The sequence below is a fragment of the Amaranthus tricolor genome, chromosome 4 (assembly GCF_026212465.1).
Source record: "Amaranthus tricolor cultivar Red isolate AtriRed21 chromosome 4, ASM2621246v1, whole genome shotgun sequence".
Lineage (NCBI taxonomy): Eukaryota > Viridiplantae > Streptophyta > Magnoliopsida > Caryophyllales > Amaranthaceae > Amaranthus > Amaranthus tricolor.
Window position 1 is genome coordinate 17,213,983 of NC_080050.1, and position 72,089 is coordinate 17,286,071.

The window sequence follows — 72,089 nt, forward strand, 5'->3', positions numbered from 1 at the left end:
GAAAATCAATTTGTTTCCAGTCATTCTCAATCTAGGTTTCCATAATTGCATAATCTAGGTTTCCATAATTCTCAATTTGATGCATAATTCTCAATTTGTTGCATAATCTAGGTTTTCAGTCATTTTATCAAGATTCAAAATCAACAAATTGCAATATGAAAACTGTATATTAAGAGAAACAACGATGCAAAATTAAGAACTGAAATGAATTAAGAATGAAAAGGCAAATTTTAGTACCTTTATTTTGAAGGTGTAGCGATGCAATTGATAGAATGACAGCCACAGCACCGTCCCACGACCAACCAGCAGCCACCCACGACGCAAAAGCACCGTCCCACGACCCAAGTTGAACCGTCCAACAGCAGCAGCAACAACGACCCAACAGTAACCAACGAAATCTAGATCAAAATTCGCAAAGAAGAATGAGGAAATGGAATTCAGTTTCAGAGGAATTTAGTTTGGGAAATAGGGTTTATGGAGAAGTAAGAGTGAATGAATAGATAGCTGAAGGTGGGAAGGTGAATGGGTTTTGTGAAATCAAATGCAGATCCTCGCAAATTATGGGTAAGTGAAGTGGGAAAGTTGAATGTAAATGAAATTTCTATTTTTCATTTCCCGGCAAACACATACTGCGTGCCCTAATATAATTTCATCAATTGAGGTCTATTGCGACGGTTTATACACAACCGTAGTAATAGGTATCCGTCCCATAGCAATAAGTGGTCTATTGCGACGGTTTAAAAATAACCGTAGCAATAGAGTCTTAACTGTCGCAATAGAGTATCTATTGCTACGGTTCATAACTAACCGTCGCAATAGAGCGTTGCCATTGCTCGTTAATGTAGTAGTGTATCATTCTATAATTTTCGAACTCTCTATTTTCAAACTGACTTGATTATCGAAGGGTTTCGCAGAAAATCACCCCAAATTACATTTGTCTTGGGTTGCCGGGCTTAAACGTCCTTTGTATATCTCAAATATTGGAGTATACATCTCAAACTTTGGAGTTCATGTTGGAATAGTCATCTCATCTTATATTTCGGGCTATATTATTATTATTATTATTATTATTATTATTATTATTATTACTATTATTATTATTATTATTATTATTATTATTATTATTATTTAACTCTTCAATCAGATTTCACATTACTTTTTCTCATTTTTATTTATGTTTTACCCAATGAGATTAACATGATTTACCCAACGTGATTATGCCCACACCTAGCCTTGATTTTTTTTGTTGATGAAAATAAAACTAATACTACTCACAAATAAATTAACATAGTTCACCCAAATTGGGAGGGAAAATGAAGAGACGATGAAAATAAATAAAAAAACTAACCGTAGTTTGTTTTTAATAGAATTTTTAACGACAACATAACGAAAAAATCATCATGAATGTAATTAGTATTAAATGCTGGATGTACCATTGATAATCGAAAAAAACACATAAATACCAATGATAAAGTGCAAAAACAAAGAATTGTCATTAATAATTTCCTATAAAAGTACTAGTTGACTAGGACATAAAAGTACAACCTAAGTTAAAAATAATCCTACCGATAGCGAAAACAAAATATCATCTTCTCCGGTTTGATTATGGCCTAGCTCTTTTATAATGAGTAAAAAAAAGAAAAATTCTACATGGTAGCATCCAATTTTCATGAAACGTCAATTGTAGTACTTTTGTAAAATTTTTCCACATAGTAACATCCAGTTTATGCACTTTTTAGCTGTCGTAGCATTTTTCGTTAAATTCTTGTTAATTCCTATTTAAATCATAATTTTGTAAGATTTTTCCACATGGTAGCATCTCGTTTTTGCTCTCAAATGTTTAATTTACCATTTTAACTTTTAATTCACCGATTAATTTATCAACGCCCTTAAATGTTGTAACAATTAAGAAGATATGCATTAGTGCTTGGAATGCACCTTTTGAACTTATGAAATGCATCTTTTGAGCTTATAAAATGCGCATTTTTAATTATTTATTAGTCTTTGTAATGCATCTTTTTAAACTTTATAATGTCAATAATCTGAATGAAAATAAAACTATTACAACATTTAATGATGTTGATAAATTAATCGGTGAATTAAAAGTTTAAATGGTTAATTAAACATTTGGGAGTAAAAAGTGAATACTACCATGTGGAAAAATCTTTAAACATGATGAATTAAACAAGAATTAATAAGAATTTAACGGAAAAATGCTACGGCAGTTAGATAGTACATAAACTGAATGCATGTGTAAAAATCTTACAAAAGTGTTACCACCGATTTTATGAAAACTATATAAAATTTGTCAAAAAAAAAATACAAATAACGTTGTTAAAATCAAAATAATACATTGTTCCAAATAAAACCCAAGGTTTTCAACAATCCCATGATTTATACAATATGGGATCACTCAAAGTGGCAGTAATCGGTGGTGGTGTAGCCGGTATGATTTCAGCACGAGAGCTCCATAGAGAAGGTCACCGGGTCACCATCTTCGAGAAATCTGAGAAACTCGGTGGGTTATGGGTGTACGACCCACGAGTTGAATCCGATCCACTCAGTCACAAATTGGTTCATAGCAGTGTTTACTTCTCTCTCCGTACAAACCTTCCCCGGGTTCTGATGAGTTTTTCCGACTTCTCGTTTGAGCAGAGAGAATATGGAGATCCCAGAGATTTCCCAGGTCATCAAGAAATGGTTGCGTTTTTGAATGATTTCGCAACTCGGTTTGGAATCCATAGCTTAGCCCGTTTTAACTCGGAAGTTGTCCGAGTTGAACGAGTTGATGAAAGGGTAGATGAATGGGTGGTTGAGTGGAGAAAGATGGGCGAAGTTAAGAGAGGGGTACAATTGGAACAAGAGAATTTTCATGCTGTGGTAGTTGCAAACGGTCATTGTAGTGTGCCACGTGTTGCTGACATACCAGGTTAGATTTTTTCAATCAACTCTTTTTGTTCAATGTCATTTTCAATTTTGATGCTTTGATATTCATGTATGATCATTTTTTGCCTACAAATGAGAAAATGTGACAAATTAAAGTGTTAGGAGGAGAAAAATAAGGTTGGACAATATTTTCACCTCTTCTATATCTACATTTATCATTTATATCGATATCTTTAAGAAAAAAAATTGTCGTGTAATTAATTTTTTTTTCAACAAATGAGAGAAATGGGAGCAGAAATAAAAAATACCTATTAACGAGAGAGTTAAATAAATTGCGCCAAAAGATCAAGGAAAAAGACACTTATAAAATAATTTTACATGAATTGAGTCTAAATTGAGTTTAAAAGATAAAAATTGTGTTTGTGTTTAGGCTTGGGGTTTATTAAATATTTGATGTGTTTGAATATACATATGAGCTTTCTATTTGTAGAGCTAATTACATTTAATGAGTCAAACATACTTAAAGCTAAAAATAATTACATAATAACAAGTTTCCAGAACTTCAAGAGTAAAAAAACAAAATCCTAGGCTATCGGAGCATTGTGCTCGTTCGAGCCCTCAAGATGCTCGTTCGAGCATGACCATCAGGAGACTTCTATTAGCAGATGCATACTGTACTCGTTAGAGCCATGAATGTGCTCGTTCGAGCACAGGTTCTCAGATGCTTTTGTTGGCTACTATATTTCATCTACTCGTTCAAGGCACTTGCTCCATACTTGGATGCCTCGTTCAAGGCATCTTAATAGTAGCAAAAACCACTTCCAATTCTTCATTTGATTCCCATCATGCCATCATAACTCTTCATGTTTAAGTCACATCTTAATTCCTTTATTACTTCAAGTATTAATCCACACTCTTAAACACCACATTCATCACACTCATTAAGTGATAAACTTAGTTCATCCATTAAAATATTCATTGGATTCCATCTCATTATTCACACATGAATGCACAATTCAATTTGTGCACTCAAGTCACCATCAACTTCAACATACCAAGATCAAAAATATGAGTGATAGGATCATAACCCATTCCACAATCTTATGATCTAATAATCTGATCCTACAAGTGTAGTCTCAATCATAAAAAAATTCTTATATTCTAGCTTTTACTTATATATAAACATAAATATAAGTTTAAAATATATCATCATTATGATTATGAAAAATTGATGTACTTATTGATTTCCAGTTCATTAATGATTATTAAAAGTATTCCTCTCAATCAATTAAAAGATAAAGTCAAATAAATCTTTATTTACTGCTCACGACTTTAAAGACGAACAAAAATGAACAAATATGATTGATAATCAATTACCATATAACATATTAAAACATATTTGTGGGATCGATCCCACGATTTTGATTCTACCGATTTCGATCCTATTCTTTTATCGATTCTAAGTTGGATTCTGATCATAACAACCTTGCTTGCTTGGCACTTACATAATCAACAACCCAAAGATACATATGACAAACAAAGTAGATACGCCAAAATACCCTTTAAAGGCTTACAAAAGAGTATATTAATCACCAACCAAGTCCATATAACCCGTGGACTTGTTTGGGAAAATTGGAGTTACACTCAAGTCATCATTACCCAAAGAAGTATCAATGTCACCATGCTTTGTTGAAGTGGTGAAACTATCAAGTTTGAGCCAAGTAGCTTATACAAACCCTCATCACCAATTGACCATTTCATTAACATATTTGGACCCTTGCCAGCCAACCTTACCTTTAAAACTCCGTCTTCACCGATGCACTTATAACCTTCTTTATTCAAAGTAACAAGAGAAATTAAGCATCTATTCAAGCTTAGAACATAAAGGAGAAAATGAAACAACAAAGGAAGCACTTAAACAGTGGCATTACAAGTTTAATGTAACAACAAATGCCATTTTTAGGCCCAATGCGTGGCGTATATTCTATGATTTCATCTAAGTGTAGGCGGATGCATAATATATGAAAGGAGAGGATAAACACCTCACTCAAGGATCACAAATAAAGGTTTAAGTGAAGGTTTATGATGTATCAATGTGTAGGAACCAAATAATGCAAGTATGTAATGAATGACAATGATAAAGTAAATAATCAAGACAAGTATTTAAGGTGATTCGTCAATCTTGGGCTACATCCACCATTTAGCCTAGGATTATATTAATGTGTTTAAAGGAGAGAGTACAAAACTTGAAGGAATTACAATGGAGTTTAAGTGTCGGGAAGAGAGGAGCTAATTAGGGAGTAAATACACAAGCAAGAAGGTAGCTTATAATGTGAGACTTTGGTGCACTTAAAGAGGTCCTAAGATTAAGATATACTCCCTCTAATTCTTTTCAATTGTCCCATTTGGGTTGGGCACGAATATTAAGAAAGTGGAAGGACCACATTGAATAGTACACCCATGTGATGTAGTGGGTATTGGTAATAAAGTTGATTAAAGTCTAATTATTCCCTTCAATTTGGATAAGTTTAAATTTGGAGAGAAAATTACAAATTGTTCAATTACATAATTAAAAATACAAAATCTTTATAGCCATTAGTTAAATTACATAATTAAAAATACAAAGTCTTAATTTACCATTAATTAAATTACATAATTAAAAATTACATCCTCGAAAAATTACATTTACATTTCATAAAGGGGGTTTGTATCTATACTTCCACTTCCTCCTCGATCTCTTCAACACTTTATTCACGGCTATAAATGACGAACACTTTTCTCGGGCCATCTGAATATGAATATCATTTCGTTCATTGACTTCAGAATAGAGGTCGAACAAACCAAATATACATTTATTGTATACGTTAGTCACTTTTAAAAAAATGCGCCAAAAAACGAAATGAGTATGGATATGGATTTTCGTAGCAACTAATAAGCCCTCTTTTCAAAAATCATTAAGCTGGAGGGGGGGTAATTAGTGTAGTTTAGTTTTTAAAATAAGGGTGGTTTGGTAATTACATGAATGGTATAAGGACAATTTGGTTCAAAAATTATGTTCTAAAATAGAAATGAGACAATTGAGGTGAATTGCCCAAATAAGGAAATGGTACAATTGAAAAGAATTGGAGGGAGTATATAGCAAGGAATAGGGCATCAAGTGATGAAAGGGGACAGCAATAAAGGGACAGGGCAGCAGCTCAACTGGGTGCTGGTCGAGCGGACAGCAGGTCTCTCCTTTTGAGCTTTCTCTTTCCTCTTCCATGCAAGCCACGGTCTCTTATGTTCTTGCACTTGATCCTAGGACTGAAACCTTCCATTTTAACCCTTCACATATCAAGATTTCACTACCAATATTATCATGTACTAATGATTCCCATACAAATCAAATCACAAAGATGTGATTTGTCCTCTTCTAACATTCACTAACTAAAATGATTGATTACCTTAATCATGTTTCAATTACTTGATGAACATAAGTCACCAATAATCCTAACAATATATAATGATATTTTGACACTTCACTTCAAGCTAAAATAACTACTACCTCCTATTCAACCCATTAGTACTATTTAGTTTTTCACACTTGCCAAGGCAAAATTTTCACCCTTAATATCTCTAATTGTTCTTAATTACGAATTATAAAAAGTTGATATTAATAATCCTTGTATTGAGATGAATCAAACAAGATTGCACATGACTATGTTTCAACTAATGAAATGTTTTCAAATAATATGGTTGAGTGGACTCGTAAACAAATATGCAAGTCCGACATTAGTAGTAGTTTGAGTAACACATCGTTGAATCACCCAATAAAGAGAAAATAGATTTAAATGCCTCAAGCTATGAAATTATCTATTCATCCTACTTCATCTTTGAATTTAGGAGAACAACTTAAAAAGTCCGAATTTAGATTTAAATGCCTCAAGCTATGAAATTATCTATTCATCCTACTTCATCTTTGAATTTAGGAGAACAACTTAAAAAGTCATCAAGCAAGATGACAACTTTTGTTTTTTTTTTTTTCTTTTTCTAAGTTGAAGAATTGAATAAGAGCAACTTTTTATCATTTAGGGGTCGCTTGGATTGAGTATAAATATTTAAGGGGTAAAAAAGTCAAACTAGTGAATAAAGGTAAGTGGAGGTGCAAATGAAGTAATTGATATACTTGTGAAAGATATAGAGTAAGAGTAAATTAAAAAAGATGAATAATAAAGGATGATGATTTCCCTCATTTGGAGGAAAGTACTCCCCCACCCTCTCCTGGGATAAATTTATACCCCAATATGAGGGAAATAATTATTGTTTTATCCATTTTTATTACCTTCTAACCAATTCTTCCCCCTCTTTAATAATCAAATTCCTTTAATTTTCTATCTAATTAATTTTGTTATCCTACTTTGACTTTTATTTACTCCTTAAATATTTACACTTATATTTACTCCTTAAATATTTACACTTAATCCAAGCGAGCTCTTCCATGGAATCAATTCTACTTATATTTTAATTATACCTTGTTGACAGGAATTGAGAAATGGCCAGGAAAACAGATACACAGCCACAATTACAGAGTTCCTGAACCATTTAAGGATGAGGTTTCCACTCCATTAGAACAATTCACAACAAAGATCCAAAGATTTGCTACAGTATAATTGCTAATTACTATGCTAACCATCCTTGACCAAATTTTATGGATAGGTCGTAGTTATCATTGGGAATGGGGCTAGTGCACTCGATATATCACATGATATTTCAAAGTTTGCTAAGGAGGTTCATCTATCTTCAAGATCACCTGACGTAAAATTTTCAATACTTAACCACTGTTGTAATAATTTATGGCAGCATTCTGCAGTAAGTTGTCTAATGACATTTTTTCGTGTTAATGTTGTTAATTGTTGCTCCCTCCATCCCTTTGAATTTGATTCAATGGATAGAATTACTTTTTATCAATACTCCGTTGGAGAAATAAGACTAAATGGGACAGATGTAAATGTAAAATGTCTCAATTTCAAAGGGACGGGTTGTGTATTAGTATCGAGTTAACTGAAGTTGTGGGATTTCCTCTTAATAGATAAATATGGCTAAGGAAGATGGTACGATAGATTTTGAGGATGGATCATCCATTGTAGCCAACATTATCATGCATTGCACTGGGTAAGTTCTCTTATTTGATGCAGAGGATTATGTTACTCAGATTCGAATAATCACCTTTATGTTACTCGGACTTGGATATTGACCCTTATGTTACTTCGAGTTGCACACTCACCACTATGTTATCCAGACTTGCGTACTCACTCGTGGCCAAGTCTCATACCAAGATATTTCACATAAAAATTGCCATTATTTCATTCAGAAATATTGTTGTTGCATAGCCGAGTATCTGTTTTGAAAGAAATAATTTGATATAAATTTTATTTCCCGTAGATTTGGGTTTTCCGGTTTTAAGCGTGAAAGATTAATAATTTTCCTAAACCTTTTTTGTAGATATAAATATGAGTTGCCATTTCTTAAGACGAATGGAATCGTAAGTATTGATGATAATTGCGTTGGACCATTATACAAGCATGTATTCCCCCCTAAACTTGCTCCTTGGCTTTCTTTTGTTGGGTTACCTCAAAAGGTATTTATCTGAACTTCATATCATTATCTTCCATCATTCGACATTGTTTAAATTAACATTTTTGAATGATTTATATGATAGACTATAATTTTTGAGATGTTGGAACTACAATCAAAGTGGATTGCAAGAGTACTATCGACAAAAGTAGCTCTACCATCTAAGGAGGAGATGATGGCAGACGTGCAAGAATATTATCAGCAAATGACGACATTAGGATTGCCTAAACATCTCACTCATTATCTGCAGAATTTTGAGGAGGTATCTGAATTCTCCTTTGATCCTAGCTGCTAAGTTTATTCCACCTTCATGTCATTGAAATTGTAGAAATTTTAATTAGAAACTGAATTTATGTTTTTTATTCGATATATAGATGTTTTACACTTCGTTTAAACACTTTTGTTTGTGGCCAAGTACTTGGATTGGTTAGCGGCTCAAGTTGGAACTTCATCATTGCAATGGAGAAAAGAGCTTTACAAGGAGACAGTTAAGCGCTTGCTAAACAATGACAATGGATATAGAGATGATCCTAGGCTTTTAAACAGGTATACTACATCCGTTCCTATAAACTTTTGATGTGTGTATAGTAAACACCATGGCATTTATCTACTACTATATATCATCTCATTGTTGAAAATATAATATAGTTTGTTCAAGATGTTGTTCTCGAGCTGAGAAGCTCTCTCTGGCCGCAACCTCCTTTGATAAGGGCATGCCGTCCAACCCTCTTCGAACCCTGGATATGATGATGAGGAGGAGGAGTTCAGTTTGTCATTGTTTTTGTAATGTATAGAAAACATCTGGTTTAATTATTGTGCAAGTAATTATTGTCATAAGAGAAGTGGAAAATGACTAGAACCCTAAATTTGACTCCTTCAAAACAACAAGATAAGGTTGTTTCTTGAGCGACAAGTCAAAAAGTACCATAATTTTAGTAATAAGTTCTGTATATATGTACACTATAAATTACCAATTCATTCATTCCAATTATATGTCATCTACAGAAATAAACTATACTGAAAGATATAAAAGATCATACCTTTTATACAAAGATGAGTGCATTGAAGACAACATTAGCTTTCGCGGCGGGAACAGTTTGTGGTGTGATTTTGGCCAATAATTGTAATTTGGAGAACTTCAAGAAGGCACGAGAGAAATGCCCTTTGAAGACCAAACAACAACAAATGGAGGAAGCCAAAGATCAAGTTACTACAACTGTATGGAAAACTAAATAATCTTTCGTTTCTTTCGCAGCAACTATTTTTCTTATATATAGTTTCAAGCACATCTAAGCTAGTAATTAATACCAATAACTAAAGGGCCAAAGCCAGCGCCAGCAGCAGCACAAACTAAATCCAAATGGCGTGATTTTGTGATAAATGATTCTTTTTGAGTGGAGAGTTATGATCTCTTTGACAAACATACGGTATTATTGTATGAACACAAGCACAAGAGATTCATCATTTTTTTGTGATTGTAGGTTGGGGAATGCCAACGGCCATAGAGATAAAGTAATTTTATTTGTAAGCGGTAGAATTAAACTCCTATCACATGGGCGAAATAACCATCAACCACTTACGACTCATCCTAGTTAATATTGAAAACTTCTGGTGCCAATGAATTTGCACTGTAGTCTAATTTTTTAGGGCTACTTTATCACATTTGCGTTTTAAGTTGTATGTGAGAGTTATCATGAGATCTTGTTCATATTTGAATTTTTTTAGTATTCACGTCGTATATGTGGATTTAGGGATGATAATGGGTCGGATTCGATTCGCATTATCAACTCTCTGATTTTGCTCCGGATCAAAATTATTAAAATCGAAATTCTACTTGGAATCGTTCAGATCTATAGAATCAAATCATACAATCATAGGATTCTACAATAAACTTAAATTTGCTATCTAGTGATAATTATTCACCTCAAAATTTTAAGTTTACTAATTAAAGTCTCATTTACTTTACTTTTAAAAATGAAATAGAAAAATATTTAATAATTAGTTCAAATCTATATACCGATGAAGAAAATTTAACTTTTAAAAATTATGATGACAGATCGTTAACTTTGTATGAAAAGTTTTAAAAAATTAAGAATGAATTTGTAGAATCGAATCGTAAAATCGTAGGATCGTAGAATCGTATTATGATTTTACCTTTACAAATTTTATTTTAAATAAAATCGTAAGATTGTACCATGCTCTGGATAAAATTCGCATCATATTATTCAGTACGCCTTCGCCCGGGGTGGGATCATGCATAATCCAATTTTGCTCCGACTCAGACTCTCGAACCTCCGAAGAAGTTCGAATCATTATCAAATATCAAGTTTCATTCTTATCGATATTATACTAATGATATAAAAGCATAAAATATGTCCTTTTAAATTCTAGAATCACACTACAATCATTAAAATCGTATATAATCCTAGAATCGCAATTAGAATCATACAATTCTCCCGATTTTACACGATTCTAAAAACACTCCACAAAAATGCTAAATTGGGCCTAAGCCCACCCAATCAACTATATTCTTGGACTCTAATTTCTTTTTGTTTTTTTTTTGCTTTTTAATAATTTGATTTAGAATCTTTGACCATAACATGACTATTTTATGAATAAGACACGTGGAACTGAGACTCTTATTTTTTAATGAAAATTCTTGCGATTTTAAATCTATTTTTTTTATCTAGTTTACCACTTTAGGGTTTCATTTTGTGTTATTGACTTATAGATGATTAAATTGGTGTTCATAATTATTAGGGTTTTAAAAATGTTATAATATAATGTGGCTTTGATAAATCTATCATAAAATCACTCTACTTGACATTGCTTAATTTAACAAGGATCATTATTAATGTTTGTTTTGTTTGGTGTGCTTGTTCTACCAAAGTACTCCCTTCGTTCTTTTAAGTTTGTCCACCTTATTATAACGGATAGTTTTATAAGTTTGTCCACTTTAGAATACTTTCCATTTTTGGAAATCTTTTTTTCCTAATATACCCTCATTTCTCTCTCTCACTCACTTATTTCTCTACTACATTTACTCTCTCACTCATTTTTTTGTTTTTTAAATTTTGTTTTATTTTAATTTTCTCTCTCATATTTCCAATGCAATCATTACTTTACACCACTATTTAATTAAAATAATACCCACTACAATAAAAATTTTTGTTTTTCTTAATAAGTGTGAAAAACTCAAATTGGACAAACATAAAAGAACAGAGGGAGTATTGATTAGTGAATATTTTTTTATGTTTGCAAATCAGAAAAATAATTAAATAAAAGGAAAATAATAAGAAGTATATATGTAACGTTTTAAGTAATAACACATAAATGAGATCAGTAGGACACGTGCACAAACACAATGAGAGCACCAACATCAGCTGCATATAAAAACCTTAGATGCAAATCAACTGCAGTAGACCAAAGACCATCACAATCATTAGCTCACTATCATCACTAACAGAGTCGAATCGGATTAAATTCCCGGCGGAGAATGTAGATTGTGTTTAACAACGAAACGAAATCTTGGGAAAGATGTAATCGGCAAAGTAATGGACAGTATACTCCATTACATTAAATTAAGCAAAATATTGTTTCATTGATTATATGTAATGTTTAATAGTCAAACGAAACCTATTACACATTAAAATCCCTTCACCCATTCACACCAAATAGGCAAATACAAAGCTAACTTCCTTTCCATTTGCTCTCTATTATTTACAGAAGCTACTTGTTTGTTATTGCATTGTTCTTGTGGTGTGAAAATGGGTCTGATCTTGAAGGTGGGCTTCATCTTCTCCTTAGGAACTGTTTGCTTGTTCAAGGCCAAACATATGGAGTAAACTTAGAACACAAAATTCCAATTTTAATAGTATTATTGTTACAAAATTTAAAGAGGATTCTTAGCTTAGCTTGATGTGGTTACGTTTGGTGGTTTGGATTGTATTATAAATTACTGTAATTTTATTTCATGTTGTACATACAAATAAAAGTTGGAAGTGTTACTAAAGTTTACCACCCTTTTTCATTATATCGTCACCCTTTAAAATTACGTATTTATCTCTGAAGTTTAAAAATTATAAAATTGTCACTGGACTTAAAACTTAATTAATAAATGTAAATCATACTTAATAACACTATTAACACTTTAATCCGGAAGATTTGTCTATATATATCGAATTCTCAGACGCGTATGAAGTACGAATTCAAACACGGTACTATCTCTCTAAAAACTCTTAAACAAGCTGTTACCTGTAATCGGTTAACTATTGCTAACGAAAGCGATTACGAATTGGATGCGGTACGTAAATTTTTCGATTTGAATCGTTAGAAATTTATTAAAAAAAAAATTAAATCGCACAAAACTGGGTAAATCGCACAAAACTAGGCGACTGGACCATTGTTCAGTCGCACAAAACTGGGCAACTGAACCATAGTCCAGTCGCCCAGTTTTGTGCGATTTATTATTTTTTTAAAATTTTTTTTATTTATTTACGTAAATTTATTATTATTATTATTATTATTATTATTATTATTATTATTATTATTATTGTTATTATTATTAATTTTACTTTTCGTATTTTTTTATTTTTCTTATTAATATTATTATTATTATTATTATTATTATTATTGTTGTTGTCATCATCATTATTATTATTATTATTATTATTATTATTATTACTATTTTTATTAATTCTTTTTTTAGTATTAGTATTTTTATTAAATTTTGTTATAATTATTATTTAAATTTTCGTCATTAATATAATTAATTTATATTATTTTGATTTCAAATTTGCAGGAGCTTGAAAACTTTGGAGACAACGTAGACTACTCCGGTAGCTTTGTTACGGATAGGAAATTTATTTTTGTAGATGAGTTACATAGTTGGGCTGATGCGATAGCAATAACAATTGGTTTTCAATTTACACGTGCTTCTTATAAAAAGAAAGAAGGATGTTCTAGAGTTAGTGTCTATTTAAGATGTCACCGCTATGGTAATATTAGGGGTGATGTACATAATCTTGATAATACTGCCCGACCTGGTTCTAAAAGTAGAAGTTGCGGGTGTAAATTTTTAATTGTAGGAAGTAGTAGTAAACCAGGAGAAATACCTTGGACGGTAAGGGTGTGTCCTGGTGGAAAAGGATAACATAACCACCCGTTCTTAGTGTACAGAGATGGTCATGTAAGGGCGAATAGGATCAATGTACATATTCGGGAGCACATACGACAGCTTAGTGCAACCGGAATGTAATCGGCCTTTATTATGAACTCTATTAGAGATAATTTTCCTGGTTTTTATGCTAGTATGAATAAGATATATAATATTAGGCAATCAATAAGGAGAGAAGAGATGGAGGGTAGGACTCCCCTTCAACACTGTTGCAGGAATGCTAATAGATGATCGAATGCAACAAGAGGGGGGGTGAATTGTTGTGTATTAGGTTTAAGATTTTTGCCTCTAATTTTTGCGGAATTATATCAAGTAAAGAACAAAACTTAAACTCAAAAACGAAAAGAAAAATAATAAAAGGAGACAAAGATTTTACGTGGAAACCTTCTTGGCCTAATAAGAAGGAAAAACCACGACCCCACGGGATTTCAAAATTCTCACTATGTTTTAGGCAATCAATTACAATTACATAAAACAAATATGCTTCACTTGAAGCTTCTCTACTCTATGCCTAATTCTCTTTCCTTTCTCTTTCTCTATTCTCACGATTCTCTTTTCAATTCCCTTAGAATTTTTCGTAAGTCTAATTACAACAAAACACTCATTAACCCTTACAAGGCCAATTCTCTAGAGATTAAAAATCAAAATAATTAATTAAGAAAAATATAATAAATTAATTGGCATTTAAAAACAGAAAATATTTTTCTTAAATGATCTCCCTTTAATGGACACTCTTGGATGGATACTTCGCTTGAACGTAGCTTCCCTCGTTTATAAAGGGAACAACCATCAGTGCACTCAACCCACGATTTCCATGTAGTGCACTCACCCCATGACTTCCATTTACTTACTTGCTCCCAAAGAAAATTGGGAAGTTATTGAAAGTAGAGGTGGAAAATGACTGCGGTTCTCTTGTACGGTTAATAGTACATGAGTCACTAGGAAGATCCTAAATTATAGGAGACTTGTTCAAAGTAGAGAATAAATCTCTTGGGTGTCCGAATTTATAGGAGACTAATTCAAAGTGAGGAATAAGTCTTCTCCATATTTTTAGGCGTTTAAAAAAACTTTTTGCCAATTAATAAATTAATTTAATTAAGCAACTAATTAAACTTTTAACCTTTTACATTAACCAAAAACAGAAAACGTAATTTTCGTAACTTCCAATCAATGTCTTCTTCAGACCTTTATCGTGGGGAACAACGCACTGTCTCCATCTACAACTTTCGTCAGGACTTTAACTCTAGGAACAGTAAACTGACTTCTAAAGCAATTGTCCAAGTTCTTGAATATTTGAGACATGTAAAACTTCCACAAACCAAGTCATAGGCTTCATCAACGATTAACAAAATCGGATATTCACCTACAAAACAATCTCTAGAACATGTTTGTTTATTTAGAAGTGAAGTCATCATCAAAACCTAAGAGGCCAACAAATTCCCCCTTTTTGATGAAGACAAACTTTATAAACAAACTTAAGTAAAATAGAGTAAAGCAAAATTCTTAGAGTATACTAAAGATTAAAGTAACTCCAAATAACTTAGTAAATTAACTCGTTACAATATAATTTACCAAGCACTCATAGTAGAACAATTTACTCCATACAAAAACATAACAAAAATAATTAAACTAACACAAAAATAGTTTAAACTAACACAAATTAACAAATAATATGACAAATTTAGAAAAATTAAACAACAATTAAACTTAACAGCATAGATCAACTTAGATAATGATATTTTAAGCCCTTAGTAGATCACAGTATGCAATAATTTCCATTAAAGAGCAATATAAATCAATCTATCAAGATATGGAGACTGTGTATTCACAACTTCTCTTAAGTTTGTGCATCTCTTCCCCCTTTTGTCATCAATCAAAAAGAATTGGGGGGCATCAAACCTCAGCACAAACCATATAGATTTGTCAGTGATGAAACCAAGAAGCAACAAATGAAAGTAAGTTCCATGAAAAGCAATTCAAATCTGCATAGAGTTAAGCATCACAGACCATGAAAATAAAGCAAGAAAAGAAAATGTAGTAATTGTTCAACAAACAGATACAATTTTGTACCCCAGATGGTACAACAACAGAAAGAGAAATTGTTTGATAAGTGTCACATCCAACAAATCATTAAAATTTTGAGGAGAGGGATCAAGGGGCGGTCTCTTCTTCATCAATGTATTCGGTCTGCACTTCAACAGTGTCCAACTTTGCACCAAGACGGTTTTCCATCAGGGTAAGTTGATCAACAATTGAGGCAAGAGAGACGCGAATTTCATCTTGAAAAGCAGTGAATTGAGACTGTAGATCAAGGAGCTTGGAGAGAATGAGGTTTGAAGAAGCTGCAGGAACAGAGTCAAAGTTAGTACAGCCATTATTAGGTGAAGTGTGTGATTGTGGTGGTGGTGTAAACTGGATAGGTGATTGTGGTGGTGATGATATTTGATGTTGTGATTGAGTGGCTGGCTTGGGAGAGGAAGGTTCATTAGGTGTTGGCTCAGGTATGGTGTCAGATGTGGTTTCATCAACCACAGTAGCCTTGCGTTTCGAGGCCAACCTCCTACTCTTCCTTTGTATTGACTTAGCCTTTTTCCTCATAGCCAACACAATCTCTTCATCACTGGAATCACTGCAGAGATTGTGAGGAACATTATCATCCAACGCTTCTTTCTATTCTTCCTTTTCCCCCTTACTTGCAGCTCCGTCTTGTTCCCCTTTTTCAGATGTTTCAATATTTTCAGAGGGAACAGAATCTTGTTCCTTTTCTTTCTTATTCTCCTTGTTCTCCTTTTCCTCTTCAACTTCTTCAGCCCCTTCTTCTTCAGATCCAACTTCTAAAACCTCCTCATGCATCAATATCCCCTCATCATTCAATTTTAAATGCAAATTTTGTAAACATTTCGCACCAATTTTCATGTTGGGACCCATTGGGAACTCCAACCCTTCCAATGGGACCTCAAATTTTATAAAAATCCAGGTTAGCAACCCTCCATAACCAATGAAACTTTTCTTTTCAATGGAGTATGATAAATGAGAGATCATCAATGAAGGAAAATTTATTTTAATATGTTTTTCCATGCAGTAAATTAAAGTGGCGTCACGCAAACTCACTTGACTACGTTTTGAGTTTCGTGGTAAAATGAATCTGCTAGCAACATTTTACAACAATTTATGCATAGGAGACAGAACATTGTGACTGATCTTCCCCTTCTTTTGATCAACCCCTAAAAATTTTAGAATTGTTCGTTCATTGATGCCAGAAATTGCAATCTTCGACCCAATATAATATGTATCAAAACCAACATTGGGAACATTAAACCATTCCCCCAATAAAGCACTGTTAAATTCAATTTTAACGTTTTTAACAATACTAGAACACATTCCACCATCATTAGAGAAATTTAAAATAAATTCTCTCATTAGGTTTGGAAAAATGGAATTGCAACTGAAAGTGGACAATAATGATTCCCATTCTTGATTTTTTAAAATGTCATGCAATTTAGGAAAGTGAGTAGAATCATACCAATACTTATCCAACCCGAACCCTACTGTCATCTCCTTTGGAACTTCTTCGGCACTGTTTGGATCAACATGCTTTGAACGCTTAACTACTCTGGAAGATGAACCACCTTTTGGTGATGGAATCTTTCTTTTCGTACCTGTGGGTTCAGTGGAGTGTTTGGGTGATTCTTGTGTGGTTTCTGTTGGTGTGGGTGGTGCAGCATTCAGTAATGGTGGAGGAAGAACTACTCTTAGTGGTTTTGGCTAGTCTGGTGTACGGGATTTGGTAGTTTTCTTGCCGGATTTAGAGGATTTTGGGGATTTCATTTTTGAATTTTTGAAGGTGTTGAGAGAAGGGAAAAGGACGGTTTCTTGAGTGAGAGGTTGAGAGAAAGGTTTGGGGGAGTGTAGTGTTATGACGTAAAGGGAGGGAGTTTAAATGATTGAAGTGACGGTTACTCCTTCAAGTCCCATCTCTTTATTGCCCTTTGCATTACTTGAGTGAAGAAAAAAACCGTTTTCCCTTTTTTTTTTTTTATAATTATGTTGGCTGTTTTTATAGAGATATGAAATAAAAATAATGAAAATAAAATAAGATAGTATTGAGATGAATTGTGATATTGTGAGATTTTATATGAAGAGAATAATGAACAACTACTTTGGTCTGATCAGATTAACACATGCAAATTAGAAGACATTCATGGTACAAACTTTATTAAGTGTTTACCTAATCCATTCAATAATTGATTTTCAATCAAGATATTGAGGTTGATTCCTGACCTTTTCATTCTCATGATGCTTCAATGGGAAATATATGCAACTAACTTTAGTGGAGCTTGATCATACCAAGTTCCAATCTCATCTTTTCATATTGTTCCCTTGGAAGTGGTTTGGTCAGAATATCTGCAACTTGTTCATTAGTGTTAACATGCTTTACGACAATATTCTTATTTTCAACATTATCTTTAAGAAAATGATGCCTAATGTGGATATGTTTTACTCGTGAATGATGCACTGGATCTTTAGATATACATATGGCACTGGTATTATCACAATAAATAGGAACACATTCAATTTTAATACCAAAATCTCTTAGCTGCTGCTTTATCCAAAGTATTTGGGAACAGCAAGTTGCTACTGCTACGTATTCAGCTTCTGCAGTTGATAATGCAACAATGTTTTGTTTCTTGGAACTCCATGAAACTAAACATGAGCCAAGAAATTGTAACATACCTGATGTGCTTTTTCTATTAACTAGATCACCTGCATAATCTGCATCACTAAAACCTTTCAAATCATAGACATCACTTTTAGGATAAAATAGGGACAAGTCGTCTGTTCCCTTTAAGTATCTCAGAATTCTTTTTACTGCTGTAAAATGTGATTCTTTGGGATTAGATTGAAAACTAGCACATAAGCCAACACTAAAAGAAATATCAGGTCTACTAGCTGTTAGATATAATAAAGAACCAATCATGCCTCGATACATTGTTTGATCTACATTAATCCCATTTAGGTCTTCATCTAGTCTAACATTGGTAGCCATAGGTGTATGGTTAGTTTTAGCATTGTTTAGTCCATACTTCTTAAGAAGTTCTTTTATGTATTTTTGTTGATGAATAAAAATACCATTTTCAGTTTGTTTAATTTGCAAACCAAGAAAGAAATTTAATTCTCCCATCATGCTCATTTCAAATTTTGTGCCCATAAGGTTGGCAAATTCTTTACATACCAAATCATTGGTTGCACCGAAAATAATATCATCTACATAAATTTGAACAACTAAAATATCATAACCTTTATTCTTAAAGAATAAGGTTTTATCGATTTTTCCTCTTACAAAGTTATTTTGAATCAAAAACTTTGATAGTCTTTCATACCATTGCCTAGGAGCTTGTTTCAAGCCATAAAGAGCTTTATCAAGCTTGTAGACATGATCAGGACAAGAGGTGTTCTCAAAACCAGGGGGTTGTTCAACAAAAACTTCTTCATTGAGAAAACCATTTAAGAAAGCACATTTCACATCCATTTGATATAACTTAAAGTTCATAAAAGCAGCAAAAGAAATTAAAATTCTAATAGCCTCTAACCTTGCAACTGGAGCAAATGTCTCAGTATAATCAATACCTTCTTGTTGATTGTACCCTTTGACCACGAGTCTTGCTTTGTTTCTTACAATTATTCCATGCTCATCTAGCTTATTCCGAAATACCCATTTTAAACCAATTACCTTCTTGTATTTTGGTTTAGGTTCCAAGTGCCATACTTTGTTTCTTTCAAATTCATTTAATTCATCTTGCATGGCTACTATCCATTCGGAATCCTTTAGAGCTTCTTCGTGATTTTTGGGTTCAAGTGATGATAGGAACGCAAAATGTGCACAAAAGTTTCTCAGTTGGGATCTGGTTTGTGTTCCCTTATTCATATCACTTATAATCAAATCAAGAGGATGATAACTTTGATATTTCCAAGGTCTGGGCACAAATTCTCTTAAGGGAACAGTTGCATGTTCTTGTTCAGCAACTTGATTGTCATTCTGGTCAGCTACTGGTTCATTCTGCTCATCTGCGGGAACAGCTGGATCGGGAACAGTCTGCTGGTCCTCTTGTACTGGCAGTTCCTGAACTTGGTCAGTTTCTTCTGCATCTTCTTGTATTGCCTGTTCACCTGCTGTTCCTTGTTCTAACACTTTTATTTCTTCATCATCGTTCTCTAGATGAGCAAGACCAATTTTAACATCATTGATATCCTGTTCACTTGTTGAAAAGTTAGTTTCATCAAAAATAACATGAACTGATTCTTCTACACACATTGTTCTTTTGTTGTAAACTCTGTAAGCTTTACTTTGTGATGAGTAACCAAGAAATACTGCTTCATCACTTCTTTCATCAAATTTGCCTACATTTCGTTTTTCATTTACATGTACAAAACATTTGCATCCAAATATACGAAAGTAGGGAATATTTGGTTTAACACCTTTGAGTAATTCATAGGGTGTTTTTGAAGTGATTGGTCTTATTAATACACGATTAAGAATATACCATGCAGTATTGACAGCTTCAGCCCAAAAATTTCTAGGTAGACCACTAGCAATCAACATGGTCCTAGCCATTTCTTCTAAGGTCCTATTTTTCCTCTCTACCACTCCATTTTGTTGTGGTGTTCTAGGTGCGGAAAAATTATGATTTATACCATGTTCATTGCAATAATTCATGAAGTTTAAATTTTCAAATTCTTTCCCATGATCAGACCTTATGTGAACAATTTGATTATTGGTAGATTTTTGTATTTTATTAGCAAAAGAAACAAACTCATCAAAAGCTTCATCTTTGCTTACCAAAAATAATGTCCAAGTGAATCTACTATAATCATCAACAACAACAAACACATACCTTTTGCCACTACGGCTTTGTGTTCTCATAGGCCCACATAAATCCATATGAATTAATTCTAACGGTCTAGTGGTAGTCACCAAATTCTTTGATTTAAAGGATGACCTCACTTGTTTTCCTTTGGCACAAGGATCACAAATTTCTTCCTTAAGAAATTTTATAGCTGGTAGTCCTCTAACTAGGTCTTTTGATCTTAATGCATTAATCAATGAATAACTAGCATGACCTAGTCACTTATGCCAAAGTAGTGGGTCTTCTTCTATGACACTTAAACACGTTAGACTGGTTTTGGGAACAGTGTCCAGGTCCACTACATAAGTGTTCTCTTTTCTGATTCCCTTAAGCAAGGGTCTCCTGTGTTGTTCCTAGAAATTATGCATCGTTCAGAAGTAAACTTAACAGAGTTACCTTTGTCACAAAATTGAGAAATACTTAGCAAATTGTATTTTAAATTCTCGACTAAAAATACGTTATCAATGGCATGGGAACTTGACCTTCCAACCTTTCCTTTGGCAATTATCTCACCCTTCATGTTGTCGCCGAAGGTTACTGTTCCCCCATCATAGGCTTCAAGTGAGAGAAATTTAGATTTGTCACCCGTCATATGCTTGGAACACCCACTGTCGAGATACCATGAGTTGTTTCCCCTCACTTGAACCTGCAAAGCAACTTAATGGTTAGGTACAGGAACCCATTCATCCTTGGGTTCCTTGTCGACAATACTTGAATCACATTTCTTAATCCATATGCGTTCGACATAATTTTTATTTGCTTTGGTATGCTGTTCCCTCTTTATACATTGATGTTTTAGGTGTCCAATTTTACCACAAAAGGAACAGATTTTACTACTAGGGAGATCAACATAGACCTTTTTCTTTTTATCATTCTTAACATAACCTAGACCTTCTTTACTCTTTGTTTTAGCTTCTAGAATCCATTTGGGAATTTCATTGATTTTCTCTTTTCCTCTTGAGTTTATTTTATTTTTCAAATATTCATTTTCTATTTCATAGGATTCTAATTTTGATTTCAACTTTTGAAATTCAGTGCTAACCATGTGAGTAGATATATTGTTTACATCTTTACTTAATCCTAACAATTTATTTTGATTTATTTCAATATTAAGAAAAATAAATTCATGTTTCAATTTTTTAATTGTCTCTTTTAAAACAATATTCTGATCTAGCAAATTAAAAAATCTGCTTTGTACATCTATTCTAAATGAATTTAGGTAAGACACATGATCCTTGTTTGAGTTGAGGTCTTTCTCGATTTGGAGACACTTGATATTCTGTTTATCTAATTTCTCTTGTGTCTCCAAGAGCAACTTAATTAATTTATTCTTACTGAGTTTAGATGGATGTTTAGGAAGTGAGTTATAAGACATTACCTCTTTTTCTTTGGACTCTTCATCCTTGCTGTGATGAGATGCCATGAGGCATAGGTTTGCTGTTTCTTCTTCCACTGGAGCTTCTGTCTCAGCCTCGCTCTCCATATCACCCCAAGCTGCAATCATTGCCTTTCTAAAATCAGTTTTGAAGTTTTGAAGTGGCATTCAAAATTTGTCTTCAAGTTAGCAGTTCCCTTTTCTTTGTTGTTTCTTTGATTTCCATATCTGCTGTTCCTGAAGAATTTTTTAAATTTTCTTGCCAACATAGCAGTATCCTCATCATCAGTTTCTGATTCTTCATGATCCTTTGCTGCTAAAGCCAGTCCTTTATTTCGGTCACTGTCGGCTGTTCCCAAATGCAATTCATGGGTCATGAGAGAACCAACCAACTCTTCCAAATTGAACTTGGTGAAATCTTTTGATTCTTGATTGGCTGTGACCTTAGCTCTCCAACGTTCGTCTTGAGGAAGACTCCTAAGTATTTTCCTAACTTGTTCATCAACGGGAATGATCTTACCAAGAGAGACTAGTTCATTCGTGATATTTGTGAACCTAGTGAACATCTCTTGAATGTTCTCCCTAGGTTCCATGACAAATCTTTCATATTTGGACATCAGCAGGTCAATCTTGGATCGCTTCACTTCACTAGTACCTTCATGGGTAACTTCTAGCAGGTCCCAAATCTGCTTGGTAGTTTTGCAACCCATAATACGATTGTGCTCATTAGGACCAAGTCCACAGTGAAGTAATTTAATAGCAAGAGCGTTCATTTCCATCTTTTGAAAATCTTCTTTCTCGTATTCAGTGATTGGTTTTGGAATAGTTTCGTTGTTGGAGTTTATGGTCGTCACCTCAAAATCTCCAATTTCAATAACTCTCCATACTTGGTAATTTTCGGCCTTTATGAAGATCTCCATACTCAGTAGGTATAGAATTTCCCATCAAACATGGGTGGCCTTTGCGTGGAGTACCCTTCTTCCATGCGTTCGTTCATCTTCAACATCTTGCCAGGGAACAGAATACTGCTCTCAGGGTTTCCTGATTAAAAGAGGAACAGGGCTCTGATACCAATTGTAGGAATGCTAATAGTTGATCGAATGCAACAAGAGGGGGGGGGGGGGGGGGGGGGTGAATTGTTGTGTATTAGGTTTAAGATTTTTGCCTCTAATTTTTGTGGAATTATATCAAGTAAAGAACAAAACTTAAACTCAAAAACGTAAAGAAAAATAATAAAAGGAGACAAAGATTTTACGTGGAAACCTTCTTGGCCTAATAAGAAGGAAAAACCACGATCCCCCGGGATTTCAAAATTCTCACTATGTTTTAGGCAATCAATTACAATTACATAAAACAAATATGCTTCACTTGAAGCTTCTCTACTCTAGGCCTAATTCTCTTTCTCTATTCTCCCTTTCTCTTTCTCTATTCTCACGATTCTCTTTTCAATTCCCTTAGACTTTTTCGTAAGTCTAATTACAACAAAACACTCATTAACCCTTACAAGGCCAATTCTCTAGAGATTAAAAATCAAAATAATTACTTAAGAAAATTATAATAAATTAATTGGCATTTAAAAACAGAAAATATTTTTCTTAAATGATCTCCCTTTAATGGACACTCTTGGATGGATACTTCGCTTGAGCGTAGCTTCCCTCGTTTATAAAGGGAACAGCCATCAGTGCACTCAACCCACGATTTCCATGTAGTGCACTCACCCCATGACTTCCATTTACTTACTTGCTCCCAAAGAAAATTGGGAAGTTATTGAAAGTAGAGGTGGAAAATGACTACGGTTCTCTTGTACGGTTAAGTACATGAGTCACTAGGAAGATCCTAAATTATAGGAGACTTGTTCAAAGTAGAGAATAAATCTCTTGGGTGTCCGAATTTATAGGAGACTAATTCAAAGTGAGGAATAAGTCTTCTCTATATTTTTAGGCGTTTAAAAAAACTTTTTGCCAATTAATAAATTAATTTAATGAAGCAACTAATTAAACTTTTAACCTTTTACATTAACCAAAAACAGAAAACGTAATTTTCCTAACTTCCAGTCAATGTCTTCTTCAGACCTGTATCGTGGGGAACAGCGCACTGTCTCCATCTACAACTTTCGTCAGGAATTTAACTCTAGGAACATTAAACTGACTTCTAAAGCAATTGTCCAACTTCTTGAATATTTGAGACATGCACAACTTCCACGAACCAAGTCATGGGCTTCATCAACGATTAACAAAATCGGATATTCACCTACAAAACAATCTCTAGAACATGTTTGTTTATTTAGAAGTGAAGTCATCATCAAAATCTAAGAGGCCAACAACTGTCTTCATATGGCCACAGAACTTAATTACGTGGTCTTGACAGACTTGGATAGCGAAGGGCAATTGAGCAGACTGCTAATTGCAAATCCTACCTCTATCCAAATGATACGAACGTGGCCGTATGTTGTGCTGATAGATACAACGTACAAAATGAACAAACAAAAGTGGCCACTATGTGAAGTGATCAGAATGACGCCAACCAATCACAACTTCTTGGTTGCGTTTTGTTTGATGCGAGATGAGGCGGCTGTGTCGTATTCGTGGGTGTTGCAGGGATTGAGAGATATTTTCGGCACTGCTCAGACTTCTAGCGTCATTGTAACCGATCAAGACGAAGGTTTATCTGCAGCAATTCGTGACGTCTTCCCAGGTAAAAAGGTTTTGTTGATTAGTTATTATCGTTCTATCTATTGAATATGTCTTAATTACGTTCAATGTTTTGTTTAATGTAGATGTGCGGCATTTGTTATGCATCTGGCATATTTCCAACGACGTTGAGAACATGGTGGACAAGTTGTGTGGCGGGAAAAAAACTCAACAAGGCCAAATATTCAGACAGGGCAGATGGAACCCCTTGGTTGAAAGTTCTACAATCGGGGAATTTGAACAGAGATGGAAGCTATCGTGAGTACGTGGTCGGTTAGGAACAAAAAGGTCGTTCGGTATCTGGCTGGAACATGGATTGCACTTAGAGAGAAATTTGTGCGTGCGTGGACAAATGATTGTTTCCACTTGGGTAACCAGACTACCAGCAGAGTTGAAAGCCAACACTCATCTTTCAAGTATTACCTTGGTAGCGGTAATAGCTCATTCGATACCCTTTTTAAAATGGCACACGCACAGATTTCAAATTAGCAAGCCAGGATCCGACAAGCGCTACAGGAATCCATGAATTCTGTAGCAAGGTCGTTGTGACAACATTTCTTTAGACCTTTACATCGCCACATATCTATCTATGCCTTGGAGCAGCTCCAGCTTCAGTATAACCGCATGTTAGAACTGGGTGATTTTGTATTAAACAAATACGGTTGTGTACTTCAACAAACCCATGGATTGCCGTGTGCATGCTATTTACATATGTGCATCGGTTCACATGGTGCTTTGTATGTGGATGACATTCATCAATTCTAGAGTACTTTGAGGTACACAGAGGTAGGAGACGAGACCAACGAAGGAGTACGATACGTGAACGCCAATGATAAGGAGTACTTTCAATCTCTGGTCGATGAAGTCCTTAAATCTGATCCCGCTGTTGTACGCCGATTGTCTCAGGTACTTGAATATGAACTACACCCAGAAGAAGCCGAAATACCTGAGCCTTACGTAAGTCCACCGAGAAAGGGAAGACCAAGCACAAGTAAAACCATGAGAGGGAAAAAAAAGCGCATTTGAATATAACAGATCATCTTCTCGTGGTCGAGGGTCTAGATCTTCATCCTGCGGAAGATCTAGCGGCTGATCTAGTGGTCGAGAAACGCAATCTTCAGTAGGAATTAAGTTTAGTTTCAACTTATTCGATACATGACTATCCTTTTTATTATTTACTTTCATTTGTTACAACTTCATCTTATTAACTTTATTTTCAATTACTGCAGATGATCCAAGAGGGCGTGGTTTTTCACAGTTTCCATGGCCTAATGACATCCCATTCATTCTTCCACCTCAATTGTTTGACTGGATTGGTGTGTTAGGTGATGGTAATTGTGGATTTAGAGCTATTGCCGTCACAGAGCTGGGAGGCGAGGAAGCATGGCCTATTTTAAGACGTGCTATGTGTATGGAAATGCAAATGAACAGAGAGCAATACCTAAGTTTGTATCTATCCCAGGAGTCGTTAGACGAGGCTATATTCAGAATAGGTTCACACGGTAATGGACCTCTCCTTTTATTCACTGGATGGATGCACCGATGGCTTTGTACTCTGCAGCAACGTTTCTAAACATTGGCATTGCTTATTATGGCTTCTAGTAACGCTGACACGATGTACAACTGTTTGGTTCTTCCATTAAGGAAAGCACCAAACGTGCATAGTGTAAATAAAGTTATACATATATGTTGGGTGAATGGAAATCACTATGTTCAACTTTTAATGAACGACGATTCAGCCCCACTACCGCCCATCCATCAACGTTGGAGAGAATTAGTTGACAATTTCACCAGACATATTGACACACATTTCACTACCAGAAATAAATCTCTACAATCATTAAGGTATATTTCTAACGCATGTCGTTGACGGGGGTTCATATCCGCGAGCGAAGGAGGTAGTCTAGCCACTGGAGCGAATCGACTGGGCCATTCATTGAGGAATTGAAAAAACAAAAGGAAATAAGGAGTTAACAAGATATAAAACAACATCAAACAAACACAAAGACATAGCATAAAACAAGTATATTTTCAAAACTCACGTATTCCGCTCTGCTCTAAGAAGGACCAGGATCGAAAGTCGGGCCTTCGTCGGGGGCTATACACGGGTGCAATCACACTCTGAACCAGTCAACGTAAGTAGGTTCCGCCTCTGATGGAACAGATGCCCGGCGAAGGCCCTGCTCAACAACGCGGGTACTAAAGGGGAACCTACTCCATGCCTCCAAATAAACAGCAGAAGAAGCAAAGGTCACGGAGTAGGTGCCGTGTGCTGGTCGGAGAGCCTTGGCTGGTCTCATAAGAGCGGGGGGAATAGCCTGCATGAACCCGATCTGTCGCAAAGTCCGCTCCGGCAAATACACCTCGACGATATCAAAGCACGTGATACCCCGATGATGGTGGTGTGTGGGTGCTCATTCAGCAACGCACTAGGAGCAGAATTGTACGGAGTCCATTCCACCTGCATGCAGGCCAAGTTAACAAATAAGAATAATGTAAAATAAAAAACACATGCATAACAAAATTAACTTTAAGTATAATACCTGAGTCTCCGTCATTGAGTCAAGAACCCTGCGGCTGTCACTCAGCCTATCCACCTCACGACATGGTTTCTTCGTTGACCACATCTCCGCCCTAGTCATGTTTGGCACATCTTCTCGGCGAGGATGAGGGCGGAAAGCGGGAAAGTACTCATAGATCCATGTCTGGAGCAATGTCAGGCATCCCGCAATGGTCTTGCAACCAGTCCTAGATGCCATTCTGAGCTGCCTATACAAGTAGGCGAAGGTCACCGCACCCTAGGCTACCTCCTGCTGATCGACGTTCACGGCTAGTATCGGGTGAGGTCGCATGCCAATTCTGGTCTTATCCGCCAGCAAGGTAAAGCCGACGATAGCCATGTAGTACGCTGTCGTCTGGGTATCCATGGCCTGCGACCTATGACACAGCCGCATCAGTTCAGCAACGTTCACGCAGCCGCAGGTGAACGCACCTCTACGTTCATGTCAGACATAGGCTCCCCGAACAGATTAGTGATACCAACCTGCCACTCCACCTCAAAAGGCTCAGCCGGCAGAGAACCTTCAATAGAAATGCCCAATATGCGTTGCACGTCGTGCAACATAATCGTCATTTCCCCCCATGGCATGTGGAAGGTGTTCGTATCCGGCTGCCACCTCTCCACGAACGCCGATATCAAAGCACAGTCGATGTGCTGGTGCATAATGTCCGGTAGTCGGCCGAGGGAAATGGCAGGTAGAACATCGTTTAGCGCATCGAACATATCCCTCAGTCGGATGATGTACTCCATCGACCTCTTCCTAGTACGGCAATCCAGAATCGGAGGCGTACGCTCGGAGCCGTCGAAAATAAGTTTAGCTATGTGCCCGTCATAGCTAGGGATCAGTCGCGTATCTGTCGGCCCCCCGAGCTTGGGCAATGCGACTAACTAGTCCATGTTAGCGGACTGTGAGGGCCTGCTCTCTCGTGGCGGCTCATTATCGACGAAACTACGTCCTACGCGCTCAGATGCGACAAAAGAACTAGGTCCACCACGTGCGAATCTCCCGTCGGGCCCCCGAACAACAGTCCAGTCCAATGGGCGAGAATCAGGAGCTTCGTATTGAACATCATCAGCATCATTATCATCATCACTAGAAACCCTCCAACTACTCTGGATGCTGCTAGACTGGTCATCAAGAGGGGTTCAGACTAGGTCTAGCGCACTTCACCTTTGGGCAATACTGTGTCTGGCAGCCTCTTCCTGCCTACCCCTCCTAGTAGAACCCGTTAACCCCCTTTCATGTGGGTCCCCTCTGAGTAAGGTAGGTCTAGAACTACTACCTCTCAACAATTGTCTAAAAAAACTCTTTCCTTTTCCTTGATTACCAGCTATTTACTACAATTTTTTGACAATTTCATTAAATATTAATAATAAATGAACATAATCAAACATTACGTTACATTAACCAGATGAACAAAAAACAATATTAATTTTCTAAATTGACAATAATCATAAAAATAATAACAACATTAACAAAAATAATAACATTAATAATAATCATAAATAATAACACAAATAATAACAATAATCACAACACTAATAACAAAAAAAATAATTATAAATAAAATTAAAGGATAATATAATAACAATAATAATAATAATAACCACTATAATAATAATATAATAATAAAAATAATAAGAATAACAGTAATAATAATAATAATAATAATAATAATAATAATAATAATAATAATAATAATAATAATAATAATAATAATAATAATAATAACAACAATAATAATAATAATAATAATAATAATAATAATAATAATAATAATAATAATAATAATAATAATAATAATAATAATAATAATAATAACAATAATTATATAAATAACAAAATAATAATTATTCTAAAAAACAAAAATTGGAAAAAGAAAATAAATAAAACTAAACAACACCAATAATAAAAATAATTTTCAACACAACATACAAAGTTTATTAATAATAGTAATATTAATTATAATAAACATATTTAAAATAATAAATTAATAATTAAAAGAAAATTAATTATTTAATAATAAAAATTATAATAATCAAAAAAATAATAAAAAAAATTATTAAATAATATCAATAAAAATAATAATAATAACAACAATAATAAAATTAAAAATAACAATAATAATTATCAAAAACAAATGCAAAAAAATAAAATAAAATAAAATGAATCACCCAGATCTGGGCGATTGGACCACGGTTCAATCGCCACATTTTTGGCGATTGAACCGGGGTCCAATCGCCCAAATTTGAGCGATTCATTTTACTTTTTTTAAAAAAAATTAAATAATTTACATTCGAAAAATAAAAAAAAAGCACAATAATAACAATACTAATAAAAACAATATAAAAAAGTTATTAAAAATAAAAATAATAACTATTATTATAACAAACATATTTACATTAATAAATTAAAAATCAAAACATAAATATATATTTAATAATAAAAATAATAACAATCACAACAATAATAACAATAATAATAAATTATTAAAATAACAGTAATAATAATAATAATAATAATAATAATAATAATAATAATAATAATAATAATAATAATAATAATAATATAATTAAAAATTATAATAATTATTCAAAGACAAACGAAAAAAAATTGAATCGCCCAGATCTGGGCGATTGAACCGGGGTCCAATCGCCCAAATCTGGGCGGTTCAACTTTAGTTTTTTTTTTCGTTTGTAAATTTAAATTAATTACATTCGAAAAAAATTACCTCGATTAATTGTTTGCGGATTGAACTTAGTTTTTTCTCCAACAATTTGCTTTTGTAAGTTGGTTTTTAAGTGTGGTAAGAAAAATTTTAGTGAGAATGTGGTATATATAGAAAATTTTAAATTCAATGGCAAAATCGTAATTTTTTGATAATCTAGGGGTAAATACGTAATTTCCTCAGGGATGGCGATAAAATGAAAAGGGTGGCAAATTTTAAGGATTGTGAAGTTTTATTAGTGTTGCTGTATTATTGTCTATGAATGTGTGTGTTTATTTTTTAAATTACAATAATAAATTACTATTTCATTTCTGTTAAATAAAGTACTAATTTGTTCATTTATTTAATTAAAAAAGAAAAAATAATATAACAAAAATAGGACTACTTTTTTATAGGTGAATTATAACACTACTTAGTTATCTAGATTAAATAATTATTAATAAAAAAAGCCAAGCGGTACTAGACAAAAATCCAAACTTAGTAATTATCAAACAAGTAATTCTACTCCTTCCTATTCCTATTCCTTATTAGATTAATGATTCCCTCCAAAATTTTAATTTTGCCTCCCAATTTCTGAAAATGGATAAAAAAATCTGAAAATTCAATAATCATTTAAAAAATTCTGAAAATTAAACATAATTCTAAAAATTTTGAAAATTGAAAATCTGATACAAGTCCTGACTAATACATTCATGAATTTATACATTACATAGTTCACCATTGATTAAAATTAACAGTTCCAACAACGAAAAAAAATCAACTCTTCAACAGCATCGGGATAATCGTAGTCTTTGTTGATCATGTGATTGCATATTTTTTTTCTTTCATCGACTTCAGAAAAAAAAATCAAAACATAAACTGATGCATTAAAATTAGGCCACAAAATTAAATCAAACAACCACATTTGTCAAATCTTTTTGTCTCATCAAGTATCCAAATGTCCAAAATTTTCAAAAAATGAAAACAGAATTCTAGAGGCAATAACACAAAATACTCCAAAACACAGACTTACTGAGGGGGAACAATCAAAAACTGAAATTCCAAAATATCTAATTCTGAAATCAGAATTTTGGAGGGAACAAGCAAAAATAAGCAAAATAAAATTTGAGAGGGAACAATCAAAAAATAAAATTCCAAAATATCCAAATCTGAAAACAGAATTCCGGAGGGAACAAGCAAAAATAAGCAAAATGGAATTTGAGAGGGAACAATCAAAAAATAAAATTCCAAAATATCCAAATCTGAAAACAGAATTCTGAAGGGAACAAGCAAAAATAAGCAAAACAGAATTCTGGAATGAGCAAGCAAAAATTCTCTATATATGCTCTATTAATTGCACACATTAATTACACACCAAACAAATACAATGGGTGAAACAAAAGATGTTACTCCACATCAAAAAACCCAAATTATGCAAAAACTCCTCTCATCCATAAACAGAAAAGGAAGACCAGAGCTTGGCACAATCAACAAACTAGTTAATGAATTTTAACTTTGTAGGAAAACCATAACAGGGTTATGGAAGGAAGTTCAAAATCAAATCAACAACAACCAAACAGTAATCATATTGGGGAGTAAGAGGATTGGAAGAGAACCAAGTAACAAGATTCAATTCGATGATGAAAAATTCAAAGCAATCAAATGTGAACTCAAGACAACGCAACATTCAGTGGCAAAATAAATGGGGGTCTCACAATCAACTGTATTTAGATGGAAGTAGAAGAAAATCATAAGAAGAACACAAATCCTCTAAAACCTGCCCTTACTGAAAAAAATTAGTTGCACAGGTTATTTTTTGCACTTTCTAAGTGTTACTATGATGAACACATTGATGCATATAAATTTAAATCACAAGATAACATTATTCATATAGATGAAAAGCATTTCTATCTAACCCATGAAACATAGACTTACTATCTTGCCCTGGGTGAAGTAAAGCCACATAGAGAAATTCAATCGAAAAGGTTTATACCTAAAATCATGTTTATGTGTGCTGTAGCAAAACCAATATATGCATCTAATGGTGATGTGATTTTTGATGGAAAGATAAGTATGTGGCCTTTTATAACTCGGGAACCTACGAAGAGGAGCTCAAAGAACATGAGGAGGGGAGAATTAGAAACTAAACCAATTCAATCAATCACCAAAGAGCATATGAGGGCAATGCTCATAACCAATGTCATACCAACAATCAGAGCTAAATGGCCTAGTATACTTTCAAAAGACATTATCATTCAACAAGATAATGCAAAGCCTCACATAGCACCCAGTGACAAGGATTTTATTGATGAAGCTACAAAAGATGGATTCAATATCCAACTTGTGCAACAACCACCAAATTCACCTAAAATGATTGTCTTAGATCTTGGTTTCTTTAGATCTATTCAAGCATTACAATTTCAAAAGGCAGCATACAATGCAAGACAATTATTAAGAGCTGTGAATTTGGCATTTGAGAATTTAAATCCTCAGTCTTTGAGATTTGTGTTCATTACCTTACAAGTTTGCATGATTGAAATCATAAAAAAAAGGGTGGTTTTGACTACCACATATCACATATGAACAAAACCAAACAACCAAGAGAAGGAACATTGCCAGATTATTTGTCAGTGGACAAAGTCTTAGTTGTTGAATCACTTCAACACTTGCTAACTAAGGTGAGCTTTGAAAAAATTAATGAATTAGTTCAAATGATTGGGTTTCAAGGGGATGTTCAAGTGAGTGAACCACAGATTAAGTCACACAGGGAAGAATCAACATGGACAACAACCAAACAGCCAGCAGCACATAAAGCAGCAAGGGAGGAATGCACATTTTGGACAGCAAGTATGAGCTAACAACACAACAATCAACCACACTTTTGGACAGTTGTTAGACAGCTTTTGGATACATTTTAGGAAGCATTTGTTTCAAATTCAAACAATAAGTATAAAAATTTATGTTTTTTATTGTGAAACAATCGTATTGAAATTATAGTACAATTAAAATAGTGGTTGTATAGTAGTTACTCTCAGGTTTAATTTTTGTTCATCATTGAGTTAAAGCCTTATTTTTATGAACATTTGGTTTTGGTGGCAATTGGTAGCCTCCGAGATCAAATCTGGTGGCAATACCAAGCCTCCTAAAATCAACAAATGAATATAATAATGCTATGAATGTGGCCCAAAATATTCGCCCTCACATAAGTTCATTGGGCATGTATTCATTTATGCATCAATTCAAACAACAACCCAAAAATTCATTTCATCACTAGTCAAGAAAAATATGCAATCAATGACCATAAACATACTTGTAAATGGACCAAGGCTATCAAGCCATTCTTCCTGCTCACAATCAATTTTAGCAAATACAGCATCTATCGAGTTATACACATGGTTAGGATCGTCCGGTTCTGGAGTGTAGATGGGTTCACCCTCAGAATCCAGTTCTGGACCCCAACATAGATTAGTCTCAACAGATGATTCATAGTCATCATCAGATTCATCAGGATAATTAGGGTAATCATCATCAACCCTTTTAGGGTTATCAAGATCAACCCTTTTAGGGCTATCATCATCAAGAATCTTACCAGTGTTCATCAAACCTACAAAATCATCAAGAACAAACTATGATCCTTAAACGAAAAAAAAAAAACCAAACCATCAAGAACAAACCCAGATCTTGAACAAACAAAGAAAAAAGAAAAGTAAAAAATCAACAACAAACCCAAATTTTGAAGAACAAACCCCCCGATTTCGAAAAACAACCCCACCAAAATCGAAGAACAAACGCACAAAATAATCAAGAACAAACCCAAATCTTGTAACAAGGAAAAAAAAGAAAAAAAAACAAATCATCAACAACAAACCAAAAAATCGAAAAACATACGAACCCGAATATCGGAAATTACATACCCACAAAATCAAAAACAAACACTCACATCTACAAATACTCATATTTCGAAAAACAAACTCAAATCCAGAAATAATCAGCCAAATTACATATCAAAGAAAAAACCCACAAAATCGATGAACAAACGCACAAAATAATCAGGAACAAACCCAGACCTTGAAATAGAAAAAAAAAACAAATCATCAACAATAAACCAAAAAATCGAAGAACATAAGAACAAGAATATCAGAAATTACGTACCTACAAACTCGAAGACAAACACTCAGATTTACAAATACTCAGATTTCGAAGAACAAAACTCAGATATGGAAATAATCAGATGAATTACGTACCTAGATTTCAAAGAACAAACCCACAAAATAGAAGAACAAACCCACAAAATCGAAGAACAACCGAACAAGAATATCAAGAATTAATGTGTTTGATGAACAGAAATGATGAAGATATAGAAGTGTAATGAACAGAAAGAAGATAATAGAAGTGTAATCGAAGAACAAATGAATAGAAATGATGAAAATATAGAAGTGGGGCGTATGATTATAGGAGTAGAATATGTATGATGAACATCTAGGGTTAGGTTTACAAAAAGGGAGGGAAGGGTTAATTCAAGGGTAAGTAAATGTAATTAGTGTGTTTTATTAAGAATATGTAGGATTAGTAGAGGTTAGTTGATAGAGTTTAATGAAGGTATAATTGTAAAAGTAATGTGAGTAAGGGTAAAAAAGTAAAAAACATATACTAAAAATGAAAATGGGACTAATAGGATGACTTGATCCTATTTGAAAATGGGACTAATGGGCTGAATAGGAAGGAGTATTAAACTAATAATTCATCATTAATTATGAAAAAAGTATTGACATGGATTATATAAATTTTTATATTTTTGTTACTAAAAATATTATATTTTGTAACATTTAATTCAAAAATCAAATATATTAAATTTTTTGGCCCTTAAAATTACTGCACTTGGAGCCCTTGCTCCTGCCGCTCATGTGGTTGAACCAGCTCTAATTATAGTGTAGCTGTCAAGAAAGTAACTCTATTAAAAGCTTAAAATGATGGGTGAAATAATGTTATCTGAAAACAAGATTCAATTTGATACGAAAAACGAAAATAAAAACAAGAATAATTTGGAGTTTTGTTAACGTAGGGAATAATAACACTAATTTTTTTAATAAAAAATAGGTCTAAACAACTATAAAATAAATTATACAATTTAAGTACTAAATAATTCTTGCAACTGACAGTGAAATTTAAATTGGGACATGACTATAATAAAACTAATTTTCTAGGTGACCCTCACTCCACGATTCCCACGCGATCTATACGCTGCAAAAGAATAAATACTCCCAAAATTAGAAAATTGAGTAATTTCAAATCCATCCCGTAAAAGAATTAAGTTTAAAAAAAGTAGTTTAAGAAAATATATTATAATCAAGTTGATAATAATTTTAGAAAATAATATATAGCTAGGTTAAAAATTTTCAATTTGTGAAAATAATATAATATCATATAAACCAATTAATTAAATTTGATAGATACTAATAACAACACATACATCTATTTATTAATTTGAGGGAATGAGAACGCCAGTAAGCCGAGGCTTTGCCCCTATACGTACTTCATCAAGAGGTCATCACTCCAAGTAATTCATGGACAACAGAGTAGTCTCAGGTAATCCTAGTGTGCACACCTCTTCTATTTGGATCACAAGAAATAAATAGAAGACCAAACATCGTATCAAGTAGCAGAAATAATAACATGTCGGCAGCTATACTAACCAAACAGGCAACCTGTTCATCACCCTTATACTTGGATCACAACAAATATATGAGCTTCGTTTCCCTCGTGTTTCACTTTACGTAGTTTAATATATTTTAATAATGAGTCGCGAGCACACAAACATATAATCAAACATACATTATACATTTTATTTTAGATCATAAATTTTCCCAACAAAATATATCTCAATAATATTCAATTGTAATGTTATTTTCCAAATCACCATTCTAATATCAATTAGTGGCAATAGAAATTAATATCATAAATATTTCTCTTTTAAATTCAATCCATTTTAAATTAGTCATTAAAATAATAATATAAATTTTATCAAAATAATAATATTATAAATTAAACATGTAACAAAATAGCAGAATTATAATTTGAGAATAAGATATAAAAAGTATAATATATATATCATACAAAATCACGCTTTCCATTTAAACATACCAATTATCACTTAGCACATAATACTAACGGAATAACCCTACTTCGATGGACATTAAAGAGTTAAAGAGTTAAAAGAGTAAAATAGTTTAATTTATGATTGTAAAATGTGGTAGTATAAGGAAGTCATATAGGAAATAGAAAGGAAGTTAGTAATAAACATTAGGCGAAATTCGTTTCTCATGAAATTGACTTTGTTATTATTTATTTTATTTATTTAAACTTAATTTTCTTTTATTTAAAACTGTGTTAGTTTTTTTTTAACAATTTTATTATTTTTTTTTTATTTTGTTAAAACGTGTACCTTTTTAAGTTTTAACATTTTTTTTCTTTATTTTACATTATTAATTATTTATTTTTCTATTTTTTTATTTTTATTTTATATATTTATTTATTTATTTTTATTTTGAAAATATTCCGAATATTACACTCAATCTTTTTGAGAAGTTAAAATGAAATTAACAGGACAATGGAGGTGGGGATTATGGGTTGGTGGGATTCGCTAATATTGGTGGAGGTTATGGGAAGAGAATCGTTAATGGCATGTTGGCTCGTTTAATGTTGTTGATTAGCACGGTGGGATTTGGGCTGTGGTGGGGACACCATTAACGGAGGGGTGAGAAAGCTTAGTTTCATTTGTTTGATAAAGGTGCAAGTGACGAAGATGATACAAGGTGAATAAGATGATAGAATGATGATCATTATGTATGAAATCAAACTCGATCCGACTAAAAGTAACTTAAGTCGAACTAATTTTTACTTACACTTTTGAAAAATCTAATCAGTTTTTAACTGAATTGTTGTAAATCAAAACCCATTTTTAATTGAAAACAGTATAACCTTCAGGAATTTTTTAATTAATTTTATTTTATTTATTGAATAATTTCGGCAAATTTATAATTTATCAAATGATGAATGTTTGAAAATTTTCCATTATTACAACATTATGTTGAGATCTTATAAATTAATAAAGTTCCCCATGAAATTAACATCAACTATAAATTAATGAATACATTACAAAAGCTCTTATATTTTAACTCCTCTGTGCCCCTTAATTTGCATTTTTTTTAATTTTAAATTGTCCCACTCATTTTACACTCTTTTACTTTTTGACAATGGTCTCGCTTTCTTTTTTTAAATCTGATCCATAAATTTATTATCTATCTCCATCTTAACCAATTATTTCTTTCATCCACTTATTTCTTTCATCCACTTGTTTTTTGTATTATTCTCAACATAATTTCACTTTTCATTAAATTTCACCCAAATTAATTTGGGTGCATTCTCGTGAGGACGGAATGAGTAATTTCATGGTGAAGTGCATAATACAAAATTCTTTTATAAGAGAGTAAGTTGAGCTCTTTATACGGGAGTATTTAACTTTCATATTGTTTCTCAAATTTATGTAGTATAGAATTTATTTTGCTAGCTCTTTGATTTTTATTTGGTTCTCCAAGCAATGTGGAACAAAATTTATTTTGATATTTTGTTCTTCCTTGTGTCTTTTATAAGAAGCATTAGATTTTGCAACTTGTTTCCTTATTTCTTCATGAAATCCAAATATATACACAAGTATCTTTGAATTATCACTTTTTCTCTTACTCACTCATCTCATGTGGTCTCATGTAATCCTCTTTATTTATTTTTTTTCCCTTAAAATTGATGCATAATCATATAGAACATTCGATTCAATATAATAATATTTAAAAACGAAATGATAATCATAAGAAGTCAGGGGCAAATCTAATATTGTTCACTATTGTCAATTAATAGCAAAAATTTTGTAAGGGTTGAGGATGCAATTTGTCTTGGAACCTCAAGATCCAAGATCAAATCCAAGTATATGTGATATTGCACATTTTTGCTGTTTTTTTTCTTTTAGAAAGTTTGATTTTAGGATAACAGTACCCAAATACGTCGATTATACGTCGATTATATTTCTCTCAAACTTACACAATTCGCATCTAATTTAAAGTTGATAAAATTTCATATTGCTTATGGTTTTTTTTTTTTTTTTAGATCCACCATTGTAAGAAATCAATTTCATGAAAATCTTTTTGAAGAGAAAATGATTCCCTTTTATGATCTTGAAATCCAAGGATTATAAAATACAATACAATACAGTAGTGTACTAAAAAGATAAAGAATGACATTAAAAAGCAAATGCTTTAGAAATTAAGAGTTAGGTCAACTAACAATCACAGGCACGGGGGATTAAATATATGGACAGGAATAGAAAGTATAATCATCAAGATTAAGGAATTAAATTGAAACCAACAAAATATAATGCAAGCATTCAACTTCATCAACAATTGACACTATCAGAGTAAATAAATTCACCAAAACAAATTAAACAGAACCGAACTTGTTTTAATTCTGGATTGCTTTGGCTTTACAGCTTTCACCAAAACAACCCGAAAAATGGCAATAGCAAACCAGCAAGTAAAGCATCGACTATTCTTGCAAAACAGAATGCTCAAGTATACAAAAAAGGCCTAAAAGCCCCCAATCATCCTCAAAACATGCTCATTGTACTAAAACCAGTGTTTGTTGATTCACAAAACGCAATCTAACTGCATCATTACGTCAAAAAGAAACAGATCATCCAAAATGCTACTTCTACAGTTAAGATGATTGCAAAAACAAAAGTTGCGTCCGAGAAATGTGGATAGATCATCTGCGTATTCATATTTGCCAAGCCTCCGGAAAACAGATCTGCATACATCGACTCCTATGTTCTCTTAATGAAATACCCCATGAGTATGCAAATAATACCGATCAGCGCAACAGCATATAATGGCAAACCACCAGTACGCCTTCTTCCAATTTCTCTCTTCAATATTTCCTATTAAATCGAGCAGATATGTCAGAAAGTAGCATGGATAACACAGCAACAGAAAGCAGCAGAAAAGATCGCTGCAGATATGTCCAAATGAAGTGTTACAAGTGAAGGGAAACATTTCACGTTTTTCACACAATCCAACCCAATGGAAAGCTAAACAAATAGAGAAAAACAATGTATTTAGATAAGCGCATTTAAAGAGAGTGCAGGGAGGGTGACTACAATCATTTTGTTTACTAGGATATAATTGGGGGGTGAATAAGGTGAGAAATCGAGGATCCCATTCCTCTTACCATTTAAAAAGTAACATCCTTTCAAGTGATAAATATTTGGAGGGAAAACACAAGCCCATTTCAGCTTTCCTCCACCCCCTTACTTTTACTTTTACATTTTTCCCCTCCCACCATTGCAATCCACACACCTCAAAGTAGTCCCAGGCACTATGGTTCCATAAAGTAAATTAAAAAAAACCACAATCCAAAGTACCAAAAACTAATAGACACAAGCAATGGTTAGCATTTTGAACATTTTAAATTGACAAAGAGACAAGTGCCAGCGGGAAGCATTTCAGTTTATCTTGTTAAAGAGCATTGTCTATTTGTGATGACTCCGGTCTAACCGAGGAAAGATCAGCATGTAAAATGCAAACATTTAAAAAAATGCAAGTCTCAAGGATACGTCATGATAGTAACAAATTTGAAAGAATTCTTCAAGATGGTAGGCATTGCAAGGATATTAAGACATCCAAGTGACAAATTAAGGACCCAGATTGTGTGTCAAAATTCAAACACGGGAAGGATGAGCTGTCATACCAATTCTTGACGAAGCTTTTGACTTTGTTGAATGGCAGAAGCTTTCTCATTTGTCAATTTTGATATCAAAGCCCGTGACTGAAATAGATTAGTTGAAAGTTAGCATTCTCGTTCAGGAAATATATCAATAAAAACACCGATGTTGTTGATAGCACAATAATGACATTTCTTGCTAAAGAGGTATTTTATCATTATATCAAAACGGTTTAATCCATATATCAACTGAATAGAAAATACAAAATCACATTGAATGGTCTAAGAAGATGCTAAAAAGCCTTGGAAAAAACTATGGCTCATTTATAATCCCAATGTAGAACCATCATCAAGCTCCATTCCAAAAGTGTGCAGACAAAATGTATCCATCATAAAATAATTGAACGGTAATATTAAGGTTTAGTAATTAAGCTTTCAAATCTGAAAATTACAATTAAAGATAATGCAACTACTTCATATTACATATTGCAGACAAAGAGATCTTGAAACATTACTTTATTGATCACTTTATTTCTTGCCATGGCCCTAAACGAGAACAATGTTAAAAGCTATCAACAACAATGCAGATACGCAATAAGATTGCAATAGCCCCTAACAATATTGGGTCGAATCAAAATTGCTTTAAACATTTTTCATTAACAGGTGAAACAATTATTAAATATCAAACTTGAATCATGTGTCTATCAACAGAATTTTATTCATTACACTAATGAATGTGACTAACAGTACCAATGATTTTGCAGGTGTATATTTCTCTAATGTAACTTGAAATATGTCATCTTTAAATTAAAATATGCCATCTTTTGTGGTGAACAATCTAGCAATTCACCCAAAAAAAGAATCTAGTAGCCATGTAAAGAATCTCAAAGCGTCTACAAATCTCAAATTAATAAAAAATTATAATGAACTCCCATATACTTTATGTTGTACCCTAACAGCTCAACGTACTTAATGACTGTAATGGGAATGCTTTATAATATAAATTTTATGAAATATAAGATGTCCATCCCATGTTGATGAAACCATGATCATAAAAAGTTTCTTCGTTCATAATTTTCCATCACCACCTAATAGCATATCTCCGAATCCTCAAATGATGATGCATTAGAATGAATTTCATAATGAAAATGAGATTACGAAAAACATGACCATTAAACTTGTCAGGAGATTTTCAAACTTTCCATTCCATTCCCCTTATTTACTACCAACAAGCCGTAAAAGTCCAAAAATAATGAAAGTGCTTAACACATTACAAAAATTCAAAATTATGCAAAAGCCCAACCACAATGAAAAAAATAAAGGAACAAAATATTCACTAGGTGTTAAATGGCATTTGGTTCAATTTCTGTACAAGAAGTGGGATATTAAATTCTAACCAATGGTATCAACCATCAAATTTTAAATACCTAAAATCTCAATCATCAAAAAAGAAGTGTATAAGTTTGTAAAGCATAAAAAATCAATTCTATTCTGTTAAATATCTTCCGCTAGTCGAAACCCAAAGGTATCTCTCTCCTTATATTACTTTACAAGCAAATTTTAATTAACACTTAGCCAACTACTCTTTCTCGAAAACGGTCTAGTCTTCTACATTCAAAAACAACTAGACATTGAAAAATAGTGCCATAGCTTTAATCACACAGCAATATGGTTGGCTGCATGAACCAAAACACACAAGAAATATCATGAGCTATGAGATCATTCACATCATGCATGAAGCTTGGAGAAAGGTCAGGAGCGTCCTGGACAAAATGGAATCATGTGCAGGTATTTGTGAAGGTGATGGAAAAATATGTGGTTGCAAAGAAAAGAGTTATCAATAAGTTGCCTCCCTCCTGCAGTTAAAATCCAGTAACAAGGGATATCTACGTGCAGACAGAATGGGTATGAAATTTGAAACTTTCTCATCCATTATGTAGCATGGCTTTAACATTCAAAGTCAAACCCATACCACAACTTTCTTTGTTTGTAGGTTCCTACAACTTGCTTGCATTTCAGCTTTCTTGAATTATATTTAGTTCAGCTTATCTAAATCATACCAACGTGACTATCAAAATACATGAATTTGAAAAGATTGCAGTTCTTTGTGAAAGTGTAGCTGACTCAATCTAATGCATATTGGGAGGGTAAAGTCAAGTTTCATGACAGTTGTAACAGATCCATGACTTACTGGTAGGCCAATGAGTTTTCAGTTGTATCTTCACAGACCATGATGTAGAAAGTTTCATTTTTAGTATTTAAAACATAAGCATAGAACCCCTATTAAACATTCATACATGTACCTAAAGAAACAAAGAACTAGAGTCTAAAATTACTCTTAAAATCTCATGAATAATTAATAAGCAATGGCACATAACTTATGATGGAAATATTCATATAACATAACTATGAACATCAAGTTCCTCATCAATATTAAGTTAGCAAAATGAACATATCTTAACCCCAATAAAAGCAAATGGACATTTTCCAAAGAAGAAAGTTGATTACCTCATGATCCTTCTCTTTCGACGACCCTTCAAGAGATCTTGTTACCTATAATAATGCCCAGAAAGAGTAAGTGACCTATTTAGATTAGACACCATGTTTCAATAAAATTTTACACACTTACAGCTGACGCCAGTGAAGCATGTTCATTTGAATCTTCACGAGGTGGAGATCCTTCCTCGGACTCTTCTGGGACTGGTGAGGGAGGATTAGCAGGAATGTAAACAACCCTTAACTTGAATTCCTCCACAAGTTTCCCCTCCTCCTTGTTAAACTGAATTCATGAATTCAAAGGCCATGCATCATATAAGAACAGAGTAGGTATAAAGTAATAAAACCATCACATACTTACAAGAAGAGTACAAAACTACCATACCATCTCAGAAGTTATGTCTTTTGTTGTACTAGAATCAGGAACAACAACACTCTGAACTAAGAATTTATCCTTACATTGCATATCAGGCGGAGTCTCTTTCTGAGCTTGCATTGTAACTACAATGTAAAGTTGGAAATCACAAGTAATCAATACTACAAAAACTCAAAACAATTGATCATGAATCAAGTATACGAACATGCAATATGCAGTCACATCTCAAAAATCCATATGACATTTTGTCAAAAAAATTGCACTATTTGTAAGACTACATAGAAGTATATGATTAATCCAATTCTACAGAGTATAACCTAACCAGATCTTTATATCGCAAATCAATACATCTATCAATGAATGACAATTAAAATTCAGATTTGTGCGTGAACTACTCTCCAAAAACATAACAATTAATAATTTTATTCATACATAAGATTACCTGTAACATCACATGCTGCTCCAGGCAAGACAACCCCAGTATTGGGACGAACACAATACTTCTTGGGATTAGTTGTTTTCACCTTTACCAAAGAAAATTCAAAGCATTAATAATCATATTATCAGAAAGCTCAAATTAAAATATTTATCAAAAATGAAATAGTCATTTAACAAAATAAAAAAAGTTTTACCTTAAAAGCAACATATTGATCCGTCTTATTGATCAAATGCATAGAACAAGAACTCTGCCTCCTCAATTCAACTTCAAAAATAAAACAAACAAAATAAAAGACAATCCCACAAAAATTTAATCCAAACTCATTGTCAAATAAGCATAAATTAACATCAACATTCAAACAAATCACCTAAATCTACCATTAAAGCCAAAAATTAGGGGTAACACGAAGAAAAATAACTTACAAGGGAATTTGAGCTCCGCGGGTTCAATTTGAACAAGATCCCCAGTACACATGACTCCAAATTTCAATTTATAACCTTTTATTAAGGAATAAAATGAAATTATGAGAGGAAAATTGGGAAAACGATGAAATCAAAAACCAAAAGTTCAAAATAAAAACGCCCTCTTTCTAAAGTTTGCTTTTATTTATTTCTGTTCTGGGTTTTTTTGATCTTTGTTTATTATTGTCTGTCCTGTCACCTTCACGGCTTCACCTTTGTGGGAAGGAGCTTCTTTTTAGGTTTTTGGAAAACTTTGACAAAATGAATTATTAATCCTTAAATACCCCAAATACCCTTTATTTCATCAAATCAAATTAAACGAAAAATTACATACATCATCTCAGTTTTCAATTTTCCACCTCCACAAACATTTTTTTAAATATTAACCTTTTTATTAAATTAAATACTCATTTTAAATATATTTTTGAAAAATGTATCCCATAAGGCATAAGGTGGACAACGAACGCCAAGTTTGTTTTAATGAAAAAAAATTGTTTATGATGGGCAATAATAGCATAAATTTTTTAAAAAAATTTAAATCTTTTGTATACCAAGTGAAAAATGAAAAGCTTACAGCACCACATAAATAAAAATATGTTTGTCTACAACGTAAAAAAGTCAAAAACTCAAGGTTACCCTAAATAATACGACATTTATTTAGAGCAAGTCAAAAGCTTACAATATCTTTGAGAGCAAGTCTTGTGAAAGACGATATTTATGACAGATTTTTATCACAAGAAGCATAACCCATTCTATAAAAATTTGATAATTTGTTTTCCTCACGTAAAACTCCTTAAAACTATTCTTGAATTAGTTTTTGAAAAAATTACCCTAAATAATACGACATTTCACTAATTTCCCTGCAATAGTACGAACTTTCAATTAACCATGAATGATACGAAGTTTAAGATCATTTTTCCGCTAGTATACCTGACCGGTTTATAACCGGTAGAAAAGGTAAAATATGACCGTTACATCAGAATGTCATTTTCTACCTCTATTTCCTTCACTTTTTGCAGATTTTTTTTACCTCTTTTTCTTACTTTATTCTTCCATTTTATTTACTTCTAACTTCTCATTTTTTTTCCATTTTCATTTTCAAAGCCAAACTAATTTGATGTTGAACACAATTCTTCTTCACCATGATCTCAATCTAGAACATCAATTGCAAAAGGAATTCCTTTACGTAAACATGGTGTTCATGCTAAATTACAAGTTATCAAAAAAGGAATAAGGGTTGGTAAGATGTTTTATGGATGTGCATTTTGGACAGTAAGCATATATCCTACAATAGCTTTATTTTTTTTTATGGTAATTTTTAAATTCTTTATCAATTAGGGTTTCATGATATGATTTGAAATGTAGGCACCAGATTGTAAATTTTTTAAGTGGAATTTCCTCTTGTTTGGAAGAAGAGAAAGCTATGTTGATTGATAAAATAATGAAATTAAAGGCCACGAATGCGAAATTGAAAGAAAGTGAAGCTATTTTGAAATTGGAAGTTGTTAAACATGTAAATGCACAAAAAGCATTAAGTTTTGTACTTAATTGCATCTTGGGTTTTATTTGTATTGTTCTTATTTATGTTAAGCTAAGTATAAGAATTTGATCACGTAATGGAACTTCATGTATTGAAAATTCAATGTAATGAAAAATAGCAACAGTTTCTTCTTATCAAGAATTATAGCTTCAATCCATACATGTTATAGCCAAAATGTTACCTTTACATACATAAGCATTCCTTACATACAAAAGTACTAAATTGTTTTCTAAAATGCAAAATATTTCAACAATGTTCTAAGCCATAGATTACACCATAATGGTAACTTAACATATACAAAAGAGCAGCAAAATGACACTAAGTCTTGCAACATCAATTCTTCATTGTCAATGCTTGGGTTGATACTATTTTAGGAGGGTTCTTCTTTGGCTTTCCTCTTTTAGTAGTAGTGACACCACTCCTTTCGCTTGCACTACTAGTCTTACCCCCTTTACTCCCTTCCCATGTTCTAATTGTCCTATTGCCTTTACCTAAAGAACTAGGTTGTGTAGACATGTTATGATGGGATAACTCTGGTGTGTTGGTTGCTACATCAACAATATGTTTTGTTCTTCCTCTACTTCTCTTCAATGGAGGTGTTTGCTTAATTGCTTTACCCTTTTTCGGACACTTCCTTTTGTTATGCCCTACCTTATTGCAAATGCCACATGTCATTTGAAGGTCATGTCTCGAGAGCTTTCCTGGTTTTTTAGGATCTTCATGCGAACCCTTAACTCTATTTTTCCGTGTTTTACCAAGACCAATCTTGATTGGAGGAGGATCGATCGATTTGTCAATTTTAGGCCAATCCCTCTCGCCAATACAAGTATTAATATTTCCTTTATAGGCTCTCAAGTAAGCCTCTTTAGTGTAGCACTGATCAAAGTAAGACGCAACCTCCTTATGCAAGTGAAAAATAGATGCAACTCCATAACAACATGGAATCCCCCTTAAAACCCATTTCCTGCAAGTGCAAGTTCTATTTTCAATATCGACCTCTAAAACATCCATGTAAAGCAGTACCTAGAAACGAGTTGATGTTGAAGGAATGACAGTGCACTTAGCTACTTCTTGCTTCTCTGAATCTAACATTTTTTGTACCTTTGGACATAACAAACCCTTCCACTTCATCAATGACTCTTCCTTTTTACTAGCCCTCCTCTTCATTAGTATTGATCTAATTTCCTCAAGCATATCTATTAAGTGATGTGATCTTGCATTCATAATGTAGTTGTTGAACATTTCGACCATATTGCTCAAAATAACATCACACTTTCCTTCTAGTTTGACAAAAGACCTATAAAACAATTGTGGACCACATTTCTTGAAGGCGCCAACAGCAACCGGATTTACATTCTCCATCTCATTAATTGCTTCCTCAAAATCAACCAAGTTGTATGCTTTGGCACATCTCCAAAACAGTAATTTCATCTCTTCCCCTTTGAATGACTTGTTCCAATTTGCGTAGATGTGCCTAGCACAATGCTTATGTTCTGCTTTTGGAAGCTCAAGTTGGACTGCATCAAAATGTTCTGTACAACAGATAAGTGTATTAAATGTGCATAAATAACATTAGTTGTATAATAATAGTAGGTTGTATTACTGTGCTTGTACTACATGTTAATGTGCTTGTACTTAGTAAATAATAGTAGTAGTAGGTATTTGTATTTCAAGGTCTATATGTTAATGTGCTTGTACTTAGTAAATAACAGTAGGTGTTGTACTAAGTAAATAACAGTAGGTGCTTGTACTTAGTAAATAACAGTAGGTTGTATTTTATTGAAAATAACAATAGACACTTGTACTTAGTCCAAAACAATAGGTTAAAATCAGGATCAACATTAGATGTTTGTATTAATGTGCTTGTACTATACGTTAATGTTAATGTGCTTGTACTTAAAACAAATTAGTAGCTAAGTTTCTGAGTCTATGTTAAAGTGCATACTACCATAATATCAGTAGCTAAGTTTCTTTAAATACTACCATAATATCAGTAACAACAATACACACTTAGTAAAATCAATATAACAGTAGGGAGGGGTGTTTACCTGGTGTTCATTTGATATTACTATCCATTTTTTTCCATGATCATGAGGAACACATTTCTTCAATTCAAAAATAAATCATTGCCATGATTCATTGTTTTTCAATATCAGCCCAAGCCAATGGATACATTTACTCATTAGGGTCTCTACCAACTGCACTTAATAACATTCCTCCCAAGAATGTTTTTAGAAAACAACCATCAATGAACAAGATTTTCTTACACCCACCAACCCAACCATCTTTAACCCCTTCAAAGCAAACAAAGATCCTCTGAAATGTGGGTGGATTTGTGCTTGGACCAGTAACAATACTGAAGTGGCTATTTGGGTTACTTTGTTTTAAAACAACAACATAGCTCATGAGCTTAAGATAATGTTGTTTCATGGATCCATGTAACCTCCTATGTGCAGCATACTTAATCCTGTCAGCAAATTCCCTACTAATGATAATTCAAAATTGTTTCCTAACAATATCTATAACACCCTTAGAATAGGTCGAACTTTTGAAAACACCTTTAATGAAAAACATGAGCCAAAATCTACTAATGGGAGTGTTACCGCCACATCTATTTCTAATAAAATAAATGTAAGGCTTAACGACTAAGAAATAACTTAATAACTTTAAATCCAACAAAGTGTCTTACAACATAAGAGAAGACTAAAACGCAATCTATGTCCATATAAAAATTTAAACAATTTAAAATAAAATTTAAACTGAAATACGACTCTAATAAAAGCTATGTTTCCATGTGATTCTCACTCCACGATTCCAACGCAATCAATAACCTGCAACATAACAATGCAAGAAAAACAAGGGAAAAAAAATCCCAAAATCAGAAAATTGAGTAATTCCAACTCCATTCCGTAAAACAATTACATATGAAAACTATTTAAGAACATATCAATAACCTGCAACATAACAATGCAAGAAAAACAAGGGAAAAACTCCCAAAATCAGAAAATTGAGTAATTCCAACTCCATTCCGTAAAACAATTACGTATGAAAACAATTTAAGAACATAAAATATAATTTGAGTTGAAAATAATTTTGGAAAATAATATATAGCTGAGTTTAAAAAAAAACAAATTGTGAAAACAATATATATAATATCACATAAACCAATTTATTAATTTGATACTTAATAATGACAAACACATAATCAATTTTTAATTTGAGGGAACGAGAACGCCAGTAGGCCGAGGCTTTACCCCTATACCTACTTCATCAAGAGGTCGTCACCCCAAATAATTCAAGGCCAGCAGAGTAGTCTTAGGGAACCCTAGTGTGCACACCCCTTCTACTTAGATCACAACAAATAGAAGGAAGACCAGACATCGTACCAAGTATCAGAAATAATAATACATGTCGGCAGCTATACTAACCAAACAGGACAACCTGTTCATCACCCTTATACTTGGATCACAACAAATATAAGAGCTTCATTTCCCCCGTGTTACACTTTACGTGATTTAATATATTTTAATAACTAGTTGCGTGCGCACAAACATATAATCAAACATACATTATACATTTTATTTTATGATCATAGGTTTTCCCAAGAAAAATATATGTCCAGAATATTCAATTGCAATATTAATATCATAATATATTTCTACCAAATTCAATCGCATTTATAATAATTATTAAAATAATAATACAACTCTCATCAAAATAATATTATAAATATTTCTCTTTCAAACTAAATCGTATCAAATTTCGTTATCAAAATAATAATATAAATTTTATCAAAATAGTAATTATAAATTCAAGTTTGACAAATATAATAGTAAATAAGATTTGAGAATATATAAAACATAATATAAAATAATGTCATATAAAATCATGCATCCTATTTAAACACATTAATTATCACTTATCACATAATACTAACGGGATAAAACTAGTTAGATGGACATTGAGAATTACCTTGTCACGCGCTCTTAGACAACGTACGCTCCTAATAATCTCTGTCTACGAATCCGCTGTCTACACGATAAAATAATATATCTTAAATTAATACCCCGATCAACCCATCGAAATAAATAAATTAAAAGACTCTTTTTTGTTTTATATAATTTATTCAAAAAGGTAGTTTCAAAATTTAATTATAGATATTAAGAGTATTATAAATGATTTTTAAAAGAAAAGGACAAAAGTTAACATAATAAAATTAAAAGAAAAAGAAAATAAATAATATTTTATAATAAGTATAATAAAGTTGAAGGAATAATAAAAAAAAAAGAAATGAAATGGGTTAAAAAATAACCCACCGTACCACACAAGGAAGAAAGAAGAGAGAAAGAAGAAGAGAGAGAAGGAGAAAGGGAGAAGGAAGGAGGAGAAGGTGCCGGCAGGTGGTGACTCCGGTGGCCGCCGTTGCACGCGGTTGGTATCCCAATGACCGCCTTATCGCCGGAAAACTAAGGTCAGAAATATTATTATTTTTTTTATCAAATAAAAAAAATGGATATTTTTCAATTAGCATAAATTTTTAGGTTTTGGATATAAAAACCTCTAACAAAATGATGAAATTCATATCTTTAATATCGAAATCTTGCGTTTTCTTGACTGAATTTTAAGCAAATGGGAGATGGAGGAAGTAGTTTGTAGGAGAAAAAGGAAGTGTGAGTAATAATGTGAATGAATTAAGAGTAATTGGTTTAATTTATAGTAGTTAAGTGAGGTTAGTATAAGATTTAGAGGGAGAAATGGGAAGTTATTTGTTAATGGGTGTTATTTTTATTTTATTTTTTTTTAAATTTCTAAAATTTTTTTTTATTTTGAGGAAAAAAAACGGATGTTACAATATTAACTAGTTCTATAAAAGGAATTTGTGGCCTTGACTTGAATAAATCAAATAATTGATCTGCACACTAGGAAGCTTTGAATTGACGATTTGAATCCATGTTTCTTTGATAAGTGTGTTCACCATTAACTTTCTTGACAATAACGGAAGCTCGTGTTTTATCCTAACTAGCGTAAACGCTTAAAGGGACAACCTTCAATACACTTTACTCCAAGCTTATTCAATCTAGCCTTGTCACTTAAACAAAATTTTAAATTCAACCGGGGTGCTAAAAACTTGCCCAACAATCCATTTGAATCTCCTTAAATCGGTCCGACCATGAACTACAGTAGCATCATCAGCTTCATCATCACTGTTGTCATACTCAGAGAACACCTTGGTGTTACTACACTCACCTAATTTCAAAACAGAAACATCCACTTGCTCTGGTTCTTCGAATGACAAATCTTGACTTTGCACAAGCACCAATGATATTTCATCCTCATCTTCCTCATCATGTGATAGCTCATAATCAAGATCTTGTGAATCATCCTCCTTAAATGCATCTTCTTCACTTACCTTAGAAATATTTACCAAACTCTAGCTCATCTTCTGAAAAATCATGTTCAAGTTTGTCAAACCCTAGCTCAATCACCCACTAGATCTGATTTTGAAGATAAGTTTCTGGTGTGAAGAGGTATGTACTTGTTTTCCATTTCCACATAAATATCACTTTGGGGTGGGTTGTTTGGTTTTTTATTGATGTTGTGGGGACTTGAACTTTCATAAAGGGAATCTTTTGCCTTAAATGCTCTCTAAGGGGTTATCTATTCCCAATAATGGACCAAACTTTACTACTTTTAGTAATACTTTTTGATATTTCTAGAATGAATTTCTCATCATCCTTATCATTAACTACATATACAAATAATACCCTATTTTCAACAGTTATCTTAGACATTTCCCCAACACAAATATCATCAGCAACCCTCTTTAACCCTTCCTCAAAGCTAAGCGCATTAAGTAGATGATACCAAGAGAAAACTCATATTTTACCCCAAGATCCTCCTTTATAGTTCCTTCTAACTCAAAAAAAACATCTTTTCAGGGTCTATGGAGAGGTTTTACACATCCCACATAAATACTTAAACCCTAGAACTCCTCTTTTGACTACCCCACAATGCCAAAACTTCAATGTAATTGAATCATTAACATTAGCCTAAAAACAAGTAAAAAAACACTAAAATACATCCACGTTTGAGTAAACAGAAATTTTTGAGTAAAAGCAAGCAAAAACTGAAATTACAGTAAATAAAGAAATGGAAAATTTTGGGGATTTTAAAACCCTAATTTTTCTATGTAAATAAAAATTGGGGAATAAAAGCAATTGAGAAGAACAACTAACCATAATCTGACGTTATGAAGCGTGGGATACTCAAGAATCTAGGTCTTCTTCAATCTTTGATATTTTCGAATGAGGTAGAGTTCAATGTCTATAAAGTTTTGAAGCAATAAGGAGAGAGAGAAAGCAATATTTGGGTAAAGTGAGTAATTAATTCCTTCTAAAAAAAAATAAAAATAATAAATTTCTACATTTAGCCGGTCATATCTATAAAAGAATGTTGATGGAAAAATGATATTAAACTTCGTATTATTCATGGTTAATTGAAAATTCGTGTTATTGTAGGGAAATCAGTGAAAAGTCGTATTATTCAGGATAATTTTTCCTTAGTTTTTTCACATTTAACTTTAATTTGCAAAATAATTTAGCTCAAATATACAACAAATCATAAATGATGAATATAGTTTATTATTTAATATTTAAATTTGTTAATTTTATATCTTAAAATCAATTCAAAATCTTAATTTAATTTGCTAATTGTCGCTTCTCCTTCACAAGTGTGTTCGTCACTTCTCTTTGCCGATCAACTATTTTAGGTTCATCAATCCATTTGAACTTTTGGCATCCCCTCCAATTTATATCAGGATCATAAAAAATGAAAATTTTAAACCGTCTTCTAGAATTTTTCTTGGTCCATGACATTCTCTTTGCAAAGGGAACTCCACACCCACATTACTATTAAATTAGGGATAATTTTTAGATAAATTAGGGTTCTTTGAATTAGAAAATGAAGGAGAAAGGGGGAACGAGGATTTCTGATTCTGAAATCGTGTGTACTAAGGAAGAGGAGAGGTGAATTAAGCGGATCACGTCACACTCCACGCGCTGGTCAATTATAATTTTAACGGTCAACATACAAAAACTATTAACTGGTAGTCATCCACAAACGTTTGTGTTATATTAGGCAGTTTTTTGCAAAAAAATTACATAAGATAGTTTTTTGAAAAAGGTCATATATATTAGGTAGTTTCTTATAATTTTTCCTTATTATAACAACTTTAAACGTAGACTTTAAATACTATAAACACCTACTTAATAAATAAAATTTCTATCTTTCAATGTGTGATTTTTTAAAGGGTTCATAAAAACCTAGATTTATAATAAAAATAATTACTTTAGTAACTAAAAATACCTATTTATACTTATTAATATGTTATGAAAAACTATAACATTAACTTTCTTATAATTTTTAAGGAGCTTGAAAATTATAACATCAACATATTTATTAATTATAAGAATATTTTGCGTTAATGTTATGTATAATTTTGGTATAGATTTGGCATGGGCAAGTTGTTGATAGGAACAGGAAACGGACCACTTTAATTATATAACCACTACATTCGCATCACAAGTTTGTTTTGTGCAGGGTTTGATGATGTTTGTTGCTATGGGGCCAATGGGGGTGCTATTGTGGTGGACAAAGGCTGTGCTCAGATGGTGCTGTCAGTATTTTTGTAATAATTTATTTTCTATTCTATTTTTTCTTGTGCTTGAGTTTTTGTTGCTTGTATTATTTCAATCTGATTAAATTTTATTCTACTTTCAATCAAGAGTAATAGTAAACACCACTTTAATTTTGTGTCTTGTGTTTGTCGAAGTTGTTGGAGGCTTTTAGGATTTTAATTTTAAACATAATATAATCTGATTCATGGGATAATTTTGTTGTCTTTTGACTAGAGATGTTCAAAACAAACCCGACCCGAAATCGAAAATTATCCGACCCGAAAAATGTAAGTTTTTTAGGTTTACCACAATTACCCGAACCGATACTTCACTCGAACCGTTTGATAACCGAAAAGGGCAAAATCGAACTCGAATTGCAACCGAATTTTATAACCTACATATAAACCTTAACCGATGTTACCCGAACTGAACAGTGATCGACCTGAGTGAAATTCGACCCGAATTATGCACGTAACCGAATGTAACCTGACTAAAACCGATTAAGATCGAACTGTTTTTAACCCGAACTGATACAAACCCGATTGATTATTAATCGAACTGTTTTTAACCCGAACTGATACAAAGCCGAACCGATTGTAAATCGAACTGTTATAAATCCGAATCAAATTTTCACCTAAATTTAGCAAATTAAGTCCAATTTCAGTTTTCTAATAATACGAAAAAAGGAAGAACACAAGTTCTATACAGAAGAGATTGCATACGGAATATATATATATATATATATATATATATATATATATATATATATATATATATATATATATATATATATATATATATATATATATATATATATATATATATATATAGATATATATATATATATATGTATATATATATATGTATATATATATATGTATATATATATATATGTATATATATATATGTATATATATATATGTATATATATATATGTATATATATATATGTATATATATATATGTATATATATATATGTATATATATATATATATATATATATATATATATATATATATATATATATATATATATATATATATATATATATATGTATGTATATATATATATATATATATATATATATATATATATATATATGTATATATATATATATGTATATATATATATGTATATATATATATATGTATATATATATATATATGTATATATATATATATGTATATATGTATATATATGTATATATGTATATATATATATATATATATATATATATATATATATATATATATATATATATATATATATATATATATATATATATATATATATATATATATATATATATATATATATATATATATATATATATATATATATATATATATATATATATATATATATATATATATATATATATATATATATATATATATATATATAAACTAATTGAAATAAATTGATCTGCCTATTAGGGCTGGCAAAAGCTGACCCGACCTGCTAACCTGATCTGAAACCGACTCGAAATTAGCGGGTAATTGGGTTTAGATTTTTGACCCAATTAATTAAATGGGTCAACCCGACCTGATCTGTTTATTAAATGGGTTAGGTTCAGGTTGAATATTTAAACATTTGCCAAATGGGTCAATAACAAAGGAAGTTGCCCCACATCGGCTATGAAAGATACTAATAAAAGAAAATTCCTTTAAATCACTTCCACAGATCTCATACCAACTTACGCAGCCACGCCGTGAGCACAAAGCGAACTATTCTTTCACCTTTTACTAAAGAATACCGTGTGCTCGCTGCATTAAGTGGCATACGTTTATTTTTGGAGGAAGCCTTTAATTAAGGTTAAATGGGTCAAATGACCTGAAATATATGAATTTAATGACCTAAAAAAAAGTAGGTTAAATGGGTCATTAGCAGGTTGATCCGATTTGCTACAGATCAGGTCGGGGTTTCAATTTTTAACCCATTAATTAAATGGGTCAGGTTCAGGTTAAGGGTTTATTGACCCATTTATATATGATCCGAACCTGAAAATGACCCAACCCGACCTGTTTGACACCTCTATCTGCTATATCTGATAAAACAATCGGTAATTATTTTTTGTAAGTAAATGAGCATATATCAATTAAAAACCTGACTATTAACTTATTTCGATATTGACCCGATCAATAGTTATCTGTAACCGATAACTACTCGAAAAATAAAGCTCGAACCCGATTTGCACCCGAAAAAACCAAACCAATTAGTAATCGATGACAACCCGAGACCGATTGACACTCGACACGAACTTCAACCGACACCGAACTGATGCTAACCCGATAGCTTGAATAACCGATCTCTAACCGAACCGTGACTAACCGACTCGACCCGAGTGTGACCCGTTGTAACACACAGTCAAAAAATAACCGATCCGAAATGCAACCGAACCGAATAAAACCCGTCCGAAACCGACCCGATCAACCGAATGAACACCTCTACTTTTGACAGTATGTAAGCTCTACTTATTTTCCTTCTAGTGCACCTCGTATCTACTTCTTCACGTTTTCTTCTCTCCCATGACTTACTACTCTATGGATTCCCTTTGTTTATGCTAGATTTATTATGCACCCAGACTAGATTGCTACAAGTGAAGCAAGTGAAACAGTCGTTTTATTAGGAGATTTCATTAGTCGTTTTTAGCGCCTAATTTTCCTTATATATTTGTTCGTTACTAATTATAATTTAATTAGTGATGGTAGTAATTTGAAAAATCTCTACAATGATTAGAAACTTGTTAATTCGTAACGTGATTATGAATCGTTACAAATAACATAAACTTTGGAGGTAAAACTTAAAGTTGAGCAACTACCCATAACAGTTCGAGAAAATTTTAATTATTACCCAATCATATTATATAACCATGATGAGAGTAAATTAAATATTTCACACATATACAAGTGATTTTTAAACATAAAGTACAAGTCACATAACTTGTTACATGTACAACAATTTTTACCCAAACCTTAAACTATCTTAGATAAACCTTTCCTACACTATAATAGATCAAATGATGGACTAAAATCACCAAAAAAACAACCCAAACCAGCCATGCTTATGCTATCTTACTCCCCCTTATGGCCCTTTGTATACTTACATACACAAGCTAAAAACTCTACCCAAGAACCCCTTTTGTTCTACCCAAAACTTGTACATCATTACAAGCATGCAAAAGGCAAATATTTGAAGCAAAAACACTCTATTTTCTGAATAATTATTCAGCCATAAACCTGTAACACCCCGACATTTTTCTGACGTTATTAATTAATACTCCCTCCGAACCAATTTAAATGTCCCATTTGCTTGGGCACGGTTATTAAGGATGGTGTGGGGTCCATTAAAAAGGGTAAGTAGTGAAGGGTAAATAGTGAAGGGTAAGTAGTGAAGGGTAGTTGGGTAAGTAAGATATATAAAAAGGTATTCGTAATTACTTATGTGAACTAAGGATATTTAGGTAAAAAAAGATTGACAAAAATAGAAATGGGACAACTAAAAAGACTTTGCCAAATAAGGAAATGGGACAACTAAATTGGTTCGGAGGGAGTATTTTAATGACTTTTGGGTATTTTATAATTATATTAAATTAATTTTGAAGTAGTTTTAATAAATTCCTTTCATATACGAATTTAAATATTAACATATATTTATATTAAAAAAATACAATCATGATTTCTAATAAAGAGGTTCGAATCAAAATAATTATTTTATTGAAATGTGTGAGCACACGAAGGTGAGTTCTTAATTGGGCCTCGCAAGAAGATAAACCTAGGTAAACAAATAAATAAATAAGTGTATAAATTAATAAATAGGATGAGTTAAAGTTTTAAGGGGATATCACTCCCACCCTCATAAGAATCACGCCGTCAGCCCGTCACTCCCTTCCTTCTCTTCTCTCTTTCTCTCACTCCCTCTCACTCACTGCTGAGCCTCCACAGCCACCAAGGACAGCAGCCGGCAGCACCTTCCCTTTCCTTGCAGTAGCCGTGACTCACCCCAAGTAGCAGGCGGCAGCAGCTGCGTGTCTTGGAGGTTCCCACAGCAGCAGCCGTGTCTGGCACACCACAGGCTGTCCACCTTCGTGCTCCACCACCACCACAACACCACTTATATCGTCACCCTTTTCTTGTTTCTCCATTGTGCCCATTTCGTAAGAGGAAAGTAGAGCCTTAGTTGGGTGATTTTGTGACTTTTGATCGTGCAGTAACGCTTACAGGTACGTACACGCAATAATAACCCTTATATGCAATTTTCTTTAAGACATTATTGTTTATTTTGATAGTGTGCATTGTATCGAAACTATGAAGTACTAGTGAGTACACTTTATATGAAGAGCTATCGACTATGAAGTCCTTGCACTTAGAATAGTTTAGAGAATGAGAGTGTTAATAGGCGGGAACCACCCCCTTATTTATTTAAGAATTAGATTATGCCTTAATTAGAGTTAGAATGACTCCGTTATAGGTGAATTTCATATTCTATTGAGTGGCTCAGTGGGTTTTGGCACGCTACTATCCCAGGGCGCTCATTAACAGTTGAGAGTGGAAGTTATTCCCATCTGATAAGGTACTAGATTATGATTAGCTGGCGTGACTCAACTGGATTATGTCCGGTTGTTTTAGTAGTCCCCTAGGTTAGGTTCGACGGGACCACCGTAAGTGGGGTATGAGCATGCTTGGATCATTTGGCGCCGGGTGGTCGATAACGCCCCTTGACCGAGGTGTTACCATGCAGGCCTTGCAAACCCCAATATGATGGCCTCTTCACTGGTTTAGTACCCCAGTGTGTTAGTTTTTCTCAAAGGTAGGACCCGAGAGGGTAAGTTGGAGGGGGCATGAGCTCATACTTTGCCATGGGCGCCGGGTGGCCGATAACGCCCTTGGCCGTGTCACTATGCCAGGAAGTAGAGAAAAGATCCACTGATAGAAAACTATTCAGTGATAGAAAGTTTATTCATTGATCGAAAGTTATTTAGTGATAGAAGGTTCATTCTTTGGTAGAAAGCTTACGCGTTGATAGAACGTTTACTTTTTGATATAATATTTACTCAGTAATAGAACATCTACTTATTGATAGAATAGTTTATGCTAGTGAGAAGTGTTTCTAAGTTAAGTTACCTCAAGGGTATTACGGACTATGATAACACTCACCTTAAGATAGACAAGCTCTATAAGATCATGTGTTAGGTATTCTGTTAATGCCTTGGTCGAGTTGAACTATGCATGTTTTGCAAGAGTTTATGTTTGAAAAGAGGAGCATGAAGACCTGCATTCTACCCAAGAGCACATGGTTCGGGTTGGAAAGCACGTAATGAAATTAAGAAGTATAAGTGGCCGATAAACGTTTACTATCTGTGCTTGCATTTTATGAAATCATCTTATGTTGTTTTATGATATAATGCTATCTAGTAGTTGGCCTTATTATATTCGATGCTAGTTACTGACGTGTACGTGTTTGTGTTTATGTTTTTTTGTTGATGACTTTCTATTATTGTCCTACTATGACACATTGGCCTTTGGTCTAATGTCGAGCAGCGGGGGGATCATAGACAAGCGTAGCAGGTACTGGAGCTTCTTTTGCATTGCATTGCATTTGGGAAGAGTGATGAGGGCGAAGCATACCCTGTGTCATACCTCTATCTTTCGATTTAGTAGTTTTTGTTATCTTTTGTAAACTTTGGTTGTATATGTTTTGTTATAAGGTCTTGCGTCCTCCCTCATATATTTGTATTTCCGCTGCGTAGTTTATAACTCTGTATGATTTTAAGGAGTTAAGTCTTTTTAAAATGCAAACGTCGACACCGGAACCACGATCCATGCTTGGCATGTGGATTTGAGAAGCCGGCGACGAATCATTCCGCCGTGACATAGCTTTGATAGGCCGTTGGTGCCTTTAATTTATTAGTTTCCAAATTAAATTTTGTTTTTCTACAAAGGCGCACAGTTTTAAGGCAGATGCTGCCAAAATTTCCACTCACCTTTTTAAAGTTAATATTTAACGTTTATCTAAATTCTTTTCCTATTCTTTTATGTAACACCCGAATTTCCTCCCGTCCTTTACGGTTTTGGTTTTGTTAAGGGGTCGGAAATTCAGGGGTGTTACAGGTGGTTACCAGAGCCAGTAGTCCCTATTTTCGACGCTTTGTGTCCTCAAATTCGTTGAGAAATTGCTTGAAGTTAGAAGTTATTCGTGAGAGTTTGAGTAGATATGGGATAGGTGCATATTACATATTCATGTATAATGATTATCATTGCATGTGCATAGATAAATATATAGTTTGTTTAGCTTGTTATGAGACTCATTCTCATGTGTGTTATTATTATAATAAAGGTTTTGATGGTGGTTTGAATGATGATATGATTTAACAAATCAGTAGATTTGAATTATGTATTATCAAGAAATAATGGAAGTTTTGAGTATTTGATTCAACTCATGAGTTGTATTATAAGTAGTCATTATGGAGATATGAAGTATGAATGATGAAATTCTCGAGAAGTTGGTTGCATCGAGAACTTCCTCTTGCTCGTGATGATTATATGAAATTTAGTCTTATGTGTCTGAATATTTGTTCATGTTAATTGTTTTCATAAAGCTTACGAGTTTTGATATTGATTCTATACATGAACCCACTGTTTATTTATCTGCTTGAGCATTCCATTTGTCAAGTGCATTCGTTCATCATAACATAGAAGGTGGTGATCATTATTCTCTTGAATATGTTTAATGACTGTGCAAGCATGATCGTAAGTAGTTTGAACAAGAATAAGGATGAGAGCTAAATTGTAATAAGAATTCGATATATTGTAAATGAAAGAAAGGGGTCTTGTATGCGATATGTTGTAAATAAAGTTCTAATCATCAATTGATGATAAAAATGCGGTTATAGTTAAAGTATAGATGCGTTAAAACCTAAATATTAAGGAGAAGTTCGAGAGCACGTTAAGAGTTTATAGTTTGAGAATTCAACCCCCAATTTTGAACCATGAATTATAAGAGTATTATTGATATATTCTTCATATAGTGATGAGTTGAAGTTAAGAGATTGTTTTCAACGTCTCTAGTTCAAAGATAATGCTATAATAGTCGAACCAAATTATCACATTAGTATTGTTGTTCAAACTAAAATTACCTTAATATTTTCATTTGAAGTAATATTTCTTACTAAATTGAGACTCTCAACCTTTGTAATTAGCTATAGTGACGTTGGTGTTGAGTTTTAGCGTGGCATAATCGTGTCTACCAATAAACGTTTCAATCTCATACTATGATTGAGACTGATGCTCTAAATTGGTTAATGTAATACATATGTTTGTTAGTTCTAAGTCGAACATCTTATGCTTGTAGTGAGACCTTAAGAATCAATTGAGAGTAAAAAAAAAACTAAAGTCAACCGATTAGCCTGAGTTAATCACTTCATATATATTTTGATGAATTATATACTATAAGGGTCCCCTGTCATTAATTTTGATTTTTGTAACCATCCAACTCTCATCATAATGAATATAGTATTTGATGTATGTCGAGTGATAACGACCTTTAAATAACTATTTGCTTGTCGAAAAAAAGCTACTTAAAGTGGCTATTTGGATAAAATATGGGTGATTTTGAGTTTGAGTATCAGAGGAGAAAATTATCATTCGCAAGTCCTTTGAGTTTTGTATTTCGATGAGACATGGTATATCATTCATACATAAGTCGATAACTTCTTATTAAAGTGGTTAGTTAAAGAATAATCATCGTAAACAAATTTGCATGTTAATGGCCTAAGGATTGATTCGATGGAGCACTATTGAGTTAAGACATTTTGTCTCATTAAATGCTTATATGGAGTAATGAATGTTTTAATTGGATGATAATGTAAAGAAGAATCGTGACGGTTTTAAAGCGTTAGCTGGATAAAAAGATTTTTGAAATTAAAAAGGAATCAGTGATATTATAATTTGTTTTCCTCATGGCCTTCTGGGCAGTTACAAGACATAAGGATAAAATAATCTGATGATGAGGTGGAATAAGCATTTTTGTGCACATAAGATACAGTTAAATGTTTTAAGTATTTTTGAGTATCTCATTGATCACCAATTTAATAGTCCTGCCAGTGTATTGAAATGATAAACTTAGACGAGATTCTAAATGAAGCTGACTTTACGCAAGTTATTGTTTTAATAATGATTCATGTGACACGTGGCAAGTTAATTTGAAGAGTTACTAAAGATAATGTGGTCCTAATAAAAGTCATGAGGTGTTTTAAACCAAAACATTGAAGAAACGATAATGAGTATGCGAATAATCATAATTTGAGAAATGAATCGAGATAATGGATTAGGTCTTAAACGATTATCATACACAATCATTATTATGCGATAAAGAGAGTTAAATAATATTCGCACTTGTGTTAAGAAGAGTTTTAATTTGATGGTACTAAACCATTGGATCATAATAAGCATTGGATGAAAAGAGTTTTGAAATTTTGACGTGTTTTAATACAAACGATTATGTTATAGTTGTTAATTTTAAGTTTCGCATCTTAGGTCGAAGGGTGATTGAATTCCACTTGTTTGCGAAGGAATAATTGTAATGCATAATTTCAAGTGTTGCGTTATTTTGTTGGCTTTGTGTTGTTGTGCTTTAGTATAGTGTTAGAATTGTTAATGTAGCAGTCATATGGTGGCGATAACGGTCTTATAGTTAGAGGTAGTATTGTGATGGAAATGTTATGATGTAGGTTGGATATTGTGAAATTAGTGTTGGAAATTGGAAATTGTGGTGATGTAGGTGTGTTCATTAGTTATTTTTCACCTTGCATTTTTTTATGTATACATAAAATGTCATCTTTGTTGATCATCAGTCATCACTGTTATTATTACCCTATTAGTACCATTAGTATCATCGTTATATATGTACATAAAGCATTACTTTAATCATGTATGAGTTCGTGATCTTGGAAAAAAAATAATAATAATAAAATAAAATAAAATTAAAATAAAAATAAAAATAAAAATAATAATAAATATTTATGTACTTTCAACATATCTAGTGGTATGGTAAATGAATAGCTGAAAAGTGTCGGTGACCTTTGACATTTTCCTTCATGATTCTAAATCATCCTTATATTGTCGTAATCAGAATTTGATATTATGAAGGATAAAGGATGTTATTATTGAATAATTATGATATGTATATTAGTATTGTAGACTCAATTAGGAACGGGAACAACAACAAGAGGGGGGGGTGAATTGTTGTTGTTACTAGTTTAAGCGTTTTTGCCCTGTTTTTGCGGAATTAATTAAAACGAATAAAGCTTAAACTTAGAGCGAAATAATTAAAAGAGACAAACGATTTTTACGTGGAAACCTTCTAGGCCTAAATAGAAGGAAAAACCACGACCGCTCGGGATTTCTAAATTCTCCATTATGTTTAAGGCAACTCGTTACAATTACATTAAACATCTTACTTCACTCGAAGCGCATCAACTAGGCCAACTCTTCTCTATCAAATTGCTTCACTCAAAGCAACAAACTTAGCTTCACTAAAAGCTAAACTCCACACTAGCTTCACTAAAAGCTATGTCCTTAGCTTTACTCAAAGCTATTCTCTTCTCTAGCTTCACTAGAAGCTTTCTAATTCACCCTAGACTCACCCAAGTCTAGTTATAAAGATTCTCTCTAAAACCCTTACAAAAAGGATAAAAATTCTCTAAAAATAAAATCAATAAGTTGCACAAGAAAATATTATAAATTTATTGGCATTTTTAAAACAAAATTTTCTTGTAAAAATTCTCCCAAAATTACGTATGATTTAATGGCTCATACTAAGGCAAGTTTTGAAGAATAACCGAGTCCACTATTTATAGAGCTAAAATCCCTAATAAAAAGGAATATTCCAATCCATTATTCCTTAGCAAAAGATCATGGGAATAAGGTGGATTAAACTACCAAACGGTTATTTCCACAATGACTTGAATAAATCAATCATACATTTAAAACAAAAATAACCGCTGTTCCCTAATAATAGGTTCTGTTCCCTTAAGCAGCAGTTTCTTCAGCGACAGTTCCTGTTCCCATAATAACGGCTGGAACTTTACTAAAAATAGAAACGGTTATACTTAATAGGAATGGTTGCATGCTAACTAATTATAGAAATGATAACCTATTTTCTAAGATAAAGACCGGTTAAAAATAATAGCAAAGACCTTTTCAACAACTGCTATTCATATATTTAGCAAATCCAAAATTTACTAAATATAGATCCTAAAATAAAGGATCTTTATTTAGAGACTCATACGTAAAGTAATTATTAGAAACTTTTTGCCAATTAACTATAATAAATAAATGCAACAAATTAATTTTAGTACATTAACTAAAAATAATAAAAATTAGAATTTGTTAGTTAACGTTGGCTGACTTTAGTTTGGGAACAATGCGCTGTCTCCAAAATCCAGTTTTGCTAGAACATCCAACCTGGGAACAGTAGACTTCCTGTCTCCATTTTACATCCCAAGTGATATACTCTTCTAACATCTCTTGAATCCTTTTGACACGTACTTTTCCATGAACTAAGCCATAGGTACTATCAACGATCACAATTACAATCGGATATCGACCTGCACACAATCTCTAAAAAACATATTTGTTTAAATAAAGTGTAGTCATCATCAAAACTCAAGAGGTCCCACAAATTCCCCCTTTTTGATGATGACAAACTTTTAAACAAACTTAAAACAAAATAGAGTAAAACCAATGTTGAAGAGAATGTTAGAGATTAAAACAACTCTTCTTAACTTAGTAAATATAATTTACCAAACGTTTTATGAATCAAATTACTCTAAACATAAACACAACAAAAACTCATACATTTTCAGCATAGAACATAAGCAGTGGTTCCAGTATTATTTAGAGCATACAATCAGAGCTCAAAAGTAAATAGATGATCTGAACAAACAAAATAGTTCATCACAGTTCATCTTGATCATAAGCATCTTGATCATAAGTATCAGAGCATTAATCTTGATCATTAGAATCAGAGCATCAAGCATTAACAAAAGGTGTTAACTATATACTGATAATAGATTAGCTATATTTTGACAATCAGAGCAAAATCAGCAAGCAATAAACAATTATCAGCAGCACACAGCCAAACAGCCTTAGATCATGAATCATAACCTTAATTAATCCTAAAGTCCAACATAATAGATATAATCAGAGCTAAGCATACTCAAGCATTATTTAAGTTTGTGTCACATTCCCCCTTTTGACATCATTCAAAAAGAATTGGAGCAATCAAACCACAACACTAAGCATATAGTCATAGTCAAAGAGAGAATAAGGATGCACAGAGTAAAAAGCAGTAACAATGAATGCAAACAAGATCAGCTATGATTAATCTTCACAGGTAGTTAGTAGCATAAAAGAAAATGTAGTTCATAGTATGAATTAGACAAACAGTACCCCAACTGGTACAATTGAAAAACAAGAAAAGATTGTTTGATGAAAGTGATGGTTGCAACAAATAAGAAGATATTAAAAAGCTATCAGGAAGAATTAGGACGCAGGAGCTTCTTCATCTATATATTCTGTTTCCACCTCCACAGTATCCAATTTTGCACCCAGACGAGCCTCCATTTGAGTCATCTGGTCACTTAGTGAGGCTAAGGAAACACGAACTTCATCTTGAAATTTAAAGAAGCGATCCTGCAATTCATCAAGTTTGAGGAGAATGGAGTACAATGGAGCTGTAGGAACTGTTGTCTGGTCAAAGCCTTGGTGTGGAGATGTGTGAACAGGTGGTGGTGAAGTTGGTATCGGTGATGGTGGTGGTGATGGGAAATGATGGGATGATGGAGTGGTTGGCTTTGATGAGGGGTTATAACTTGGTTCAGCTACAGAGTCATCATCAAGAACAACTACAGGTCTTTTCCCTTTGGCAGCAAGCCTTCTGCTCTTCCTTGAGGTTGAGCAAGACTGCTTCACAGTAGGCACAGATACCTCCTCCTTGCAGACACCAATGTCCTCCTTCTCCTTATCAGAAAGAACAGTCTCCTGTTCCTTATCTCTAGATCCTTCCTTCTTCTGTTCCTCCATTTCAACCTCTTCCTTTTCGGTTTCCTTCTCATTATCAGAATTAACATTGATTGTTTCAACACCGTTCTCAAGGGTCCCATTCTCATTTAATTTAAGGTGTAAGTTATTTAAGCACTTGGCACCTATCATATTGTTCGGACCCATGGGAAAGTTTTGTCCTTCAAGTGGAACACCTATCTTCCTAAAAATCCAAGTCAGCAAACCTCCATATCCAATCACACAACCTTTAGAAATACATTCACTTAAGTGAGAGATCATTAAAGAGGAAAAATTGATTTTAATATTGTTAGCCATGCAGTAAATTAGGGTTGCATCTCGTAGACTTACTTCACGGCGTTTGGAATTTCGCGGCAAAAAAAATCTATGAGCAATGTTATACAGAAATTTGTGTAAAAGGGACAGTGCATTATGGCTGACCTTCCCTCGTTTTTCAGTGATCCCTAAAAATTTCCAGACATCCTTTTCATCTATTTCGAAGAAAGTTATCTTTGATCCAACACAATAAACATCAAATCCATTTGCGGGCACACCTAGCCATTCTCCCAATTTTTGACTATTGAACTCTATTTTAACATCTTTAACAGAACTCGAACAAACACCATGGTTAAGCAAAAAATTTGAGACAAACTCACGCATCAGTTTTGGGTATAATGGATTGCAGCAATATTCTGCGATCAAAGATTCCCAAGACTGAGTCTGTAATATAGTGTGTAACTGAGGAAAAAAGGTTGAATCATACCATTTTTTGTCTAAACCAAACCCAACCATCATTTCTTTTGACACTTCTTCAGCGTTCAAGTTAACATCGACTTTTGCCTTCTTTGTTGAAGATGATCTATGTGAAGTGGTTGGTCTTTTCCTGTTGTTCCTTGCTTGCCTTTTAGAGCCACCAAGAGTGTCCTGTTGTTCTTTTGAAGATGACTCTTGAGCAGTTAATAAAGGTGTTGGGTGGATAATTCTTAAAGGCTTAGGTTGTTTCATTTTGGGTGTACGGCTCTTGGTTTTCATGGTGATTTGATGAGTTGATGGAGCGAGATTTTGCAGGAAATGTGAGAAGATGAAGATGATTTTGGAATTCAGAGTTGATTGCGTTTGAGGATGAAGGGTTTAGGGCTTGACGTGTGAGAGTGTATAAAATGAATGTGAGGGGACGTGTGTTTAGGTGATTCATGTTCCTTATTTAATTCGCGCATATGAACACAAAATGTGAAATGGAAACAGACGGATTTAGTGAAGAACTATGATGATTTAACTCCCTCTATTTTAATAGAAATTGCTGGGTAAACATATGTAAATATATTTTATGAAAATAAAAAACAAATGGAAATTTTATGCTACTACAATCTGATCAAATCAAACAAGCAATCATATGAGCATTCACAGTATATACTTTTAAATGGTGCGTACCTGATCCTTTCGATAATCAATTTTTCAATCAAGATTTTTGTGGTTGATCGACCGTTTCAATTTTCATTTTGTCTTTAAAGATAACATATGTCACTCACTTCAATGCAGCTTGATCATGCCAAGTTCTAATCTCATTTTCTCATGTTGTTCCCTTGGAAGCGGTTTAGTCATGATATCTGCTATTTGCTCGTTAGTGTTTACATGCTTGATAATAATATTTTTATTTTCAACATTATCCTTAAGAAAATGATGCCTAATGTGGATGTGTTTTACTCGTGAATGATGCACTGGATCTTTTGATATGCATATGGCACTGGTATTATCACAATAAATAGGAACACATTCAAATTTAATACCAAAATCTCTTAGCTGCTGTTTTATCCAAAGCATTTGGGAACAGCAAGCTGCTGCTGCTACGTATTTAGCTTCGGCAGTGGATAATGTAACAGTGTTTTGTTTCTGTGAACTCCATGACACTAAACATGAGCCAAGAAATTGTACCATACCTGACGTACTTTTTCTGTTTACAAGATCTCCTGCATAATCTGCATCACTAAAACCTTTCAAATCATAGACATCACTTTTAGGGTAAAATAGGGACAAGTCGTCTGTTCCCTTCAAATATCTTAGAATTCGTTTTACTGCAGTGAGATGTGATTCTTTAGGATTGGATTGAAATCTAGCACATAAGCCAACACTAAAAGCAATATCGGGTCTACTTGCAGTTAAATACAATAAAGAGCCAATCATGCCTCTATACATAGTTTGATCAATATTTGTTCCATTTGGGTCTTCATCTAATCTAACATTTATAGCCATAGGTGTATTGTTGGTTTTAGCATTATTCAAGCCATATTTCTTGAGAAGTTCTTTTATATATTTCTGTTGGTGAATAAAGATACCATTAGCTGTTTGTTTAATTTGTAACCCAAGGAAGAAGTTTAATTCTCCCATCATGCTCATTTCAAATTCGATGCTCATTAGGTTAGCAAATCCTTTACACAACAGTTCATTGGTGGCTCCAAAAATAATATCATCAACATATATTTGAACTACTAAAATATCCAAACCTCTATTCTTAAAGAATAAGGTTTTGTCAATTTTGCCTCTTACAAAGTCCTTTTGAATCAAAAACTTTGATAGTCTTTCATACCATTGCCTAGGAGCTTGTTTTAAGCCATAAAGAGCTTTATCAAGCTTGTAGACATGATCAAGACAAGAGGTATTTTCAAAGCCTGGAGGTTGTTCAACAAAAACTTCTTCATCAAGAAAACCATTTAAGAAAGCACATTTCACATCCATTTGATATAATTTAAAGTTCATGAATGCAACAAAAGAGATTAAGATTCTTATAGCCTCTAACCTCGCTACCGGAGCAAATGTCTCGGTATAATCAATACCTTCTTGTTGATTTTATCCTTTGACCACGAGCTTTGCTTTGTTTCTTACAATTATTCCATGCTCATCTAGTTTATTCCGAAATACCCATTTCAAACCAATTACCTTTTTGTGTTTTGGTTTGGGTTCCAAGTGCCATACTTTATTTCTTTCAAATTCATTTAATTCGTCTTGCATGGCCACGATCCATTCGGAATCCTTTAGAGCATCTTTATGATTCTTGGGCTCAAGTGACGATAGGAACGCAAAGTGTGCACAAAAGTTTCTCATTTGAGAACTAGTTTGTGTTCCTTTATTCAAATCACTTATAATCAAATCAAGAGGATGATAACTTTGATATTTCCAAGGTTTGGGCACAAATTCTCTTGTGGGAACAGTTGTATGTTCTGGTTCATCAGCTTGATCGTCATTCTGTTCAGCTACTGGATTAGCTTGCTCTTCTGTGGGAACAGCTAGATTGGGAACAGTCTGTTGGTTCTGAAGTACTGGTTGTTCCTGATCAAGATCGTTCCTTTCTGCCTCTTCTGGGATCAGCTGTTCACCTGCTGTTCCTTAATCTTGCATTTTCATTTCTTCTTCATCGTTCTCTAGATTTACAAGACCTATCTTAAAATTATTTGTATCCTGTTCACTTGACAAAAAGTTAGTTTCATCGAAGATTATGTGAACAGATTCTTCCACGCTCATTGTTCTTTTGTTATAAACTCTGTAAGCTTTACTATGTGATGAGTAGCCAAGAAATACTGCTTCATCACTTCTTTCATCAAACTTCCCTATATTTCGTTTTCCATTCACATGAACAAAACATTTGCATCCAAACACTCGAAAATAGGAAATATTTGGTTTAACACCTTTAAGCAATTCATAGGATGTCTTTGAGGTGATTGGTCTTATTAATACACGATTCAAAATATAACATGCAGTATTAACAGCTTCGGCCCAAAAATTTCCAGGTAAACCACTAGCAATTAACATGGTTCTAGCCATTTCCTCTAAAGTCCTATTTTTCCTTTCTACTACACCATTTTGTTGTGGTGTTCGTGGTGCCGAAAAATTATGACTTAATCCATGTTCATTGCAATAGTTCATGAAACTTGAATTTTCGAATTCTCTTCCATGATCTGACCTTATGTGAATAATTTGATTATTGGTAGATTTTTGTATTTTGTTAGCGAAAGAAACAAACTCATTAAAAGCTTCATCTTTACTAACTAAAAATAAAATCCAAGTAAATCTACTGTAATCATCAACAATAACAAGCACATATCTTTTGCCACTCCGGCTTTGTGTTCTCAAAGGTCCACATAGATCTATATGTAATAATTCAAGTGGTTTAGTGGTGGTCACAATATTCTTTGATTTAAAAGATGAGCTCACTTGTTTTCCTTTGGCACAAGGATCACAAATTTCATCCTTAAGGAATTTTATAGCTGGTAGTCCTCTAACTAGGTCTCTTGATCTTAATGTATTAATCAATGTATAACTAGCATGACCTAGACACTTATGCCAAAGAAGTGGGTCGTCTTCTATAACGCTTAGACACGTTAGACTAGTTTTGGGAACAGAGTCCAGGTTCACTACATAAGTGTTCCCTTTTCTGATTCCCTCAAGAACGATGTCTCCTGTGTCATTCCTAGAAATAATGCACTTTTCAGAAGTAAAGTTCACAGAGTTACCTTTATTGCAAAATTGAGAAATGCTAAGTAAGTTATGTTTCAAATTCTCGACTAAAAATACATTATCGATAGCATGGGAACATGACCTTCCAACTTTTCCTTTGGCGATTATCTCACCCTTCATATTGACACCGAAGGTTACTGTTCCCCCATCATAGGCTTCAAGTGAGAGAAATTTAGATTTGTCACCCGTCATGTGCTTGGAACACCCACTGTCGAGATACCATGAGCTGTTCCCCCTCACTTGGACCTGAAAGAAATAAATTGTTAGTTACAGGAACCCAGGCTGTCTTGGGTTCCTTGTCGATTTTACAAGAATCTTTTTTCTTAATCAGAATGTTATCGACATAATTTCTGTTGGAGACAGTGTACTGTTCCTTTTTGGCGCACTGGTCCTTCAGATGACCAGTTCCTCCACAGAAGGAATAGAATCTGTCACTGGGAAGATCAACGTAAGCTTTCTTCTTCTTGTTATTCTTAAAGTAATTTAGGCCTTTTGAATTTTTACTTTTGGCATCTTGAATCCATTTGGGAGTAATTTTGATTTTTCCTTTTTCTCTTGAATTTAATTCAAGCTTATCATCATTGTTACGGTTGGATTCTATATTCAACTTTAAATTTTGAAAATCATTGCACAAATCTTTAGATGCACCATTCAATTCTTTATTCAAGCCTAATAATTTGTATTGCGACAACTCAATATTAAGAATAACATTTTCCTTTTTAATTCTCTCCATATTTTCCTTTAGAATTATGTTTTGATCCAACAAACCGAAAAATCTGTTTTGGACATCGTATCTAAAGGTGTTTATATAGGAGACATAGTCTTTGCTTACCTTGAGTTCCTTTTCTAATTGAAGACACTTAACATTACCATTTTCAAGTTTAATTTGTGTCTCCTTTAGCAACTCTATTAATTTATTTTTACTCAATTTGGATGGATGGACAGAAAATGAGTTAGAAGAACATACCTGCTTTATGGCAAAGGCATTAATTTCTATCTTTTGAAAATCTTCTTTTTCAAATACGGTTTGGGTTTGGAACAATTTCATGATTGGAGTTAGTAATGGTTACCTCAAAATCTCCAATTTTGATGACTCTCCAAAATTGATAATTTTCCGCTTTGATGAAGATCTCCATCCTATTCTTCCATTATGTATAGAATTTTCCATCGAACATGGGCGGTCTTTGAGTAGAATACCCTTCTTCCATTCGCTCGTTCATTATTGACATTTTCGGGAACACCAGGATTCTGCCCTCAGGGTTTCCTGATCTACTGGGAACAGGGCTCTGATACCAATTGTAGACTCAATTAGGAACGGGAACAGCAACAAGAGGGGGGTGAATTGTTGTTGTTACTAGTTTAAGCGTTTTTGCCCTGTTTTTGCGGAATTAATTAAAATGAATAAAGCTTAAACTTAGAGCGAAATAATTAAAAGAGACAAACGATTTTTACGTGGAAACCTTCTAGGCCTAAATAGAAGGAAAAACCACGACCGCTCGGGATTTCTAAATTCTCCACTATGTTTAAGGCAACTCGTTACAATTACATTAAACATCTTACTTCACTCGAAGCGCATCAACTAGGCCAACTCTTCTCTCTCAAATTGCTTCACTCAAAGCAACAAACTTAGCTTCACTAAAAGCTAAACTCCACACTAGCTTCACTAAAAGCTATGTCCTTAGCTTTACTCAAAGCTATTCTCTTCTCTAGCTTCACTAGAAGCTTTCTAATTCACCCTAGACTCACCCAAGTCTAGTTATAAAGATTCTCTCAAAAACCCTTACAAAAAGGATAAAAATTCTCTAAAAATAAAATCAATAAGTTGAACAAGAAAATATTATAAATTAATTGGCATTTTTAAAACAAAATTTTCTTGTAAAAATTCTCCCAAAATTACGTATGATTTAATGGCTCAAACTAAGGCAAGTTTTGAAGAATAACCGAGTCCACTATTTATAGAGCTAAAATCCCTAATAAAAAGGAATATTCCAATCCATTATTCCTTAGCAAAAGATCATGGGAATAATGTGGATTAAACTACCAAACGGTTATTTCCACAATGACTTGAATAAATCAATCATACGTTTAAAACAACAATAACCGCTGTTCCCTAATAATAGGTTCTGTTCCCTTAAGCAGCTGTTTCTTCAGCAACAGTTCCTGTTCCCATAATAACGGCTGGAACTTTACTAAAAATAGAAACGATTATACTTAATAGGAATGGTTGCATGCTAACTAATTATAGGAATGATAACCTATTTTCTAAGATAAAGACCGGTTAAAAATAATAGCAAAGACTTTTTCAACAACTGCTATTCCTATATTTAGCAAATCCAATATTTACTAAATATAGATCCTAAAATAAATGATCTTTATTTAGAGACTCATACGTAAAGTAATTTTTAGAAAACTTTTTGCCAATTAATTATAATAAATAAATGCAACAAATTAATTTTAGTACATTAACTAAAAATAATAAAAATCAGAATTTATTAGTTAACGTTGGCTGACTTTAGTTGGGGAACAATGCGCTGTCTCCAAAATCCAATTTTGCTAAAACATCCAACCTGGGAACAGTAGACTTCCTGTCTCCATTTTACATCCCAAGTGATATACTCTTCTAACATCTCTTGAATTCTTTTGACACGTACTTTTCCATGAACTAAGCCATAGTACTATCAACGATCACAATTACAATCGGATATCGACCTGCACACAATCTCTAAAAAACATATTTGTTTAAATAAAGTGTAGTCATAATCAAAACTCAAGAGGTATAGTAACTTGCTAAAATGTGTTATGCATATAATTTGATTATATACTTGAAACATGTATTATGTTCTGAATTATTAATT

General features: G+C 33.0%; 3 protein-coding genes and 1 non-coding gene across 8 annotated transcripts; 2 read left to right on the forward strand and 2 right to left on the reverse strand.

Moving 5' to 3' along the window:
* The first annotated feature begins 2,252 nt into the window (after positions 1 to 2,252).
* Positions 2,253 to 9,920, forward strand: LOC130809695 (flavin-containing monooxygenase FMO GS-OX5-like). Of its 4 annotated transcripts, none has more exons than XM_057675466.1 (8): positions 2,253 to 2,929; positions 7,408 to 7,478; positions 7,582 to 7,734; positions 7,955 to 8,037; positions 8,368 to 8,503; positions 8,585 to 8,761; positions 8,915 to 9,045; positions 9,505 to 9,920. In XM_057675466.1, exons 1-8 carry the CDS (start codon positions 2,404 to 2,406, stop codon positions 9,518 to 9,520), a joined length of 1,293 nt encoding a protein of 430 aa, XP_057531449.1. In that variant the 5' UTR covers positions 2,253 to 2,403; the 3' UTR covers positions 9,521 to 9,920. The 4 variants fall into 4 exon arrangements, 2 of the variants coding, with proteins under 2 accessions (XP_057531449.1, XP_057531448.1); XR_009040893.1 differs by having other exon boundaries at positions 2,344 to 2,929; positions 8,874 to 9,045; XR_009040894.1 differs by lacking the exon at positions 9,505 to 9,920 and adding an exon at positions 9,148 to 9,497 and having other exon boundaries at positions 2,344 to 2,929; positions 8,874 to 9,045.
* A 28,308-nt stretch (positions 9,921 to 38,228) lies between these two features.
* LOC130809696 (vesicle-associated protein 1-3-like) lies at positions 38,229 to 43,700 on the reverse strand. Its single transcript, XM_057675467.1, has 8 exons — positions 43,412 to 43,700; positions 43,183 to 43,253; positions 42,993 to 43,074; positions 42,560 to 42,675; positions 42,308 to 42,457; positions 42,187 to 42,231; positions 39,706 to 39,783; positions 38,229 to 38,896 (listed from the first exon to the last, which is right to left on the reverse strand). Exons 1-8 carry the CDS (start codon positions 43,461 to 43,463, stop codon positions 38,783 to 38,785), a joined length of 708 nt encoding a protein of 235 aa, XP_057531450.1. The 5' UTR covers positions 43,464 to 43,700; the 3' UTR covers positions 38,229 to 38,782.
* Positions 43,701 to 45,223: 1,523 nt separating this feature from the next.
* LOC130809698 (uncharacterized) lies at positions 45,224 to 51,375 on the reverse strand. 2 transcript variants are annotated; one of them, XM_057675468.1, is made up of 4 exons: positions 51,227 to 51,365; positions 48,963 to 49,022; positions 47,039 to 47,821; positions 45,224 to 46,522 (listed from the first exon to the last, which is right to left on the reverse strand). In XM_057675468.1, the coding sequence occupies exon 4, from the start codon at positions 45,999 to 46,001 to the stop codon at positions 45,324 to 45,326; it is 678 nt and encodes a 225-aa protein (XP_057531451.1). In that variant the 5' UTR covers positions 46,002 to 46,522; positions 47,039 to 47,821; positions 48,963 to 49,022; positions 51,227 to 51,365; the 3' UTR covers positions 45,224 to 45,323. The 2 variants fall into 2 exon arrangements, with proteins under 2 accessions (XP_057531451.1, XP_057531452.1); XM_057675469.1 differs by having other exon boundaries at positions 45,224 to 47,821; positions 51,227 to 51,375.
* A 2,993-nt stretch (positions 51,376 to 54,368) lies between these two features.
* On the forward strand, positions 54,369 to 54,484 carry LOC130811948 (U5 spliceosomal RNA). The gene has a single exon (XR_009041560.1). It is a non-coding gene; the product is annotated as a U5 spliceosomal RNA (small nuclear RNA).
* The last annotated feature ends 17,605 nt before the right edge of the window (positions 54,485 to 72,089 follow it).

Bases quoted from the DNA above. Each gene is read 5' to 3' on its own strand.
- LOC130809695 (XM_057675465.1), top strand. From the start codon at position 2,404: ATGGGATCACTCAAAGTGGCAGTAATCGGTGGTGGTGTAGCCGGTATG. The intron at 7,735-7,954 runs GTAAGTTGTCTA...TCCTCTTAATAG, and splicing joins ATTTATGGCAGCATTCTGCA to ATAAATATGGCTAAGGAAGA. The intron at 8,038-8,367 runs GTAAGTTCTCTT...CCTTTTTTGTAG, and splicing joins ATTATCATGCATTGCACTGG to ATATAAATATGAGTTGCCAT.
- LOC130809696 (XM_057675467.1), bottom strand. From the start codon at position 43,463: ATGTGTACTGGGGATCTTGTTCAAATTGAACCCGCGGAGCTCAAATTC. The intron at 43,254-43,411 runs GTAAGTTATTTT...TTATTTTTGAAG, and splicing joins CGCGGAGCTCAAATTCCCTT to TTGAATTGAGGAGGCAGAGT. The intron at 42,232-42,307 runs GTAAGTGTGTAA...GCATTATTATAG, and splicing joins ATGCTTCACTGGCGTCAGCT to GTAACAAGATCTCTTGAAGG.
- LOC130809698 (XM_057675469.1), bottom strand. From the start codon at position 46,001: ATGGATGTTTTAGAGGTCGATATTGAAAATAGAACTTGCACTTGCAGG.